Source organism: Lissotriton helveticus, chromosome 4_1, assembly GCF_964261635.1.
Source record: "Lissotriton helveticus chromosome 4_1, aLisHel1.1, whole genome shotgun sequence".
Lineage (NCBI taxonomy): Eukaryota > Metazoa > Chordata > Amphibia > Caudata > Salamandridae > Lissotriton > Lissotriton helveticus.
The window spans coordinates 326,295,353-326,367,441 of record NC_136063.1 but is presented as its reverse complement, the minus strand read 5'-3'; positions in this window follow the sequence as shown (position 1 = coordinate 326,367,441).

Sequence of the window (72,089 nt, the reverse complement as noted above, 5' to 3'; positions counted from 1 at the left end):
CAAAAGAATGTGCTAACGACCAGGTCGTATGACATCCTTATTGACGTATCTATGTCCATCCTTACGTCAATCTCGGCACCTTAAAGGTATAAATATTACCGATATTGCCCTATGCAAACACACGCGGTGGTGACGAGATCGGAGCAGCCAGACTTGCCGAAGCCCAGAACAGAGCAGACCCCGCTGGCGCAGCCCCGCCTTCCTGACGCGCTGAGAACGAGACGCTGCTTTCTCCTGCCGAGAAATCCAGCTCCGGCGCTTCCGGGTAGCCCTCGCAGGCAGCCTGGAATATCGAGACCAGAGACGAGAGATACCATCCCTCATTCATCCTAGATTCCAGGTACAGAACTGAATAACCCCTCACAGAGAATTCTTTAATCAGTCACTTGGCAAAACAAACTTAACTTAAACTGCTACTTTCTATTCCCGCCCACGTATTAGGCTTAGGTCAGGTACATCTGGGGTAGGCGTAGTTAGAAACACCAGTTGAGTACGATTAGTCAAATGTATATGTGTATGTATCTATTTTATCCATTTTAAACCATCATATGGCTTAGAAACCATATCAATGTTTTTACAGTATTATTTTATACTTATGCTTTTAATGTATGCACTTTACTTAACCATAAGTATTGCAATAATATCGATCCATTTCTCTTGTATGAGAAAAGAGACTGATCAATAAATAACATCTTTTATTGAACACGTCCGTCTCTTCCTTTTCTCTACAATCTGGTGAGACTAAGAATGCACGTACTGACTGAGTAAAATAAGTCGTCTTTTGTTTTCACACGACTCTAGAGATACACTCTTGATTAGGGGAGAGCAAAGTTGTCATGTTCTATGGTTGTCAGAAACTAAATCCCTTCTTGTCTATCCAGGGAGGTTCAACTCCTCCTTGCCTATTCGAGAAAGATTCTAGTGAACTCTGAGCTAGCTGGCAAACCCAAAACTTTAAGTCTAATATCGACAGTAGTAGACCTAGTTAACGTCTGGTCTAGGCCTATACTATTGAAGGTATTATTCCAATGCGCAGAGCCTATTGGGATAATAGGAACTACACTACATGGCGCCCAACGCGTTTGGATAAGGCGATAAAACTAACGTAAGACATTTAGAGTAACTCAGTCGTGCTTTTTCACTCAGACCCCTTCTTCCCATAATACTCCAAAGACGTCTGGAGTGGGTGAAAGGTAATATCCGCCAGACCTCGCAGGAGGAAACTCCTATGTATGGTTCTTGGTTTAGTCAACGTTGAAGGATACACTGTTCCAAAATATTGTGCATCTAATCTTTGTTTCCATAAGAACCTGATCTGCAAACAAACTAAATAACCTTCTGGACAGTACAATGTCAGACACTGAAGGAGAAAGAGAGGCAGTTAGGATAGCAACTGAACTCGCAGCAGCTGATAATGCACTGCAAGACGCTGACCCGGAGATAATACTCATCGCGGTCAACATAAGAAAATCTATAACTTTAAAACTTATAGAAAATGGACTGACACCTAGAGGTGGCACGGTCATATTCGTAATTGAGGCACACGAATATCGGCAGACAGAGGTATTCTATTCATGGATACATTTTCCAGCAGCAAATGCTGTAACAAAGGTCTTCCACTATTACAAAACAGAGGAACCTCCTAATGAGTACACTCCTTTCGAGGAGGTGGAAGTACCACTTAAATTTCAAGAGCATCTGCTCTTATTTAATGGCGCCCTAAAACATAATAATCACATCACCAGGCTCGGTCCATTAGGTAGACCAGGAGCAACGTGGCCGGTTCTAGCCGGATACACACCACATCCAGACATCGATGGGATGTCTGCAGCAGAGCTTTTAACCCCTTCGACGCTAATGACAAGGTCAGCTCGTCATGGGCGTTACCTGCGCTGCGCGCATGAGGAGCTGACCTTGTCATGTAACGAGGGTTTTTACATATCGCAGCGCACAGCGGGAAAACCCGCTAGCGCGCATGCGGTTAACACAGCTAAAACAATTAATAAAAGTACATAGACAATTAGTCCAATATGTGATGCGGACTTCAACAATTCAACCAGCAATTAAAATTCCACAGCTGACCCCTCATCAGGGGAACACAAATAAAATTACACCACAGAACATACAATCCTGCCTAGGTAAAGTACCGGCTAAACGGGAACAAATACCATTCTGGTTAGCACAAAAAATCACCCAAATAGAGGCGGTGTTTCCAGACACCACCCCGTTAGAAAAACACAGGATTCTGACTATCTGTCTTCCAATGGGAATCGCACCACACGTGGAGGACTGTGACACTTGGGGTACAGTCTTTGCTTCCATCTACACAAAAACGCACGGTGTTCCATCCATTTCGGTAATACCAGATGTGCTAAAACAAATTCAAGACGAATACGGTCCAGAACCTGCTTTAACTCTTGGTATGAAATTACTAAAAGACTTCAAGCAGGTCTCGGCTATATTATTAGCCAACATAAAGGGAGAAGCAGCAAACGTGGCGATCCGCCAGAGGTTAAAGGAGACAGATATAGCAGACCAACCAGCTGAAATTGCCAGAATTATAGAAAAATCCTATGAGGAACTAGGTAGAGATAGTTTAGGTGGAATACCAGTAAAGCCACAACTGATTGAAAGTCCTGAAAAAATATTTTTTAATAATAATTCAACATCACAAAAAAAGAGCTGGGATGGTAACAAACAATCCAATCCTAAAGAAAAGAAATTCCAGTCCAGAGGAAGGTCTCCCAGGCGGAGAGAAAAATCTCCGAACCAGAGACACAGGTCACCCCAAAGTGACCCCTCTGGGAAAAGATATAACCTTAGAAATAGGGATAATATAAAGAAGCCTGATAGATATCAAGACATTGATACACGTCCCTCTCAATCTTTTCAGACTTCCTCGCAGAAATCGGAAAGAAGAGGACGATCAGAACAAAGAGAAGAGCACGCCAAGTCCGAAGACAAGGAATCTGCTCATCTAAAAAAGAAACTACAATTTCCAAAAAAGAAGGTAGCCAGTATCAAGGTAGTAAACAATGCCGAGAATACTGAGGACACAACTGAAAAACGGAGAATGGGCTCAGACAATGCTAGACAGCGCAGCAGAAGTGAGCATAGCTCGCAAAGTCCTTATGAATCATCTGGAGACAGTGGACACGAATGAATATCTTCAAGTGGAAACTGCAGACACCAGAGTTAGCAAACCTCACAAAATATATGAAATAACTTTACGTATAGAAGGGGATAAGACTAGAAAAATAAGGGGACTATTTTGGGATAATCTCTCCAAGGGCTATGACATCCTTCTAGCTGAAAAAGACTGGCCACCAGAGTTTGTCAGGGAGTGCCCTCATGGCGAAGAAATAATAATGCCTGCCTTCTCAAATCATATCCCAATTCATAAAAAATACACACTTGCCAGAAAGTGGGCAGTAGCTCAAGCTCCTGCTTTATATAAAAATCACGTAGGATGGGATGAGGACTCTCCTCCTCACAAAATCCAGTTAAAATCACAACCTACTGCACAAAGACAGTACCCAATTAAGCAAGAAGCTAAAAAACAGGTAAAAGAAATCCTAGATCAATTAGAATACCAGGGGGTGATTGAAACTTGCACCTCACAAATGAACAACCCTTTGTTTCCGGTCTCCAAACCAGACAATTCATATCGTCTAGTTTTGGATTACCGACACCTTAACTCATGTTGCAAAACTTTTGCAGTGCAAAACTCGCATAGTGCTGCACTAATGAATAACATAGTGCGCAAAAAATACAAAACAATATTAGACATCTCTAATGGATTCTTTTGTCAAAACATAGCACCAGAGAGCAGATATTTGTCTGCGTTCTCAATAAATGGCACTCAAAAACAATTCTGTCGGTTAGCCCAGGGGTACAAGAATAGCCCAGGAGTATTCTCAGCGAGAGTAACAGAATTACTACAAACATATGATGACGAAGCATTATCTTATGTCGACGACATATACCTAACAGATTATGACTTGGATACTCACTTGAAGAGAGTGAACACCATAATACTTGGGTTCGCAGCAGAGGGTTACAAATTCAACTTTAAAAAATCTAGAATTGCCCATCTAACAGTCCTGTTCTTAGGATACGAATTATCAAGTGAAGGCAAAAGCCTGGCTGACAATTTCCTAGAGAAATGTGCCGTACTCCAAGCACCTAGAACACTAAAAAACCTACAGTCAATTCTAGGCTTCCTAAATTTCGGAAGAACATACATTGCAAATTACGCAGAAAGGGTCAAACCCCTTTATGATCTAATAAAACCAGGTTTTAAAGAACCAATTGGACTCAAATACACACAGAAAATTTGAGATCCTTACAAACAGACATGTTAATTAAAACAAAATTAGAAACACGTGATAACACACGCAATCTTGTGATTCGAGTCATCCCAGGAAGATGCGGATTCACATACCTGACATCTAATGAGGGAGAAAAGGTACCAATTGCATTCAAATCACACGTGTACACTAAAGCTGAAATGAAATTCAGCCCAACGGAAAAAATTCTAACTGCAACACAGACAGCTATAGCAAAAGAACGAGCCCTGGCACAAGGTAAACGAATAATAATCGTGACACCGATACCTGCCCTAGAGGCTGTAACAAAAGCAAGCATTCCAAATGCTAAAGCGCTCCATCCGAGATGGATACAATGGGCTAATTCTCTTGCTGCAACAGACGTGGCATACGAATTTGATCCTAACTTAAAAACACAAGAATTTCTCCAATATGAATTTGAATGTCCTCCGCCGACCGAAATTCTGCCTCTAGAACATTACGGCTGTATAATATATACAGACGGATCAGCACAACCCGCAGTAGGGGGTAAACAAGCTTACAGTGCTGCGTGCGCGATTGTTAAAGGTCGCTGGCACGAAGGAAAATTCAAACCAGCTATCACTAAGACACAATCTCTAGGAGATTGTACAGCTCAGCGAGATGGCGCTTGAAAATACCGATCGAGAATTCCCCACACTCATAGTGTGCGATTCGTATTACTGCGTTCAGTCTTACAATGAATACTTGCAGATCTGGCTTCAGAATGGATTTAAGGATGCAAAAGGAGGCACAATCAAGCATAAGACGCTCTGGGAACAAGTAGTTCTATTACAAAAAGAACTACCAAAGACTCACGTGATACATACGCTGAGTCATCAACGTGATGGCGTTCACGTTGCAGGGAATTCATTGGCTGATGAGGCCGCGAAGGCAGCTGTGCAAACGGCTTCCGTAGCTGCGATCACACGGTCAAAAACAAAAATAGACAGCGAAATATTACAGGCTGTCAGCGCTACAGAAAAGGATTCGATAGAAACACTCCCGAAAGGCTTTCCAGTAAAATACTCATACATAACTGATGCAAACAATGTTCCTTTTGCTCGAATCCCTGGAGTGGGGGATAGGGCAATTCCAAACATGGAACATAGGTTAGGACTGATAATAGCGGCACACGAAGGGCTTGCTTCTATACATGCTGGCGTCTCAGCCACAGTATCATTATTAAAACAGAGATACTGGTGGCCACAAATGAGAAGACAAACAAGGAACTATGTTTTAGAATGTGAAATATGTCAAAGAATGAAAGTATCAACGGTGAGACGTCCAGCGCAGACGCCCCTTCTAATCGCGGATAAACCATTAGCCTGTGTTTACCTAGACCACTGTGGTCCCTTACAAAGGGATGGTAACTATAAATATATCTTGGTTGCAGTGGACTCATGCACGAGATTCATATGGATGTGGCCCCAGCGAACGGCTGACGCCAGAACTGTTATAAAAGATTTGCGAGTCTTTATCGGCACATACGCAATTGGCATGCTGCATTCGGACCATGGTCCTGCTTTTAGCTCTAGAGCTTATAAGGAGGCCATGGTCAGCATGGGCGTTACATTGCGGTACTCTTGTCCATTTCACCCTGAGGGGAACGGAATTGTTGAAAGAAAAAACCGTGACATAAAGCAATCTATAACGGCAAAGGTATTAGGTTCGGGAGCTGGGTGGGTCAAACATCTAATAAGTGTCCAACGTAGTCTAAATAACCTGCCAAGAAATTCTCTGAAGGGATTCAGTCCGTACGAATTATTATTTGGAACTAGGATGTTAGTCTTAGACCTCGACAGTCAGACTTCAGTGGTGAAAGAAAAATGCTTTGATATCAAAGATCGTTTGGCTATTTTGCAGGACTTAAACGAAACAAGAAAAGACCTGAGCAACATAAAGTTGAAACAGCAGCCAACAACCACTGAAGAACCACCACCTGTCCCAGCAAGACCTGTCTGGATTCCAAAAGTCGGGGATCTAGTCAGAGAAAAGATCGCGGTAAAGAAGGAATTTGGGCCTTCTTACAGAAAAGCAGTTCCTGTCTTGTCTATCAACGGGACAAGATCAGTTGTACTACCGCCACTTGCTGGTAAAAAGGAGAACCGAGTTGTATCCATCGACCTGGTAAAACCACAATCATGTGGCCGATAACAAATAGTAGGCCAAGTGGACTCCCGATAAGTAGTAGAACACCAAGATTTGCTACAAACACAGAGGTTCAATCTAAGAGGCTAATCACATTCGAAACGCCTACAGAACTACAACAAGGACTATGCAACAATGCAATGGAACTTAGACCTCTGAAAACCCAAATAAAAACATTTAGCAGAGACACACCAATCTATAATGAAGTAACAAACGACTATGCAAGAAACAGTAATCCTGAAGCAATTGGAACAATTGACAGAACTGCATCCGGCTACTTCATAAACTTCGATGATTCCTCTGAAGACCTAAGTGAATCAAAAACACAGCCATCAACAAAAACCTTTAAAGATAAAGTTAAAGTACTTTTGAAACAACTGAAAGAAACATATCTGATTTCTCCATGGATTGAATTTTGGGTGGGCTTTGGTGCATTTATCCTCATACTTTGGCTCATCATGGTACTAACTTTGGGACGCTTCATTGAGGGAAAATATGCTAAAATGGACACAGCAAGTCAGAAAATCAACTTGATCCTCAAACCACACACATCTTCACACGTCGAGAAAAGAGAACTTTCTTCAGTCAACTTCACAGCCAATCCTATACCGGGTGGGGTAGCATGGGACAACACTGACTACGAAATTTATGGTCCGGTTGAAATCCTGAAATATCCACACCAAATTAAGATCTCGTTGAGTGACTTTGTAAAAGCAAGCTCATTTGCTGATGATTGGGACTTTGAAAGTATAAATAATATGATGTCTGACTTAGTGATGTCTGCTAAATTTACAAAACATGATTATTTGCAGGGTTCGACAAATTATGATAGTATGTACTGTTTTAACCACTATGGTAACCATTTTCTACATAGATCTGCACAACCTAGAAATGTTTTAAATTATAATCAATGGGAACATTGTGCAACCCCTCCAAAAGGAAGCTCAAGAACCGTTTATGACAAATATTCATACTTTTCAAGTTTTAACACAAGTAATGCTGAAACATTTTATTTCAAATTGTCAAATAAGACAGGGACAAAGACCATGATAACAAACACGAAATTGATATATTCAGACTCATTCTTTGAACAAATGAATACTTTTGGTTTTGATTATTGGGACAAAAATGTTGAAGTAAAGAGTGTTTGGGGTACAAAAGAATGGCAAGTACAGGGTATAGAATCTTTGTTTAGAGCCTGCATGATCCCAGAACAAATTATATTTTTAAATGACACTGTTCAACAAACTACCTGTCTCGGCCTAGCCAAAATCAAAGACTTAAATAAACCGTCTATTCCAAAACCAACAATAACCAGCAATAGCTCTACAGATGAAGAGATAGACGTAAATTATGTATTAAACCAAAACAGAACACATCCTGATTGGAAAAAGTGGTTGATCTGGCCCACAGATACTAATAACTGTCAAGACAGATTCCTGAACAAAACACAGGGGTTCAAAATGACCAGGCCAGACCCTAGATATTCCCAAAGACAACACCCAGGAATAATAACCACCTACAGTGTGGGCAAATTATGCCTTCAGTGGCTACAAACTTCCACACTGGCAGAAATTAAGCAACACCTAACTTTACTTACTGATGGTGCTGACTTGCGTGATTTCATTATGGGACCGCGCAAACAGCGTCAGAAACGTTTCATAGCAGCCTCTGTATATGCAGCATACAACGAGGCCTGGAAGGTGACTCAAATTGAGACAGCAGAAAGAATACGGGAAATTGACCGTATTAATTTGGAAAAATCACTTTCTGTAGTGGACAATGGGTTAATGACTCTGTCCTCCAGAATTTTTTCTCTGGACAGCATTGTGTCTTCAGCAATTGACATATTATCGCAAGACTTACTGTTGTTACAACACGGTCAGTCTCAATTGCGTTCTATTGTACAGCTAGGCTGGACGTTACAAAATCTGCGTTCAGGCTATGTGCCTTGGCGTTTAATCATCACAACGTCACTATTCAATATCTTTAACCTTACTGATAAACAAATCAGTATGGCACAAAAGGGTGCTGATTATACAATCCTGAGCATTGAGAAACTCGAGAGATTACCAGTGACAATGTCAGAACGACCTGTCAGTGAATGGATAATACATGGGATAATTAATATTCCAATATCTACCTTCAGGTTTCAATACTGCCAAAAATATATACAGGCTGGCATGTACGAAAAATTGGGAAAAGGGTACATTAAAACAACATGGAACTTGCCCTATTCACATGCATGTGTCAGTAATAAAGGACAGAAAGTGTTTCTTAGTGGCAATAATTGTGCGATGTCACTGAGCGGTACACTTCTGTGTAATGGAATTAGTTTGCATGGAGCCTGTGAAGGGAACTCAAATAACCTTTCATGTCACCAGCTAGGCGCACCTGCAACAGAGATAGAACCATTCTTTCAAAGACTCTATAATGGGAGTTACGTTCTAATTGTGGACCGCAGATGTTGTAGTCTTATGCCCGGGACTCCTTATCTCGTAACTACGACTGCGAAGGTCAAGTGCTGTGGACGCTTATTGTTCCCCAGCTCCCTTCCAGACAGGGAGGCAAGGGCATGGCCCAACTTGAAAATTACTTCTATTCGAATAGATACTTTAAGCAGAATGAAAACAGTGCTTCTTCAGACGCCGACCAGGCTCACGTCATCAAAAGAAACGTATGATCTCCTAGTCGCAAGGACGACTGCAGAGATTCACTCATTGTTATCAACTAATTCCCCCATACATTTCGCAGAAATCCTGAATGAAATCTTAAATATTTCTGATACCAGTGGAGTCTCAAAGTATTTAAGACAGTATTTTCGATGGCATTAACACCATTCAAAGCCATACTGGGTATTTTTCCAGATTTCGTCTATTCGATTTTTGGCGGACTTCCCCTCATTTTGGGACTAATTGCAGGAATCCTATTCCTGGTCCTTATATTTCGTTATGGCAAACCATGTCACAGACAAAACACCTGCGACAAGGGAAGAAACAATCCTAGCCATTGGATACCGGGACCGGATATCAAAAATCCTGGGACTATCCCGGCTTAGAGACCTGAACATGACTTGGTTTCTTTCATTTCGACCAATGTGGCAACGATGTGTTTTACCTGTATTAAGGTGCTTGCTATGCGGAGAAGAATGCGTGTTGGACACCTGTCTGACGCTACAATCAGATGCGCCAATGGATGCAGAAACATTGTTGAGTCCAATAAAGGCTCATGCTTTGTGCTGCCCTCAACGGCTACCAATCCTGATGACGGCATTCGTGGAAGCTTCACCACTACGATTAAGGGGTGGTGAAGTTCAGGATGAAAGCAGCATTGATCAGGTACGACCTTCGGTCAGCAATACTAATCAATACGTCAATGGAGACAATCATGCGCACGAATGCATGGTTACATCTTTTTCCGAGTTAGTGGAACTCTCCCAGGAAGCTGTTGACAGCTTTTTCGACAGTCTAAATGATATGATGTTCTCACCAGAGCAGAAATAGAGACTTTTGAGCAAGCTCGCACACGGCGTTCCCTGAATTTGGCCTTCAACTAGAATAGCAAAATACCATGAACAATTTTCCCTCCAGTTCACGGACAGCAATTTTTCCAGCAGCCCCAAAATATTTCTACATATTTTTCGGGACACTTATCTTCTGCTTAAAGTAAGAACTATTCTTAGAGAACTAAAATTTCTATTTTTAGATACTTTATAGACATTAGCTGCCCGCTGGTATGTTCATAATTATTTTATTCTGTGATGGAACTTTTTTCTGTATTAAGAGCCATTTCATGTGTAAATTCTCATATACAAATTAGTGATAATGTATAGATATGCGTGATTACTTTAGCATTATTCTACAGCTTGAGTGCATATATTACATGTGACTGTTTTTCCCGTATATTTGATAATTTCAAAATGCATTTTATGTATTTTGGGGTGGTAAGGTATACACGATACTCTACAGTATGTTTTACTATGCATAGATTCGTAAATATGTCCATAGTTAGCGTGGAGTGGGTGTGATGTATTCCTATATGTTCTGTATCGATCCCCCTATTCCTGACCCTATTCTGGTTAACAAGTTAACTAGCAGCTATCCCGTGATGCAGAAAGCCCCCATGATGCAGGAACCGTTATCTGATTAAGCCACACTACGGCACAGGAACGTGTTATCTGATTAGGTCATAACGCTTGCCATCTAATTAGACAAGCGATATTCCTCCAGCCCCTGATAAGGCATACGGAGTTCTCAAAACAAATCAAACCTATGACAACCTGGGAAAAACCCTGCGGCCATTGTTTTGATTTCACCGAGAACTTCAGCAAAAGAATGTGCTAACGACCAGGTCGTATGACATCCTTATTGACGTATCTATGTCCATCCTTACGTCAATCTCGGCACCTTAAAGGTATAAATATTACCGATATTGCCCTATGCAAACACACGCGGTGGTGATGAGATCGGAGCAGCCAGACTTGCCGAAGCCCAGAGCAGAGCAGACCCCGCTGGCGCAGCCCCGCCTTCCTGACGCGCTGAGAACGAGACGCTGCTTTCTCCTGCCGAGAAATCCAGCTCCGGCGCTTCCGGGTAGCCCTCGCAGGCAGCCTGGAATATCGAGACCAGAGACGAGAGATACCATCCCTCATTCATCCTAGATTCCAGGTACAGAACTGAATAACCCCTCACAGAGAATTCTTTAATCAGTCACTTGGCAAAACAAACTTAACTTAAACTGCTACTTTCTATTCCCGCCCACGTATTAGGCTTAGGTCAGGTACATCTGGGGTAGGCGTAGTTAGAAACACCAGTTGAGTACGATTAGTCAAATGTATATGTGTATGTATCTATTTTATCCATTTTAAACCATCATATGGCTTAGAAACCATATCAATGTTTTTACAGTATTATTTTATACTTCTGCTTTTAATGTATGCACTTTACTTAACCATAAGTATTGCAATAATATCGATCCATTTCTCTTGTATGAGAAAAGAGACTGATCAATAAATAACATCTTTTATTGAACACGCCCGTCTCTTCCTTTTCTCTACAATCTGGTGAGACTAAGAATGCACGTACTGACTGAGTAAAATAAGTCGTCTTTTGTTTTCACACGACTCTAGAGATACACTCTTGATTAGGGGAGAGCAAAGTTGTCATGTTCTATGGTTGTCAGAAACTAAATCCCTTCTTGTCTATCCAGGGAGGTTCAACTCCTCCTTGCCTATTCGAGAAAGTTTCTAGTGAACTCTGAGCTAGCTGGCAAACCCAAAACTTTAAGTCTAATATCGACAGTAGTAGACCTAGTTAACGTCTGGTCTAGGCCTATACTATTGAAGGTATTATTCCAATGCGCAGAGCCTATTGGGATAATAGGAACTACACTACAGGGTAATTAAATGTGCTCTACTCATAAATTATTTTGTTTTGTTTCCTTTATACCATTTTTCATTGTATAAAGCTTACCTGGATGACATCGCAGTGTTCAGTGCCACTTGGGAGGAACACCCCTGTCACCTCTGGGAAGTGTTGACGGCTTTGCAGAGAGCAGGCCTCATGGTCAAGGCCAGCAAGTGCCAGATTGGGCAGGGCTCGGTGGTGTACTTGGGACACCAGGTAGGGATTGGCCAGGTGGTGCCCCTACAACTGAAGATTGATGTCATTCTGGCTTGGGCCCCCCTCCCAAGACCCACACAGAAGTTAGAGCCTTTTTAGGCCTCACCGGGTATTACAGGAGGCTTGTCAAGGGGTATGGCACTATTGTTGCTCCCTTGACTGAGCTGACTTCCAGAAAGCAGCCCAGGAAGGTGAACTGGATGGACTGACGCCTGTCAGAAAGCTTTTGATGCCCCGAAGACCGCCGTGTGCATTGCAGCTGTGCACAGGGCACCCAACTTCTCGCAGGAATTTGTGTTGCAAACAGATGTTTCAGAGCACGGTGTGGGAGCTGTGCTTTCACAACTAAATGAGGAGGGCCTAGACCAATACATAGCCTTCATTAGTGGGAAGTTACTTCTCCTAGAACAGAGGTGGAGTGCGACTGAGCCTGGGGCTTTTGCTGTGGTCTGGGCTTTGAAGATGCTGAGGCCCTACTTGTTTGGGACTCAATTCTTGGTTCAGACCGACCACAGGCCCCTCAGATGGATGACGCAGATGAGGGGTGAGAACCTAAGGCTGTTGAGGTGGTCCATTTCCCTACAGGGGATGGGCTTTATGGTGGAACACCGCACTGGTACAGAGCACGTCATCCCTGATGGTCTGGCCATACTTTTCAGCCTTAGTGAAGAGGACTCCGAGGAGAGTGGGTAGTTCTCCCCACATTTCAGCTAGAAGGGATACATGTTAGACCTGGCATCCTTAAAATGGGTTTCCCCTGTATTTTTTGCCTTTATCTCATGTATTTTTACTGTGTGTTGGACTTCGTTTTTGCTGGTCTCGATGCTTTGGGAACTTTGCCACTGCTGTGTGAGATTTCTTTCACCTGAATGGGCCTGGTCTGCATTACACAATGCTGTCTCCACCTCCTGCTGGGATGCTGGACCAGAGAGGACAGAACTATTTTTCTGAGCACAGACACTCTCTGCCACAAGAGAACAAAGTAATTTTGACTATAAAAAGTGGGGCCCAGACTCCAGACTTTTATATTAACTCTGGACACAAGAGGATCCTCTGCAAGGAGAAGAGCTGGGAAAGCTGAAGGAGAAGTTTTGCCCCTTTGCTGTGTGCTGTCTGGGGGTTGGCCTGCAGTAGCTGTTTCTGCCAAGGAGAGGAACTGTGTGTGCATCCTGCTTGAAGAGTGTCTCCAAGGGCTTGGAAGTAAAGCTTGCCCACTGTTCTAGAAATCTCAGGAACAGCAAAGACTTCACCCTCCCTCTGGGCACCATCTCTGGAACCACAGGTTCCAGTTGCCACAGAGGAGAAGAGCAGCCGACTCCATCACTGAGTCCATCGCTGGCTTCATGTCTTGCAGGCACTGCAGAAGGCGCCGCGCACTTTGCACGGCAACGCTGGTCTCCCATTGCCGTTTCGATGACCGTCTCTGAGCCTTTGCTTGCACCGCATCCTGTGGGCAACGTACTCCACACCGCCTTACTTCCAAAAAATGTAGTGTCTACGAGTCTGTTGATGCTATAGCTGATCCGTACCGACACGGTCCGCTGAAGCTGTTAGGCTGTCATTTTCAGCATCGCAGTAGCCCCTGATGAAGCTACTGACTCGAAAGAACTGTGTTTTGGTATATTTTTGCAATTTAAAAGTTATCTTGCAAAGCACCAATTCTTTAGTATTGTATGTTAGATTTTTGTCATTTTTGGTGTTGTTTGGTTTAGATAAAGATTTGCTATTTTTTCGAAACTGGTGTGGTGTTGATTTGTAGTGTTTACACTGTGTAACTGTATGCATGCACAAATGCTTTACATATTGCATCTGAGATACGCCTGTCTGCTCATGGCAAGGTACCAAGGGGGTAAGCAGGGGTTATTTTAGAAGTGTATCCCCCTTACTCTGAGTAGGAAGAAGGGTCCCTACTTGGACAAAAGTGCAAACTACTGCCAACTAAAGACCCCAATTTCTAACATGCCCAAGAGTGTTCACAAAGCTTTTGGCTCCTTTAGCGGCGCTACATAATCAATATGGAATCTTCCTTCAGACGTACTCATGTACTCAATTGGCTAGTTCACACTCATCAAGACGACTGGTTGAGTAACAGACACAAATGGTTCTCTCGGTACTGCAGGAACATGGCTCTTGATAAGCTGGGAGAAATTGCACCTATTACTATGTCAGAACCGCTGCTTTATTGGACCATGGTGACTGATTATACTGCTAGAACAGAGGGCAGTCAATATTAAATCTCATAATCTCAATCTTCTGTTCCATTTGGTTCTAACTGTAGCTATTTGATTGCAGATACAGGGGGCCCTGGCTGCAACAATATTTCCAGCCCAGTGGACCGGATTCTATCTCCACAGGCCGTTGACATATATCCTAGACAATTGAAATGCATTATCTCAGGCCCTGTGACTGAGGATCCTGGCGTTGGACGCTGTAAAACAAATTCCGGCCTTGTACTTGAAATTGAAGAATTTGTTCAAGGGGGTTCCTCTATTTCCCAGCTCTCCAGAGATCGTTACGGGGTGGGGTATTGCTGGGGCTCCAACAAGCCTCTTGTGCACAGTCAGAGGTATTCCAACTGGATAGATAAGAATGCAGTCTGTTTAGCTCTCACTTTTTGACGGAAAAATGGTGTTGGTTGGGAGAGACAATATGATGGCAAAATCATACCTGAATAAGCACAGAAGGACGAGATCTCTCTTTCTAGCCAAGATAGTGGACAGGATTTTATGTGGGCAGAGAACAATTTGTGTTAAATCTCTGCCGTTCACATTCAGAGAAGTTGCTAAACATTCGCCTCCAGCCTGAGATGGGGATTTCTGACCTCTTTGGTTTTTTTGTCCTCATCCTCAAACCTTGACAAGATGTTTGCTTGACAATGGGGCATCCATAACATTTGTTTTGATTAATTATTTGTTCTAGTTTCTCACTTGAAGTGATGGACAATCGATAATTCATACAGACTGCATTCAGATCAGTGACTGGCCACAGAAAATACAAATATTGCTACAGTATCACACCCAGATGTCAGTGTTAGATGGAGAAGTACCACCCTTGCTGCCTTCTATGCCTTACGATGGAAATAGTTTTAATTAATTTAAATGTCAGGGTCATATGCAGGACTGAAAATCAGCAGGGCTATAGGAAATGGCCAATTAAAGAGTTGAGGATTGGCTGACATCAGAACATTTCATCTTATCACTTTTTCGTTTAATTTTGTGTGCATTGATGAATACTGCCAAACGAAGAATCCAAAGAATAAAAAAATGATGTCTTCGCATGTACATGGGCATCATAGAAACAGTTTGAGTGCCTGGAGTATATCGAACAGAACACCTATTCAGTGTCAGCATTACACCGCCTCAGTTTGCAACCATTAAACATATGGTCCTCATTTCAGTTAACTTTGTGCTAGATGTTTGTCCATCAGACAAAAATGAATTGCTAACGCTGTTTCAAGGGCTAGGGTAAATGAAAAAGGTGGAGTTAAACACAAATTACCGCAAGATCATATTTCACTGGTAACATGCTGCTGAAGATCAACGAGCAGGGATTTCAGACTATGAACATTATACAAGAATTAGGAGGTCCAACACTCAGGGTCTATCTCGTAATTGTGCTGCCTAACAAAGACAGTGGTGAAATAACATCATTATGCACATAAACAAGGCCTGGCCTTCTCAGAGCTTGACCTGAAGAAAGACTATCATCAGCTGCTGCAGCATGACAGCGGTGGATATATCACGATATTCACGATGGACGCAGGGTTATTGCAATAATAGGGACTCCATTTTGGGGGGTTTTGAGCTGCCAGTACTTTTCAAGAAGCTTTTCAGAAAGTGATGGTTATGGAGATAATATTTCAGCACTGGATATGCTGCCGGAATTGACAAAGTGTAGGCACTAATATAGCCACCGACGAACCTGATGTAAGTTTACTATGATCTTTCCTAGGAATGGCCAGCTACTGTGTGCAGTACATCAAGTACATTGCAACAGTGAGAATGGCACTGTGAGATCTGACCAACCAAGGTACTGCCTTCAAATGGTCATTCATGTGGAAAAGCATTCAAACTATTTGATTCAGAAATTACTAATGCAATCCATACTTTGGTCTGAATCTATGCTCATAACTAACATGAAAGCGCGCATTGTTTTACAAAGGTTTTTCAAATACCTCATTTAAATGCATTGTTATAGATTTGTTGGCAACATTGCCAGCGCTGCATTTGATTTAATAAAATATATAGGAACATGTCTGCATTAAAACGACAATGCTGCATTTGACAGAACTCTATTTTACTATGCTTGACATAAGTAGGCCCAAACTCGACTTTATCTCTGTTTTGTTTTGTAATGCGGACATCCTAATATCTCTTTTCAGTTTTCTGTTTACCTCAAGATACGAAAATGTGCACTTGTTATGGTCTGTGCTGACTTGCTGTTCTTTAAGAAAAAAGGCGGAAGCGTTTGTAACATTCAAGGTTTTTCCTGCCAGTAGCCATTCCCTTGCATGGCTTCCATTGTTTTGTAACTATTTTGTACTGTCATTCTTGAAGACATCCGATTAGAATATGACATCTTAATATGCAGATAGGGGGCTAGTGCTAGAATTGTGGCATTGGATGATGTATAATTCAGCATTGCAATACAATTTGTCACTTTATGTTGACTTTGTGATTTCCATTGTGTTCTATTGTGAATTTGAATATAAAAATTGTGAAATGTAGAGATGAACCAGTCCTCTTTCTCCCTGACTTTAGACTCAGAACCCTTATTGGCATGTCTTATGCTTTTAACTTACAATCTGTTTTCCTGACTTCATGTCTTTAGGGCTGCATTTAATTGAGCGTCATGCTAATTCCCTATACTGATTTATTATGTACTTTGATTCATTTCTACTTTTTACTTTCTGCATTGCACCTTGAATTATTTCAATAATCCTTCATGGTGTATATTTTACTTTTGACTTCTTTATACCTGAATGGCATGACAGAAGTCACAAAATACCAGTTGGGGAGAACCCTAAGCAAGGCACAGATTTTCAGCTTACGTGTTTTAAAGCCACACCTTTAATTACATCAGCCACACCTCCCCCCCCCCCAGCATTTGTCATCCCACTCAAGACCCTGACACAGAGAGATCTCTCTGTAAATGTATATATACATATATACACATATATATATATATATATATATATATATGAGTTTTTTTTCTCTCTCTCTCTCTCTCTCTCTCTCTCTCTCTCTCTATATATATATATATATATATATATATATATATATATATATATATATATATATATATATATTCACTGAAAAAACCATAGGTTATAGACCATATATAGTTAGGAATTAGCATTTAAAAAACCTTATTTTACTCACACAAAACCATTGAAATTCCATATATAGTTAGTTGCACTAACTATATATCGCGCACCCGCAATCCACTGCTGATCATGTCACATATTACATCATTCATGACATGGTCAGTGACATCACTGATGACATCACTGATGACATCTCAAATGACATCACTGATGACATCACTGATGACAACATCCAGTGACTGTATGTTTCTGTAAAGTTAAAATATGTCTTACATATTGAAGAATGAGTGGATGTATAAGTGTCTGGATGAAGGATTTAGTAGGTGCGTGACTGACTGTATGAGTGAGTGATTAAATGTGTCTCACTGAATGCATGGGTTAGTGACTAAACTGTCTTAATTTGTGCATCATTATGTCTGTTGTGATGTAAACTGCTGCATGTGTTGATCATTAGCTATACGAGAGGCTATATGTGTTATTAATTGGTTGCCCAAGTATTTCTATGGGAGATTGAGTTTGTGTGGGGGTGGCTGGAAGGTGTGTGACTCTATGCATAGATGTGTGAGCAGTTTATTCACTAGGTGTATGAGTTCAAGACTGCATGTGGAAACAGCTACATGGGCAGTTGACTGTGTGGGTTTGTGTTACTATCCTTGTGGGGATTTGGGTGTGATAACACACTCACGCTGTGGGGACTTGATTGCGCTGTGGGGACCTGAACCCAGGTCCCCACAAGGCAATGTCTTCTAAATAATAGAAAATGACTTCAGGAACATCTGTGTAAATTTTTACAACTTTTAAAAAAATTGCCTTGTGGGGACCTGTGTTTTGTAAAGTGTGTTTATATTTTTGCTCTCTCTGCCCCTGTAGACAGGAGGCGGTACTGCAGTCTTAAACACACTTTGCATTTAAACACACTTGGCTCATTAGGAACAGATGCTAGCAGCAGAAAGCACGCATATTTCGAAGGAAAACATGCATAACCCAATGTTAAAACCTATTTTAAGCTGTTGAATTTAGATTAATTGTTTCTGAAAACTATTAGTTGTTTTGTAAACATTGCTAAAAGGATTGGCTCCCAGTTATCTGCTTTTACTGTTTTTTTGCAAATAAATACCGACAAAAAAGATGTTTCCTCTTTGTATTTATTTTTGCAAATTCATTCATTCTCAAAACACGTTCAAAACAAAAGCATAGTTAAAGTAAAAGACCAATAGAAAAAAATTACATATCGAGCAACTGTAACTTAACAGACTGAGAAAGGTTTAAAAATAACAGGCCCTTATTGTGCAGCTTATTTATCATTCCGTGTAAATGACTGACCAGTGCCTCTAAATATATTATGTTATTTCGTCTGTGCTAACACTTAGTTTAAAATTACATGGTTCTTTTGATTCTTTTTAAAAGAATCTGAGGCACTGGGCAGTGTTCCTATCCTGTGGAAAGCAAAATAAAAGTGCGCTCGGACATTTCCACTGCCAGCCAAAGAAGTGCAAATGCAGATATCTGCATAACAAGGCTCCAAGTAGCCAGCCTTGGTGATGACAGCTCTAGGCCGTGACTGTTCGAGTCAGGGGGGATGGGCTGTCCTGCTTCCTAAGGCACACACCTTGGTGAAGGGAGCAGGAAGTCAGGTGCAAACAGCAGCAGGTGTGACTCGCAGGAAAGGCTGAAGGCTGAAGATCTGACAGAGCGTGTTTGAGACTCTGCTCACAGCTTGAACTTGAAAAAAGTATCGTTTTTAAGTGCAGCAAATGCAGAGCAGCATTATTCCTATGCTGGCAAGAGCAGCTGATTTTGGACGTTATGCCTTACATAAAATCTGGGAAATCACTTTATCTCACTCTGCTTTAGAAAGGAAAAAAAAGCGCATCGATCAATGTAAAGCCCTTTGGTCAGGTTTGCACTATAGCCAAGGCAACCTTACAAGTTAATGAGAGCTAAGCACCCTGTACCACTGCATATATTAAAACGAACAGCAGCGTGACTTCACTTGCGCAAGCACAGAAAGTTTAATGCTTGTTTTTTTTTTATTTTTTTAAGGAAAACCCCTTTAAATTCTTATTTTGGCTGCTAATCATTATGTTTTCCTTGAACATTTCAGTCATCACCATCTTCTCTTTGAGTCATGTGGAGGTGGGATGCACTCCGGAAAATTAATCAACCCCCTGCTTGCAAAAAGCATCAGCTATTTTTAAACAAGCATTGGAGGGACGTTTGTCTTTGGCAATAGTTTTTAGCCATGTGCAAAATGCTCAGAGTATCCCAGTGTTTTCTGAACTCCTGACAGTCTGTGGTCTCCTATTTCCTTGAAACCTAAGTGCCTCTTTACATTTTCCTTATGACTTTGTCTTAATTTTAACAGTGAGTGTCCCCAAGTACGCTCTTTATAGGGAAACTTCATCCACTCATTTTTTATGATTTCTCAGGGCTGACTTAATTCACTCTGGCATGTGCAAATATTACCTACATTGTTGTTTTCAAATGCTCTTTTAGCTTCTGCTAAATATATACACAAATAAATAAATAAAAAGAACTTTGTTGCACGCGCTGCAGCAAATTTGGCGATGAAGCTTGCGCAACGAAATTCATTTTATTTATTTTTTGTTTACTTACCTGAAATCGGCAGTATTGCACATTTTACTACTCCCCACCCTGCCATTCGCCCACCCCACGTCAGCGCCCGTCAGTGCGCCCTATACAGGCTGCTACTGCATAGCACAGTGTTGCATAAAATAAACACGATCCTGAACTGTGCTAAAAGGTTAAGAATTAAACCACCAGGTCTACAGAGAGCCATGCACCATTGATGTAATCAGGGATGAAGAAAGACTGGTTAATTTGAGTGTAATCTTCCCCTAAACCCCCCAGCGAAGCCATAGACATCACCCTCTCCCAGGACGTCCGCAACAAGCTCAGCGCCTTCTTCCATCTAAAAATTAAGTCCCTCTATGACAACTTCAACAAACTGACACTGGACAACTAAACCACTCACTCCCCCACCAACGACAGTCAACCCACCATCTCCGCCTGGACCCCAGCCACCACAGAAGAGACTGAATAAACCATGAAAAGCATCCACTCAGGAGCATCCACAGACCCCTGCCCTTCCCACATCTTTCATAGAGCTGGCTCTGCCATTGCAATGGAACTACGATGCAGCATCAACACCTCCTTCGAAACTGGAATTTTTCCTGATGACTGGAAACGCGCAGAGGTCAAGCCCCTTCTCAAGAAGCCCTCGGCAGATCCTTCAGACCTCAAGAACTACCGACCCACCTCCCTCCTCCCCTTCGCAGCCAAAGTCACCAAGAAGATCCTCAACGCCTAACTAACAAAGTTCATTGAAGAGTACTCCATTCTCGACCACTCCCAGTCCGAATTCTGAAGCAACCACAGCACCGAGACCGCCGTACTGGCCTCCACAGACAACATTCGCAACCTCCTTGACCAAAGACACACCATGGCCCTGATCCTACTGGACTTCTCCGCAGCCTTCTACACCTTCTCCCACCGCACCCTCGCTGCCAGACTCCATGATGCCAACATACAGGGAACCGCCCTCAAATGGCTCCGCTCCTTCCTCTCCGGCAGAACCCACAGAATCAGACTGCCACCCGTCCTCGCTGAACATGTAGAGATCAACTGCGTAGTACCTCAAGGATCTTCTCTCAGCCCGACGCTCTTCAACATCTACATGGCCCCACTAGCTGCCATCATCAGACAGCACAGACTGAACATAGTCTCCTGCGTCAATGACACCCAGCTCATCCTCACCCTCACCAAGGATCCCACCACCACCCGACTCAGCTTCCAGGAAGGAATGAAGGACGTTGTATCCTGGATGAGCAGCAGCTGCCTGAAGCTCAACTTAGAGAAGATGGAGGCCCTCGTCCTCTTACCCTCTCCCACCACATGGGACAACACCTGGTGGCCCAAAGCCCTCGGCAGCCTGCTCACCCCCACTGACCTCAGCATCATACTCGACTATTCCCTTCTCATGACCCCTGCTTCAACAACCACCGTAGCCTGCGCAAGACCTTCAAATGGATCCCCCCACTGAATCAAAAAAGACCCACTCACTCATAACCAGCAGACTGGACTACGGAAACACCCTCTACGCTGGAATCAACAAGTCCCTGCTTTGCAAACTTCAGACCATACAGAACACTGCAGCCAGACTCGCCCTCGGCATCCCTCGACAAGAACACATCACCCAACACCTGCTCCCCATGAAGAAGAGAGTAACCTTCAAGATACCCACCAACACCTACAAATGCTTCCACAACACCGGACCCCAATACCTCAAAGAAAGAATATTCTTCCACATACCCAAGAGAAACCTCTGATCCGCCAACCTTGCCCAAACCCTGCGCATCCGCAGAGCCAGAACTGGGGGAAGATCCTTCTCCTACATCAAAGCCAAGTCCTGGAGGGATATCCAGGTGGAAATCAGATGCGCCCCTCTCTGCACATCTTCCGAAAGACCCTCAAGATCTGGCTCTTCGACTGACCGGAGCTGTTCACCATCACCCCTCCCTCCCCAGCACCTTGAGACCCTGCCAGGTGAGTAGTGCGCCTAACAATTCCCTGATTGATTGATTGATAAGTTACTTCATTTGTGAGGTCATAGGAAGTGCATGATGAAGCTGCCAGATATAGGAAGTTGACTTAACTATAACTTGTGTATTTCAGTGTTTTTTAGGTTTTTAAAAAATACTTTTTCTCACCTTCCGCCGCCTAATAATAAGGTAACATCAACCCTTTTTTTCAGTGAATTTCTGTTTTATCTAAAACAAATGTTAAGGTGTTAGAACCTAATGTAACCAAACATCACTTTAACCTTTTTTATTTTCATAGATTTTTTTAATCACATTCTAAATTTGACCACCATCCAACCCTTTGCATGCAGCCACTCCTTCTGCACTTGAACTTTGGCCATGTGCTGTTAGGGATGACCAGAGGGTCCTGCACACAACCCCATGTTTGACCAACTCCAGCTTTCAGTACTTGGTAATTACTTTCTAGTACTGTGGTACTCCCAAGGAAGCTTGCACAGTTAAGAGGTATCATAAGGCAGACACTTGTACAGACTCCCACAGGAGTACAGACAAACCTCACAGGAGGGCCTTGTTTGGTCTCATTAGAGTAGTTCCGTACATTGGACCCAAAGAAAATCATTATTGTAATCAGTTGGGGCATCTAAATGCATTCCAAATCAAATAATGATAACACATTTTCTTAGGACAATGTTAGTGAACATGCCAGATGTACAGTGGTGGTCATTACTAGTAATCCTGCATGTAATGGTCGCTAATTTAAATCTTGTCTGATGTCACTGTTATGATTATTTGTGTAAGAAGCCTGATGGCCAAGGGGTGCCTACACTGCGCCTTTATTCTGATTTTTTTTCAAGGACTTTGGTACTGAGCCCCTGAGTCCAGTAATTGCACCTGCAAAATGTTACTGTGATGTGAGTGTGAGGGCCTGCAGTACAGTCCAGGGTAATTGTGGGACTCCATTGGGTGTCAGGAGAAAAGGCTCAATCAGCCAATGAGATTTAAGCAGTTTTAACATTTTGGGCTCAATTGGACTTCCATAGAAGTCCTGCAGTATCCAATGGTCCAGATATCCTAACATATTTGGAAAATTACCCACTTCATATCTAGGTCTGGGCAAAATGTAAATTACGCTGGCTTAATTTGTATAATTTCAGAACAATTAAGCCATTATGCCAATTTATGTGCCCATTGTGGTAACAATTTCCAGTGAATGGTGTAATTCACTGTAAAAAACAAGCATTTACAATGCAATAGGTCTCGCAGCATTAAAGTTTGAGCTATTGCCATTGTATATTACAATGTGTTGCATTAATTTGTTATCAAACTCTGAATTGTTTTATAAAGATTGATTGCAAACTGTCAAATGTTGCTGAATAGTAAGCAACGTTGTGAATAATATTGTTTGCTAGTCATCCTTGGGTACCAGAGTACTTCACTTGAGGCAGAGGTATTATCTTTAGACTACAGGTGCCGGTGCCGCTTGAGCTAGAAACAGGGCCAGCCACTCACTACTCTGCACTCACTACTCACTACTCTGCACTCACTACTCACTACTCTGCACTCACTACTCACTACTCTACTCACTACTCACTACTCACTACTCTGCACTCACTACTCTGCACTCACTACTCTGCACTCACTACTCTGCACTCACTACTCTGCACTCACTACTCACTACTCTGCACTCACTACTCTGCACTCACTACTCTACTCACTACTTTACTCACTACTCTACTCACTACTCTGTACTCACTACTCTGCACTCATTACTCACTACTCATTACTCACTACTCTACTCACTACTTTACTCAGTACTCACTACTTTACTCACTACTCACTACTCTACTCACTACTCTGCACTCATTACTCACTACTCACTACTCTGCACTCACTACTCACTACTCTGCACTCACTACTCACTACTCTGCACTCACTACTCACTACTCTGCACTCACTACTCTGCACACTCACTCTGCACTCACTACTCTGCACTCACTACTCGGCACTCACTACTCACTCGGCACTCACTACTCTGCACACTCACTCTGCACTCACTACTCTGCACACTCACTCTGCACTCACTACTCTGCACTCACTACTCACTACTCTGCACACTCACTCTGTACTCACTACTCTGCACACTCACTCTGCACTCACTACTCTGCACACTCACTCTGCACTCACTACTCTGCACACTCACTCTGCACTCACTACTCTGCACTCACTACTCACTCGGCACTCACTACTCTGCACACTCACTCTGCACTCACTACTCTGCACACTCACTCTGCACTCACTACTCTGCACACTCACTCTGCACTCACTACTCTGCACACTCACTCTGCACTCACTACTCTGCACACTCACTCGGCACTCACTACTCTGCACACTCACTCGGCACTCACTACTCTGCACACTCACTCTGCACTCACTACTCTGCACACTCACTCTGCACTCACTACTCACTTACTACTTTTTAGTTCCATCTTTAGTGCCCTTTCGTATTGGGTGGTTCCGTGCAACAAGGGTAAGAACACCGCCTTCATTCTTTGAGTCAGGCTAGCCTTAAAACTTCAAGAGCCTGAGCTCCTAACATATCTTCACTAAAGGGTCGGGTCTGGTATATCACAAGCTGAGGGGTCCATTTTCTAGAGGTACGCGTGGTGGCTTGGGTACGATTTGCGATGGGCAACGTTTTATTAACTTACGAGAGTAGCGTCACCAAGTTTTAAAATGTTAATACCCACAGGGCGAGACGTTTCTACTCCTTCACGCCGACAACTCTTTGGTACCCCGGGGGTGTCAACTAGAGCTCAATTCTGTTTTTCGTGAGAAGTCCTGCCCCCTCGTGCTTCTGTCAGTCAGGCCCTCGAGCGCGCTCTTGTTTCTCCTCCCTCCTCCCGCAAGCTCAGCCCCTGCCTCCCACCGCTTTCCTCGGCAAGCCGCTCGGTGGCGCCCCCCTGCAGTCGGTGGAAGCGCACTGCAGCTGCCCCACTCCCCGCGCCTCTCGATGTGAGCCTCCCGGCGGAGCTCGCTCGCTCTCCCGGTTACATTTCTGTGGGATCTGTTCCTTCTGCAGATCTGAGCGCGCATCCGGCTCGGCGCCGCTGGAAAGGTAAAGCCGCAGCCGGAGCTTGGGAGGGAGCTGGGCTGGTGTTCGGGGAGCAAGGATAGACGAGGGATTGCCCCAGGGGTGGAGGCGGGAAAAGAGGACACACGCAATGTAAATAAATCTACTTACCGTCATCTGCAATTTCACGAAGCACTTGATGTGTGTATGCGCATGCGTGTGTGCTTCACAGGAGACAGCGCCTGGCCGCAGCGCTCGTTCGCGTGCGCGTGTCACTTTCAAATCGCCTCCAAGGTGATGCGCGCGGTCAGGACTGTCTCCTGGGAAGCACACATGCCGACAAAGGGGCTCGGCGGAGATGCGCTTCGCGCGGCTAGCCGAGACCTAAAAACTTGCCACAAAAACACAGGAACAACAAAATGCAAATGACTGTGTTCACTGTGCTTTTATTTAACATGTCATTGTGCCAAAAACTAATGCAGGGATGCATTTTGTGCTAAAATGTAATGCAAAATGACGGATTTCTATTTCATGTGATTGAAATTAATTTAATGTAATTTTGCCATATTTCACATAATTACACTGAACTATATATGTACTTATGTAATTAAAAAAACATAACTTACCTGCATGGTAAAGTCCTGCATTGTGAGGTACCTATAAATAACCTTTGTGGTACTTTCCTGCACAGTAAACACTACCTGCAAAGGTGCTACGTGGTGAAGGATGCATTGTAAAGTTGACATACCCAAAATGGCAGTTGGGACAGTCCCACTGCTACAGAGGGTGCTTCCGGCGCCCGCCCTTTTTTTAAAACTTAGTAAGCTCTTTGCTTAGCAAAACTTTTGAAGTTAAAATATTGAATTCCCAAAGTTATGAGGTCTTGAACATGGACCACTCATACTCAAGAATTGCATTGCACCTTTATCCGAAGATACATCAAGCAATGGCATCCAATAAGTGAGACATTGACAAAAAAAAGTAAGACATTGGCATGGGTTGATGTAAACTCTGCACTGATATTTATATTACTGAGATAGAGTGCTCCTGTGATGCTCTGTTCTACTGCCAGGCATCACCGCGCGCTCAGTTCTGAGAGAAGGAGGGATGTTAGTAATAGCTCATTCTGAGATCAGCATGGTGACATGTTAAATCTCAATAGAATAGCTGATGATACCTCTATCTGTTACCTAAATCTGTGTGTAAATTGTTACGATCCAATCCAAGAAGACAGCATTGAGGGACATTGTGTTTTGCATCTACACGTTTCACTTGCTACTTGTATAGTACCTGCCCCTTGTCCTAACCCCATTGCCGCGTGGCTAATTCCCCCGTGGCGAGGGGGGGACTTGGGCCGCACACGGCGCCGCGGTGCTGATGACAAGCTCGGCTCGTCATGCAGCACGGTGGCCGTGTGCTATTGACGAGCTGAGCTCGTCATGGCCACGCCCGCTCAATGGAACGCCCAGCACAGCGGGGTAATTATCCCTGCGTGGGCATTCCGCAGAGGCCATGACGAACTCAGCTTGTCACCAGCACACGGCCACCGTGCTGCATGACCAGCTGAGCTCGTCATCAGCATGCAAGGTGTTAAGGAGACTTCCACTATTCCTGCCCATGCCATTGCTGTCTTGTGCTTTAGTGAAATCTGTGAAAATGGTTTTGATTACACTGTGCCACAATAATCAAACGCTTTCCTTGTGTCCCTATATCATTTTTAGCACTGCGTTTCAATCTAACTCAGTGGATTTAACTCTCACCTCTGCAGGTTGCACGTTTATTCTCTCAACACAGTCTTTCGGTCACCAAAAGTTAATTAAATGAACTAGAAGGATACAAAACACATTCCCAAAAGCTCTGTTCAAAGTGCTTATCATAAAAGCACGTGATCCATGTTTTTTTAATAACAATAACAAAAATGGCTGTTTCTACCAATTCAATTTATTTATTATGTTTTGGCTCTCAGCAGAGGGCCACATAAAATATACAGAAATAAAATACAAAACAGTGCAACTGCAAAAGTGTCCGCTAACAAGTACATAAATTACATATAGACTAATTCACACACCAGAGCAGTAGAAAATTTGGCAAATCAAGAAGGCGTCTCCATTGATTATTAATAAATAGCTAAAAAACCTTTAAAAAAATTAAAAATGTAGAAGCAGAACATTTCGTTAGGGGGACAATAAAGTGCATGAAGAAAATCATTCAGAGTTAGAATGCCCAGACGGAGACAAATAACTTTTATCCATCTAGAGCGCAATTTACATAACGCAGGGCAAATCAGTAGAACATGCGTACAGTCCTGAATATTTAGATGACATAGATTACACAAAGAGGTGGAGCCGTACCATTTGGATAACAAGAGATTTAAAGGAATTAAATCGTATCGCAACAGGAACCAAAATCTACGTATACCATGTGGGAGGGACCATCGCACATAGGATTGTGGCTGCTTCATCAGATAAGTATCGAGAAGGATATGTACATTCCTTTTCCCATGGATTAATTTTTTATCCGATTGAAAGCAGAGGTCCCAGGAGGCTGCTTTTAGCACAAGTTTTAACTGAATAGGGGAGTACATAAAAAGAGACTTTTCGTCTAATTTTAAAAGAGTTACGGCTTTTCTGAAGTTACAAACAAGTTGGGAAAACTCATTGAAATTACCTAGTAATTCACTTTTAATGAGTGCTCTCAGTGTCCCAGCTTCCGCTCTTGCAAGACAGGCCACCCATCTTACTAGGGCACAGAGACCCTGTACCCAACTGCTCCTTAGACCAAATTCAAGCCTACAGGCGGCCAGAGAGCAGGCAGAATTTAATGAGGAGAGAGATCTTAAGAGTTTCCCCTCAATCCTATGGCAGAAGTCCCACTTTTTCAACTCTATTAACTCTATACCATACAAAATTGTCGCGGGGATTTTAGATCTATACACCTCCAGTAAAATCTGAAAGTGCCGTTTCCCCGTTGCATGGTATAGTGAGTTTAAACCTTTGCCATGGGCAAGAGCTTTGCGAGAACAATGCTCTATATGGAGCTTCTCACTCAGATTAGCCGTAACAATTTTCCCCAGAAAAATATATGACTTTACAACCTCCAATTTTTGCCCCCCGATACACCAACCAAAATCTGCAGCTCGACACCTCTTTTTTCCTACTATACACATGACTTTACTCTTGGTTATATTAATCTTCATACAATGAGCCACCGCATAACTATGGAGGGCATGCAGCCGATTTGAAAGTCCTTTGGGCGTTAAGTCAAGAATAAGGACATCATCGGCATACATCAGACAAGATACAGGGCTCCCCCCCAGCAAGGGGGCGATACCCTCAGTGGCTGACAGAGTGGCGGGCAAATCAGCCGTATATAGAGAGAATAGGAGGGGAGCCAGTAAACAGCCTTGTTTAAGGCCATTGCTCGATGGAATTGGGTCAGAAAGCCCCCCTTCACCCCCCAACAGGACCCTACACCAGGTCTCTGTATGAAGAGCCCGCACCAGCTCCAACAGGTGAGACGGGAGACCGAGCGCAGCCAATTTTCTCCAAAGCGTTCCGCGATCCACTTTATCGAACGCAGTGGAGAAATCAATAAAAGCTGCGTACACCGTCCCCCGTCTCACCTGTACATATTTGTCCGTAACTACCTGTAGAGCAGTAAGATTATCCAGGGTTCCGTGATTCCTACGGAACCCAGTCTGTGCAAACGGCAGGATATTGTTCTCCTCAACCCAAGCGGAAAGAAATCCTAGAAGGCATTTCGCAAAGACCTTCCCGATTGAGTCGAGGAGCGCAATCAAACGATAGTTACTTGGGCAATCCCTGATTCCCTTCTTGAAAATTGGGACCAGAATACTCCCCCTCCACGAGGCAGGAACCTTTTTAGACAAAAAACATGCTTTAAACAGGGGGTACAGTATTTTACTCCACCCGAGCGGGTCCTGTTTAAGGATCGTCATGGGGAGTTCATCAGGTCCCATTGCCCCAGATGCACGCATGTTTTTTATGGCCGTCTCGATTTCCTTTACTAAAGGAAAGTTCGAAAGGCCATCCGCATCCTGCGCAATAGTGTTAACACTACCTAGGAAATCATCAGAATCGATAGTATCAGAAATACCATTCCCTGCATAAAGGTCCCGAATGTAAATGGACCATACCTCTTCCGCTATGGGAATAGGGGAGGGGCTTAGTCTGGACCCACACCCCTTACCTATTATTGCCCAGAAATCTCTAATCCTACCATGGACGACCGATTCCCGCAGATCGATCCAGATAATGTCCTCCTTAGCCTTTTTTATTTTTAGTTTAAGTCTACTTCTCTTCCTTTTTAGCCTTGAAATTTCTCTTCCACGTTCTATACCTCTATCCAAGTATTGTTCCCGGACAAGGTTGTTAATTTCCTTATTTAAGGTGCACAGTGCCCTGGGAACTACAACCCCTCTTATTGGTCGGGAAGATTTTTTTGCACAAGAAGTAATCTTCCGCAAAAATTCTTCGAAGTATACTATTTCATTACCACGCCACTCATTAAGAACTAAAACGGTATCAGATAGAAGTTCCTGCACTCCTTTAACGGCTGCGGAATTCCAATAACACCTTCCAGAAGAAGCATGGAAGGCAGCATCGCTGCCGCTAAGAGACCAAGGTGCAGTAGGCAGGGTTTTTAAGGAAATAGTTACAAATAATAAACTGTGATCACTCAGAGGGGTGGGTACAATTTTAAAGTCAAGAATAGATGGAAACAAGCCATAGTCAGCGATGACATAATCCAAGATGGAAGACCCAAAGGGAGACTTATGGGTAAATTTTGCAGGGACGTCCGACGGGAATCTACCATTTACTATGAGCCCGTCGACGGCCACTAATTCATTTAGCAGGATCTTCCCTCTTTTATTTGTCACTGACTTTTCGGGGAAGAGAGCTTGGGGAATAAAGTGCGCCTCTTCTTTAGACTTATTCCTAAAAAGATCCAGGCTTACATTAGAGATCTTACAATTCAAATCGCCCATGATCAGAACCTCCGGAGGAGATGGAACATTTTTAATCTGATCCACATAACGAAATACCCGCTTCATTAACACATTAAAACGTTCTTCTGGAGGAATATAAACATTTAAAATCACGATAGGGGACTTAGTGCCATTATTAAACAAATTTTCTATAGTTATAGCATGGAAGAGTTTACTGGGGTCAATATAATGGGAGAATCTCCATTGCGATTTATTAGACAATAAACAGGCGATTCCCCCCCTGGCGTGTCCTTTCTTGGAGGGGGCAGCAGGCACTTCCAAGACATAAAAATCTTTGGACACATTCAACATGTTGACACACCAAGTTTCCTGTAAACAAATCACATTGGCTCCTTCAGAAAAGAGGAAATCAAATTTCTCTGGGCTGCTATGAATCCCTGAGGCATTCCAAGAAATAATCTTCAGCGAAGTGCTAAAGATGCTGGAATAGTCTGGGGTTGTCTTTAATTTTTGAGGTCAGGGCTCCATGCAGCCAATTCCACCGATCATTATCCTTTATACAAGAGGAAATCTGTGTCAACGGGGGTGGTTTTGCTTGCAAGACCACACGTTTTCCCTTAGAGACCTGAATCTTCAGATCTCCAAGGGAAGCGGTAACCCCCCTAATCCTATCTCCTCCTAATGCCTCCCCGGGCGCATACTTAATGTTGCCCAAGTTAAAAATCGGGAGAATATCAATACCCGTGCGTTGGAAAATCTCGGCTTGCTGCAATATCAGGTTTACAATGATTGGTGAGTAAAATTTAACCCTTATACTAGAAACCTTAACTTCACCAAACAGGGTAACCAACTCAATATCCCTAGATTGGATATGGTGGAGATTTTCATTCTCACTGAATCGCTTAAGTAACCAAGCTCTATTTAGGGGAAGGTCCACATCAAATAAAGGTAGAAAGTCCAAGACAAGGGTGTCCACTGGAGCTTTGGATATAAATTGGAAGTCCTCCACTATAGGGACAACCTCAGTCTCTAAAGCCATGGCAAAGGAAGGCGCCATAGGATTAAGAGGCCCGGATCGAAAATTACTTGGGTCTCCACTCACAGGTGGTTGAGACTGGGTTGGCAAAGGACCCCCCAGTCGAAGCAAAACCTCCTGAGATGTCAGGGGACCCAGTTCGCATCTACCCTTAGGAGGTAAAGAGAGAAAGGAGTTCGATTCAGCATCCGCCTTAGTTGATAATGAGCGGGGCTCTGAACCAACCTCTTCATTCTCCCCTTCGGCAGAGCAATCTTGGAATATTATTCGACGCTGCCTTTTCTTCCTGTACTTGCGAATTGGCTTCTTTTTATTCCCTTTATTTTTTCCATTTTGGACGATTTTTTTCCTTACCACAGGTTCAGAATCATAGACGCCTTTTCTGTTCTCAGACGTAAAGATGGGAAATAGGTCTTGAACCCCGGTGAGACCAGCCACAGATTTATTTTCTTCCTCAATCTCTATAACAGAATTCTTAATGCAATTCGACACTGCAGTTAAGGGACTAGCTGCAGTATGTAGTTGGGAAGTCACCACATCCTTCGTATTAGCAACTTGTGCACAGATATTTATCTCACCCCCTTGCGAGCTATGTGCCGTCATGGGTAGGTCAGCACCTCTCAAATCACTTGATTTTTGTAACAAGGCCTTCAAGATTTGGGTAACTGAATCCAAGATGCAGTCTGAGCTGCCAACAAATGTCGCCAATAAAGCTAATATCGAGGACAGTAATTGTTCCAGAGCAATCATGGATTCAGAGATGGGTTTTTCGCATGCCTCCAGAGGGTGGCCTATACCCAATAAGTTAAGACCTAGGGACCCAGAAGCGTCTAACAAATTGGGCATATCCTGATCATATAAGGAAGGGGTGCTACTATGGAGCATAAGCCTGGAGGGGGTCGCACCGCCCGGGGATCTACTGGGGGCCTCAGACTCCACTTTGGCTATATTTGCACATTGACCACAGAATTCACGGTCGGTAGATGATGGCAACAAACCACCACCCGACCTGTCAATCTGTGGAGTGCAAGACAGCAGTGGGTAAATCGTAAGATCTCCTTCAGGTCCCACTAGATTAACCATGCTTTCTCCCTTCCCTTCAAGAATAGCAATAGGGGAGGGCACCGCCAATACTGAGTGTGGTGCAGAAAGCAACGCGGAAGTGGGCGGGGGAGACATAAGGGCAGTGGTATGAACCACCTGGCCCTTAACACCGGAGGCTTTATTTGATACATTAGCGTTATTAAGGGTCGGCAGATCCCAGAGGTCAGATAGTTGGCATTGACCCTTCAGTGGGGGGTTGTTCACAGATTTATTTCTTATGCGAGCAGACTCTTTTTGTGAGGCCAATATGCCTCCAACTTCCCTCCCTGAACGCAACGTTTTAGACATTTTCAATATAACTCACAAAATAAAAATACAAGAATACCGACTTCCAGAAGAATTAATATAAAATATTAAAAATATTTTCCGAAGAAAAAACAAATAGTCCAGAAAATCCAATTGAAGACCGCCAAAAAAAGGAGATTCTAGCGAATATATAAGCAATGTCAAATATCGAAATCTTCCAGGAATCGACCAACACAATCAATACAACTCAAGGAGTGCAAAATACAAATAACTTAGTCCATGTAAGTGACCAGGCCCAGCCCGGCCTACCTCGGCCACTGAGGGCCACAGAGGGCCCGCCCTTTGCCCGGGCTTAGCTCCGCGCTTTGCTCCGCGCGCGTCCCGCTAGCGCGTCAGTGGCGGCGACTAAATACCGGGAGTGGCGGGAAGAGGACCAGCTGCGGCGAGTTGAGCAGCGCTGCGCCTGCTGGTCCTCGCAGTCCCGACAATTGATGAGCAGTGGCAGGACCCCCTGCAGAAGAAAATCCGGCGTAGGTAGGAGTGCGTTGACCACGAGCGGCGCCCGCGGAGCGGGGGCCGCGAGGCGTGGGTGTAAAGGCAGCCAAATGTCAGCAGCAAACCGGCAGAGAACAAGCGCCAGCAGCGTTTCCACCCGCAGTCAGGTAGGCAAAGGAATAACACCACGCAGAGTTTCCCAGCCCGCAGTTATCAGGTTCAAGCGGGAGGGGCGGGAAGAGGACCAGCTGCGGCGAGTTGAGCAGCGCTGCGCCTGCTGGTCCTCGCAGTCCCGACAATTGATGAGCAGTGGCAGGACCCCCTGCAGAAGAAAATCCGGCGTAGGTAGGAGTGCGTTGACCACGAGCGGCGCCCGCGGAGCGGGGGCCGCGAGGCGTGGGTGTAAAGGCAGCCAAATGTCAGCAGCAAACCGGCAGAGAACAAGCGCCAGCAGCGTTTCCACCCGCAGTCAGGTAGGCAAAGGAATAACACCACGCAGAGTTTCCCAGCCCGCAGTTATCAGGTTCAAGCGGGAGGGGCGGGAAGAGGACCAGCTGCGGCGAGTTGATCAGCGCTGCGCCTGCTGGTCCTCGCAGTCCCGACAATTGATGAGCAGTGGCAGGACCCCCTGCAGAAGAAAATCCGGCGTAGGTAGGAGTGCGTTTACCACGAGCGGCGCCCGCGGAGCGGGAGCCGCGAGGCGTGGGTGTAAAGGCAGCCAAATGTCAGCAGCAAACCGGCAGAGAACAAGCGCCAGCAGCGTTTCCACCCGCAGTCAGGTAGGCAAAGGAATAACACCACGCAGAGTTTCCCAGCCCGCAGTTATCAGGTTCAAGCGGGAGGGGCGGGAAGAGGACCAGCTGCGGCGAGTTGAGCAGCGCTGCGCCTGCTGGTCCTCGCAGTCCCGACAATTGATGAGCAGTGGCAGGACCCCCTGCAGAAGAAAATCCGGCGTAGGTAGGAGTGCGTTGACCACGAGCGGCGCCCGCGGAGCGGGGGCCGCGAGGCGTGGGTGTAAAGGCAGCCAAATGTCAGCAGCAAACCGGCAGAGAACAAGCGCCAGCAGCGTTTCCACCCGCAGTCAGGTAGGCAAAGGAATAACACCACGCAGAGTTTCCCAGCCCGCAGTTATCAGGTTCAAGCGGGAGGGGCGGGAAGAGGACCAGCTGCGGCGAGTTGAGCAGCGCTGCGCCTGCTGGTCCTCGCAGTCCCGACAATTGATGAGCAGTGGCAGGACCCCCTGCAGAAGAAAATCCGGCGTAGGTAGGAGTGCGTTGACCACGAGCGGCGCCCGCGGAGCGGGAGCCGCGAGGCGTGGGTGTAAAGGCAGCCAAATGTCAGCAGCAAACCGGCAGAGAACAAGCGCCAGCAGCGTTTCCACCCGCAGTCTACCAACAATGAAAGTGTGATGCATTGGTTTCTTGGTTTTACATGTTTTAATGGATTTAATCCTGTGTCATGTACCTCAACAGTCAGAGCGACACTCACCTCAAGGCCAGAATACGGTAATCAAAGCACAAGGGAGCTTGTCCAGGAAGTTATTTGCTTACAAAATGCATCCATCCTAGTGGAAGGCACTTCTTGTGAAAAGAGGGGCCTTGGCCGTGGAGGTTGAAACACCACATTAAAAGTGAGTGCGTTAGCATGCATTGACACTTTTAAACGTGGCTGCTCAGCAGAGGAAGCTCGGTTAAAAGGCCTCCACTGTCCTCGCATTCTCCAGGTCATGTTTACTTTTCATAAGAAGGAAAAGAACCAGAATCAGGATAAATGAACTGATTGTTTAAGCCAAAATAAAACCGGGAATGTTTCTTTTAGTTTACAAATAAATGTAGATGCAGCACATGAAAGTGTCAAGCAGCTGCTGAACTTCTACCTTGCCGGTCTGTGCCATTACCAGATCCTGACCCTCTTTGCCCTAATTGACTGGTAAATATGTTGAATTGCACCTTCTCCCGGGCTTAAGAATGGAAACTCCCGTCCTGTTACTGCGCGGGCAGACCTTTACACTTTCAAAGAGGAAAGCGCGATTCACCTGCATCCTTTGAGACAGACCCTTCCCCCTCCTGCTGATGCGAGGTGAGGACTTGCTTTGTCATTCAGGGGATGCGAACGAGGTGCGAAGAAACGCTCTCGCAGGACAAAGGACCTAGCCTGACACTCCCAGCCCCAGCCAAGTGGCTTTGACCCCCTGGCACCAGTGTCTGTAGATTTTTGAGAACTGCACTCACTTCACAGAGTCTTACATGCCCACAGCACACAGGCGTAAAGCAAGGTAAATCTTTCACTGAAAAATAAACATTTTCAAAGCTGCAGCCTTTTAACATTCGTTTTTTGTCTTCATTGCCATTTTATTAATTATACACATAAAAATCCATCAGTGTTGTTCATAGTTCCAGATTATTGTTTCACAAACTGCACGACAGAGTACAATTTCTATTTTCTTATTTTCAGTAGTTACAATCCCGTAGTAGTGTGTTGTAAAATAAAGCAACCCCACCAAAAGAGCCGAAGTGGGCTTCTGAAGTCTTTAATCGGTTGAAGAACTGTTTCATGTCCTTTAACTATTGTGAAAGAGCCGGGTCACAGAAGCAAATGCCCATTAAAACACATTTATATTACAATTCGAAATCATTACTTTTTTTCCAGAACTAGTAGGAAAACCTATAGCTTTGACCTAAATATACATTTAGATACAAATGTTGACTGCATGCTTATGTCTGTGTGTTTTCATAGGCGGGTCCTTCACAGTCTAATGGTCTTTTTTTTTACAAAAAACCCTGCCCTTTATAAGATTACTGCTTGAGCATCATTTCTTTTAGTTAAAAACAGGGATATTAGAATTGTTATATGGTTATAGTGGATTTGCTGCATTTGCCACTTAATCCTTCACCTGCCACACAATCTGCTGAATTAAACAAAAAAATTGTTTCTAGCTCAGTCGGTTCAAAAGTTACAAAAAATGCAGCGACACATGTTGCCCATAGTGGAATGCCCTTTGCAAAGGTTGACTGGTCACCTTTCTGTTGCTTGTTGCTATGTTCGAGTATTAAACTAATGCCCAGGCAGGGCGAACAAGTTTAAAAATGAAATGCTAATGAAGTAATACAGGGTGTGCCACATCATGCAACATAATTTGCCTATTCATGCCGCATAATTACCTCAAACCTGCCGCAAAATTTGGCCCTCCCCAGCCAAATAATTCCAGTGGGTCCGGTTAAAAGTCTTCCAGGGGACTGATCTCTCCACATCTCATGGTGTTCTTCTCCAAAGTAAATGACATATCATTGTACATTATTAGGCAGTATCCCTGACTTTGAAATAAATGGTGCATAGCTACTTCTTGTAGTACCAGCTCCCATCATTACCGTTTGATGTAATTTTTAGGCCTTTTCGAAATTTAAATTAAGCTGCGTAATTTATAGAATTTCATGGTACACTTGTTATGCAGAATTCCAGAAATTGTGCCATTTCAAATAAATACGTGCGATTTGTGGTAAACATTGAACGCAAGGGCATGGGAATAATGTGAATCTCCAGAACGTGACCTTCTGTTGATTGTGCCACTAATGTATTTTTGTGCTATGATTTTACCGCAAAACTCTTTTCGTTCTCACATACAGCAGTAAATAATGGGTTTGCAGTTGCATCCTTACACCTGATTTCACCTAATTTTCCTGACATTTTGCATGATTCCGCACAAATGATGCAAATTTCACACACTATAATTTTACACATTTTACATCATCCTTTCTTGTAGCTGTTGCCAGATTGATTCCCAAGCCTTCGCTGTTTCCCCCTCTTTTTTAGTATATATAGTCATAAACCCGACCGTCCCTCTGATAAGGCTTGGGCTGTGTACTGCCTATATGCTTTAGTCATAACTATATTATATTTTGAGTGCCTATCTCTCACAGCTACTGCTACACTCATAGGCACTGCACCCCAAGACAAGATAAGAGCATCTCTCTGGTTACTTATCCATGAATTCAAAACACTTTTGTATAGAATGATTATAAATACAACACTCTGACAGCCACACATGCCCTAATGGTGTAGCATGTTACCTGTCCAAAAAGGTGCTGTGGCACCAGGGCTCGAGTCGGTGTAACACGCGGGTGGACGGCGTCCCCCCACTTATTTTCCCGGGAACTTGATAACTATAAACTGCAACTGAGTGCAAGCCACCTTTCGTGACATCACTTCCTGTCGTGATGTCTGCGTCCCCCCACTTCTTTTTTTAGGACTTGTGTCCTGTGTGGCACCCCATGTGAATCACTGTACAATACAATAGCAGCGCCCAAATCCCTAATGTCAGTAGCAAACTGTTGTTGGCATTTCATCCTGGCTCTGCCTGGCACCATGTACCTGCTCCAGTAGTGATAGCGGTGTCCTTATGCTCCATACTTGGACTTTGGCTACAATGCAGTGGGCTATTCACCTCCTTCAACTCAGGTGCCACAGTTCCTGCTGCAGTAATGACATATGTACCCCTCTACTCTGTCCTGGGAGCAGTTTGCTCTCTGATACTCATTTTTCTGGGCCCTGGTAGTAGGTTGCTCTGGGCTCTTCACACCCATACACCCTAATGTGACTTCATGCAAGCTGCATTCTCATGCTGGGAGCAGTCTGTAAAAGGTTTGTCAAACATCTGAGCCCTGGTGCCACTTAACCTCCTCAATCCTATCTCACAGATGAACGGAGTTTAAGAAAAGTGGTGTTTGGGTATTGCTTTTACATCAGTCACCATTAGCGGCCTCTGACCCTGTCACCAGGCAGGTTGCTCCCCTCACTGCCACGCGGCCCCCTGTGTGACCTGTGCTCTGCTCGTGCCGGCCGGCCTACAGCGCGTCTGAGTCTGTTTCTGCTGCTGTTTTTGGTTTGTTTCTTTAAGTGCCCATCCTTGTTTTCTGTTCACCTGTGCCCGCTGCCCCTGTGCCCCTCTCCCTTTTCCCCAGCCTGCTGCTGTTTTTGGTTTGTTTTTAGGTGCCCATCCTTGTTTTCTGTACCCCTGTGCCCGCTGCCCCTGTGCCCCCTCTCCTTTTTTCCCCGCCGTTTTTTGCCGCCTCTGCGTCCCTGTGGCCCCGCCCCCCTGTCCCCTATTGGTCACCCCGCTCCCACCTCCCAGCTGCTCCTCCCTCCCTCTCACGCTCATATGGAGGCCGCGCAGCACCCAGCACCAGAACCCCTGGACCCCGCGCCCCCGCAATGCCTGACTGCACTACGACTCCAACACCCTCCACGCACTCAACACCGGACGAGACCACCCCTGCTACCGGGCCACCCCGAAGCGCACCCAAGGGCCCTTTGCCTGCCGGAACTGCAGATTCACCAGCATCCAGACCACCAGACCACCAACCAGAGAATTCAACCACCTCCGCTGCATCCTCCTAAACACCCGCTCTGCTCGCAAGCACGCCATTGAACTCTGGGACCTCCTGGACTCTACCGCCCCCAACGTTGCCTTCCTGACGGAGACCTGGCTGAACGCCACCTCGGCACCAGACATCGCCATAGCCATCCCACAGTGCTACAAGATCACCCGCAGAGACCGCACCAACGGAGTTGGAGGGGGAATCGCAATCATCCACAAGGACACCCTCAGAGTCTCGACCAACACCGACGACACCCTCACCACTGCCGAGCACATGCACTTCCAGATCCACACCGACCCCAATACGGCCCTCCGAGGAACACTCGTCTACAGACCACCCGGACCAAGACCACAGTTCAGCGACACCATCGCCGACCTCGTCAGCACCCACGCCCTCGCGTCCACGGACTACATCATCCTCGGGGACCTGAACTTCCACATCAAGATTGACAACGACGCCAACTCCACCGCCCTGATAGAAAACCTCGCCAACCTTGAACTCAAACAGCTCATGACAACACCCACCCACGCCACTGGACACACGCTGGAACCCATCTTCTCCACAAGCCCCCACGTCTCCTTCAATCACACCACCGAACCCCACTGGATCGACCACAGATGCATCCACTTCACCTAAGGAAACCCACCACACATCACCGCACCCAACAGCTGCCACGCCGCTGATGGGGCAAGGTCACCAAGGACCAACTGACTACCACCCTTGTCCTGAGACCAGCCGCCGACCCCACCGACCCAGACACCGCCGCGACCAACCTCAAACAGTGGATCAACAACAGCTCCAACACCCTCGCCCCTCTCAAGACCTCCACAACCAACCACACAAACAAGAAAGCCGCCTGGTTCACCGAAGACCTCCGGACATCCAAACGCACCTGCCGGAAACTGGAGAAGAAATGGCTCCAAGACCGAACACCAGACAGCCACACAGCCCACAAAAACGCCACCCGCAGACACCACCAACTCATCAGGACCACCAAGAGGACCGCCTTCAAGGACCGCCTAGACAACAATGCACACAACACCAAAGAGCTCTTCAGCATCGTGAAAGAACTCTCCAACCCCAGCTCCAACACCAACGACATACCACCATCATAAGACCTGTGTGACTCCTTCTTTCACCGCAAGATCACCGACATCCACAACAGCTTCAACTCCGAGACCCCCGCACCCACCACCGAGTCCACCACCCCCGCAACCACTACCAACAGCAGCCACCTGACCGCCTGGTCCAACGTCGGCGACGAAGACACCATCAAAACCATGAACTCCATCCACTCCGGATCCCCATCCGACCCCTGCCCTCACCACGTCTTCAACAAAGCCAGCACAACCATCGCGCCCCACCTCCGGAAAACAATCAAGAATTCCTTTGAGACAGCAACCTTCCCGGAAAGCTGGAAGCACGCCGAAATCAACGCACTTCTGAAGAAGCCCAAGGCGGACCCCAAGGACCTCAAGAACTTCCGGCCCATCTCTCTGCTCCCGTTCCCGGAGAAAGTTACAGAGAAGATTGTCAACAAACAGCTAACCCGCTACCTAGAAGACAACAACATCCTGGACCCTTTCCAATCCGGTTTTCGCAGCAACCACAGCACCAAGACCGCCTTCATCGCCGCCACTGACGACATCAGGACAAAGGAGAAACAGCCGCCCTCATCCTCCTGGACCCATCAGCAGCCTTTGACACAGTCTGCCACCGCACCCTATCAGCACGCCTCCATGACGCCGGAATTCAAGAGAAGGCAGTGGCCTGGACCACATTCTTCCTCTCCGGCAGAACCCAGAGCGTCCGCCTCCCACCCTTCCGCTCAAAAACCACCGAGATCATCTGCGGTGTCCCACAGGGATCCTCCCTCAGCCCGACGCTGTTCAATATCTACATGGCACCGCTCGCCCACGTCGCACAATAGCATAACCTCAACATCATCTCCTATGCCGACGACACCCAGCTGATCATATCCCTCACTGAAGACCCCCACACCGCCAGAGCCAACCTCCACAGAGGAATGAAGGCCGTAGCCGACTGGATGAAGAACAGCAAACTGAAGCTGAATTCAGACAAGACGGAGGTCCTCATTCTCGGACCCACCCCATCAGCCGGGGATGACTCTTGGTGGCCCACATCACTAGGCTCAGCCCCGGAACCCACAGACCACGCACGCAAACTGGGGGTCATCCTCGACTCCACCCTCTCCATGACCAGGCAAGTCAACGCCGTCTCTGCATCCTGCTTCAACACCCTCCGAATGCTCCACAGGATTTTCAAATGGATCCCTTCCGACACGAGAAAAACCGTCACCCAGGCCCTCGTCACCAGCAGACTCGACTACGGGAACGCCCTCTACTCAGGAACAACAACCAAGCTCCTGAGACGACTACAACGAATCCAGAACGCCTCGGCACGTCTGATCCTCGACGTCCCCCGACACAGCCACATCACCCCCCACCTGAGAGGCCTGCACTGGCTCTCCGTCAACAAGAGGATCACCTTCAAACTCCTCATCCACGCACACAAAGCACTACACAACACTGGACCTACATACCTCAACAACCGACTCAGCTTCCACATCCCCACCCGAAGCCTCCGCTCTGCCAGCCTCGCCTTCGCCACAGTTCCTTGTATCCGAAAAACCAAAGCCGGCGGCCGATCCTTCTCCTACCTTGCCGCCAAGACCTGGAACTCTCTCCCTACCAGCCTACAACGGACTCAGGACCTGCTGGCCTTCAGAAGACTTCTCAAGACCGGGCTCTTCAATCAGTAGCGCCCCCCCAGTGCCTTGAGACCCCCATGGGTATTTAGCGCGCTTTAGAAATGCATTGATTGATTGATTGATTAGATTATCATTGAAAGTTTGCATGGCAGATCATGGGGTGGTTTCACTGACATTCTTCTCCTTGTAACTGAATATACCCTCATAGATGTCCCGATCAAATTTGGTGTACGTAAAAATTGTGTAATTGGTTTTCCTGAAACTACATATAATTACACAATATGCAAATCCAGCATTTAGCATTATATTTTAGTGCAAAATGCTTCTTCGTGCAAAAAATAAAAGTTCCCCGAACAACAACTGCTGGCGCTCTAGTTGTTTGACAAGCTCCCATGTTCACATAATATGATTTTGGTATGAAAGGGGTATAATTACATGGTGTGGTATTATGAAGTAATTTCAGACATGAATTTCACATAATAAGTATAACTTGAAATTCCCAAAAATATGGGAAATTACACCAGCGAACTGAAAATTTCACCCAGGCCTAGAGTAAAATAAAAAAGATGCAATTACAGACATCAGGAACATTCTCTTATGCCAAGATTCATTCTAAGAGGATGAGTTGGAGGCTGAGGTTAGGTTGCAGTCCTGCATCATGGAATCTTACTTCCTAGGTAGTACTACAAGGAACGAAGATTCATCCCTCGATTTGTAGACCAAGAAGTAAATTCAGGGCCTGAAACGCATGAGATAGTAAATATTTTAGAAATTAAGAGCCTTATTACAATGAGGTTCAGACCGCAACCGACTGCTTGTCGGTTGCGGTCCAAACCGCATCGATTGCTGCGGTCCAACTGAAGCATTATACCTCCATTTAAAATAAAAGTATGGAAAGTGTTACACTTGAAAGGTATTATATTTACTGCTCCTACTCAACATAAACAAACTCATTGAAAATATTAGACTTCAGACTCCAGTCTGAGCAACAGTACAGAAAGGTTTGGTTTTCGCAAAGGTTAGACTTCCTATTCCTACTCTTATTTAAGCAGCACAAGGAAAAATATTGGACCTCAGGGAGGCTACATTTACTATTTCTCTGCAATCTAAGCAGCAGTATGGAAAGTATTGGACTTCAGAAGGGTTGGAATTAGTATCACCACTCTGATCTAGGCAACAGTAGAGTTACTCTTTCCACTCCAGTCCAAGCAACTGTAGGGAAAGTGTTGGACTTGGACAGGCCAGATTTGCTACTCCCACTACTATTTAAGTAACAGTAGGGAAAGTTTTAGACTGCAGAGCGGTTCAGTTTACTATTTCTACTTCAGTCCAAGCACCAGTAGGAAAGGTGTTGAACTTCAGAGCAGTCAAATGTACTGTTCCTATTCCACCCTAAGCAAAAGTAGGAACACTGTTGAATTTTGGAGGGGTTCGATTACTATTCCCACTGCAATGTAAGCAAAGCTGGGAAAGTGTTGGACTTCAGAGGAATTAGATGTACTAGTCCCACCCCTATATATATATATATATATATATATATACACACACAACAGAAGGAAAAGCATTGGTCTTTAAAGGGTTAGATTTAATACTCTCACTCCATCCTAAGTAACAGTATAAAAAGCGTTGGACTTTGAAAGAGTTAAATTTACTATCCCCGCTCTACTTAAGCAACAATAAGGAAAGCATTGGAATTGGATTGGCTAAATCTACTATTCCCACTCCAATCTGTGCAACATTAGGGAAAGTCTTGGACTTCAGGAAGGTTACATATACCAATCCTACAGTCATTAGACAATATTTGAATATCTAAAAACATAAAAGGATTAACCCTATTTAAAGTAAAAAAATATATTTTGTAACAATTTAAATAAGATGCTAAATGTATCATAAATATACAAAAAATGTATGAACAAATGAAATATTGAAATAAACAGATAGAATTCGCTTCTCTAGCTTCTACTGAAAAAAAACACAAACAAAAAGATAAATTGAATTATAAATAATAAAATAATAAAATGTAAATTAAAATAAATAAAAAGAAACATAAAAATAATAAATGATAAATATAATATGCACTTGTTTATAAATATTACCAATTATTTCTTACATGTGGGCTGATAACGATGTTGGTCATAAAGCCTCTGAAGTAAGGTCGATGGATTTACGGCCGACATCGTTGGTTTCAAGTCCGGTCGGCTGATTGCGATAATCGGTCAGAATCAAAACCTGCCAGTCATTCTGGCTGGCTTTCAACGGGCTCAAGGAGCCTGTCGGCCACTCAAAACCGTCCTGTAATTCATATGGATGGAGGTTTAAGCCACCTGGATTACAATGCAAGGTTTACAGCTCAGTTTCCAAGCCAACCTTTCCGAAATAGAAACCCTGTTGGAAAGCGTGTTTGTGGTCCCCTAGCAGGCCTGATTTCCCTTGCTGCCTCCGGTTGTGGGCCGAGGGGGCAGATATGGTGCCCCACTGTTAATCCCTGCACAATATGACAGGCACCTTGAGGTGCCTGCCCCGGGATGTAGGAATTAACACAATCTCCGGTTTATCTATGGGGGCTTGTGTTATGACCGGTGTATACCCATAACACTAGCTCCCATAGTGGAATGGAAGAATGAGACCACACCATGTGCAATCGCATCATAATTAGACGGTCGTGATCGGTCCGCTTTCTGCCATGTGTCACGCGGAGAAAACTCCGACCGACATCGTAATAGGCCCCTAAGTCTAAGTAAAACAAAATTTTTCATATTAAATAATCAAGGAAATAATGATATAATGATTTATACATTTTAATATTTAAATAATCTAAAAAATAAAGAAAACTATTTTAATTTAAGTAATTTCCACATTTAAACCCCCCAAAATGAAAGAACAATTACATATTTTTAACATTTACATAATAAGCAATAAAATATTTAATTTACTTTATATCCCTTAACATTAAAAAACAATTCTGTAAAACGTATTTATGTTCCCACCACATTCCCCTACAAACTTAAAGTCCTGCTAGTAAATTATAAACAACTAATTGCATTAGAAAAAATTAATGAATCGATGAAAATTACAAAACATATTTAAAAATTGACAATATAATACTAATATTATTAGTATATACATATTTATTTAATTAAAACCAATGTTTATTACACCTACATCAAAGTACAGAATATTAATTACAACACTTTTCTTCCTAACGATATTGTATTAAATAAAACCTACATTCTCACTTTTGATATTCTGTTCCACTATATTTTTGCAGAGGTGAGATTTTTGACATGTTTGTTGCATGATATTTTGGAATCAATGTGTGTTTTATTCACCATATGTAACATATGCCCATTTTGAAAATGTCCCTTTTCACATGAAAAGGGTAGTTACACAACTGTAAGGGATCTTCTTTACTCCAGCACAAAGGGACCTCCAACCTAATTGAAAAATTAGTGTTTAAGGCTCTATGTACAAAATGCCCACTGCTGAAAACATGTTTTTCAACTTGGTGAAGGACTCCTATCTTTAACAGGGGCACACTATAAATATTCTTTGTGTGCAAAAACAGCTAGTGCATGACTATCAACTTATGATTCTATATTCCTGAACAAAGGATTCACCAGCCACATTTAGGAAGCCTAGTTGTATACCCCCCACACACCGATGTAAAACATTTGGCCTCACCTCTCAAAAATGTTTTTGTTAACATTGCAAAAGACTCCTATAGTTAAAACAGGAGCATTCTGTATTCCCATGAAAAAGACAGCAGTCCATCAGCCAAAGTGACTTTCTCTATACTTATGCAATGAGCATACCAGTTAAGTTCAGGAATAACATTTGTAAGACTTTTGTATAGGATTTGGCCTTCAAATAATAAGCCCTTAAACCCAGAAAACTTTTGTTGGAATTGACCTGGGCACTTCTGAGAAGGTGCCTTTTTCCATGAAGAAGGCTGTTGCACCACACAGTCAAACTACCTTGTCCTACTCTTGAAAAAAAAACACAAGCCCGGTTTAAGAATTTCTATTCTACACAATATGAAAGGTTGGTTCTCAAATGGGTGTTTCAACTTTGCGACAGTTTCCCATGTTTGACCTGGGCACATTTTGAGAATGTGTCTTTTCAAATAAAAAGGCGGATGTACCACTGCCAACATGATTTTTTTCTACATTTGCGCAAAGGACAGCTAGCCCCATTCTGGAAAACCACATATCTTGGACTCAAGCAACTGGTGTCCACCCCCACCCACCTCGCCGGACACACACTCGACGCAGTCTTCTCATCCAGCACAGACATCGCCTTCAGCCACGCCACAGAGCTTCAATGGACGGACCACAGCTGTGTCCACTTCACCTTCAAAAGAACGACGACCCACCACCACCAGCAACAGGTTGCCCGCAGAAGCTGGAACAAGATCACAGCCGACCAGCTCGCCACCTCCTTGAGCCAGCACCCTCCTGCCAGCTCAGCGAACCCCAGCCAGGCCGCAGACAACCTCACGAAGTGGATCAGCAACTGCGCGGACGAGCTCGCCCCACTGAGGACTCCGCCCAGCAGACCCGGCAGCAAGAAAGCCCCATGGTTCACCAACGAACTCAAGAGCTCCAAGAAGAACTGCCGAGCCCTCGAGAAAGTCTGGAGAAGGGAACCAACACCGGACAACAGGACCACCCTCAAGCTTGCCACCCGGAAGCACCACCAGCTGATCCGCGCCGCCAAGAAAACTGCATTCAAGGACCGGCTGGACAACAACGCACACAACTGCAAGGAACTCTTCAACATCGTGAAAGAGCTTTCCAACCCCAGCGCAGGAAACAACGACATCACCCCATCGCAAGACCTCTGCAACTCCCTCGCCTCATACTTCCACAACAAGATCGCGGACATACACAACAGCTTCAACAACCAACCAACGCACACCACGACCGCAGCAACGCCGCCCACCACCACCCTCCGCGCCTGGACTCCGATCAGCACCGAAGACACCGTCCGCACGATGAACTCCATCCACTCAGGATCTCCAACCAACCCCTGCCCCCACCACGTCTTCAACAAGGCCGACGCTGTCATCGCACCCCACCTGCGAGACATCATCAACACATCCTTCGACACCGCCACCTTCCCTGAGAGCTGGAAGCACGCCGAACTCAGCGCTCTACTCAAGAAACCCACAGCGGACCCCACCGAACTCAAGAATTACCGCCCCATCTCGCTCCTCCCGTTTCCAGCCAAAGTCATTGAGAAGACCGTCAACAAGCAGCTGGCCGCCTTCCTTGAGACAAATGGATCCCTCGACCCCTCACAGTCGGGCTTCCGAGCCAACCACAGCACCGAGACCGCCCTCATCGCCGCCACCGATGACATCCGAGCCCTGATGGACAACGGAGAAACAGCGGCCCTCATCCTCCTAGACCTCTCCGCGGCATTCGACACTGTCTGCCACCGCACCCTAGCACAGCGCCTCAGCAACGTCGGAATCCAGGAGAAGGCTCTGGAATGGATCATCTCCTTCCTCGACGGACGAACACAGAGGGTCCGCCTACCACCGTACAAGTCAGAGGCCACCGAAGTCATCTGCGGCGTCCCTCAAGGATCCTCGCTGAGCCCCACCCTCTTCAACGTCTACATGAGCCCCCTCGTGGCCATCGCACGCCAACACAACCTCAACATAATCTCCTACGCCGACGACACCCAGCTGATCCTCTCCCTGACCAACGACCCCGCCGCCGCCAGAGCCAATCTGCACGAAGGGATGAAAGAGGTAGCCGAGTGGATGACGACCAGCCGCCTGAAACTGAACTCAGACAAGACGGAGGTCCTCATCCTAGGCTCCTCTCCCTCCGCGTGGGACGACTCCTGGTGGCCTCCCGCCCTGGGCACCGCACCCAAACCGACAGACCACGCACGCAACCTGGGCTTCATCCTGGACTCCTCCCTCTCCATGACCAGACAAGTCAACGCCGTCTCCTCGTCGTGCTTCAACATCCTGCGCATGCTACGTAAGATCTTCTGGTGGATCCCCACCGAGACCAGGAAGACCGTCACCCAGGCCCTCGTCACCAGTCGACTGGACTACGGCAACGCCCTCTACGCCGGTACCACCGCCAAGCTCCAGAAGAGACTCCAGCGGATCCAGTACGCCTCAGCCAGACTCATCCTCGACATCCCACGAACCAGCCACATCTCCGGACATCTCAGAGACCTGCATTGGCTCCCCGTCAACAAAAGAATCACCTTCCGCCTCCTCACCCACGCACACAAAGCCCTACACGACCAAGGCCCGAGCTACCTCAACAACCGAATCAACTTTTACGCTCCCAAACGCCACCTCCGTTCAGCCAACCACGCCCTCGCCGCCGTCCCCCGCATCCGAAGAGCGACAACAGGAGGAAGGTCCTTCTCCTACCTGGCCGCCAAGACCTGGAACTCCCTCCCGACCGACCTGCGCCTGATCCAAGACCATCTCTCCTTCAGGAAGAAGCTGAAGACCTGGCTGTTCGAGCAGTAACGGCACCCCCCTCCCCCCAGCGCCTTGAGACCCTACGGGTAGGTAGTGCGCTCTATAAATGTCTTTGATTGATTGATTGATACAGAATTTGTGCTTCCAAGCACAATAAATGGTTTTAGTTTGTTAAATAAGGTTTATGTACATATATAGGTATTTATGTACATATATATAGGTAGAGTGTGAGCCTGGGTAGCCAGAAAGAGCCCCAAGAGCAGGCAGGATAAATACTTGAGAGAAATAGGAGGTTTATGAAGGAAGTACCATTACATTCTTGAATGATTGAGACGAAAATTATAAAGATGTGCCAGTTCCTAAATCTATTTCTCTATTGTAATAATCCTAAAAGGTCAGATCGAATCAGCATGGGGAATTTGTTGCAATCAGAATTACAGTTTTATCTTCCTGATGGAGACTAAATTTCATAAGATGGTGGCTAGAAAAGAGGATGAGCACTCAGATATTTGGATTTTTAAGGAAGTGTGAATCTTCCTGAAGGGACACAATTTAAATCAGTTAATGCTTTGTTTTAGTTGGGATTAATAGATATGGAATAATTCCAGTCTATCTCTGGTGTTGGCTTAAGCACCACTATTACCACATCACATCATCTCATGTGCATATATAAAGTACACATTCACACCTACGGGTATCTTGGTATTGACTACCATATGTTTATTGTTATCCAAGTAAATGGTAATTATTGTATGTACCTTTCAAGTATGGAAGACTGAGTGGAAGCACAAGGATTTAAACATGTGAGAGAGAGGTGAAAGACATATCCCACAAGAGGATTCATTAGTTTAATAAGCCACCAGACTAAAATAATCCATATGGATCCTTCAATATATCTATCATAACACATCAAAGTGGAGACTTGAGCATGACTATAATCACACACTATATCTGTGCACTCTCCCTGTGCATACCTATAATCACACACTTTCTGTGTGGGGACCTAGGGATGACTATAATCACACACTATCTCTGTGGTGACCTGGACATACCTTTAATCACACACTATCTCTGTGGGAACCTGGGCATGTCTATAATCACACACTATCTTTGTGGGGACCTGGGTATGTCTATATTCACACACTATCTCTGTGGGGACCTGGGTATGTCTATAATCATACACTATCTCTGTGGGGACCTGGGTGTGTCTATAATCACACACTGTCTCTGGCAGGACCTGGGTATATCTTTATTCACACACTATCTCCGTGGGGAACCAGGCATGTCTTTAATCACAAACTATCTCTGCAGGAACCTGGGAATGTCTATAATTACACACATTCTCTTGGGCAACCATGTTAATACTATAGTTACACACCATCTCTGTGGGGACCTGGACATCTCTATAATCACACACTATTTCTGTGGGGATGGGGAGCATGTCTAAAATCACACACTATCTCTGTGGGGACCTAAACAGACCCTCCAGGATTTCGCGGTTTGCCGCGAAATCGGCACTTTTGAAAAAATGCCGCGATTTTTACAAAAGTACCTGCGAAATCGGCACTTTTGTAAAAAAAAACGTGATTTTACAGTAATAAACCATAACATTGCTATGCTACTAAATATGCATATAGTATTGCATTTTTATCAAGCTACAACCCCTATTAGATATTAAAGTACCACTGCACACCCGGTCCCCTGGGGCCGCTTAGATCCCCCTCGCCGTGCGGCTGCTCGCGCCCTGCCCCGGCTGCACCTTTGCAGTCTGCGCACTCACCCCAAGCCCTGCCTGCACCGGCCGCTCTGACACCACTCCGGCTCACATGCTGCATGACTTTTATGAATCTGCCCCTTTTTTCTATCCCAAGGCTGTGACGCACAGTTACCTCCAGCCCCCAAGTGGTTACTGTACCAGCTCTGTCTGTGTATGCTAATTTAACACATAGAGGAACCCCAGCCAATTACCCCTCCCTCACCCACCAGTACTCATCGGCAGGGGCGTTTCCTGTCTGCTTCCAGATGACTTTACAGTCTGCTCCTGCCTGGCCAGCGGTTTAACAGCACCCTTAGGACTAAACATAAAATGCGTTTTCAACGCTCATTTTAGTACAGCTTCCGTGTCAAATCCGTAAGATACACAGAGAGACGTTTATTTTTGCCTCAGCTAGTTTTGCGCTGGGTTCTCTGTCAATTGTTGCGTGATTCCTGAGTCATATTCAACTTCCGAGGGCCCTTTTCCTGCTTTTGGAATAAAAAGTGCATACTTTTATTATGGACAGCTCCAAACTCCCATGTTAGACCAGTCACTACGACCTCATCTCAAGCATCAGGCTGCTTCTCCCATTGTGGCCGCGCCTGACATGTTAAGTGCATTTGAAAAAACATAATGGAGCATGAGTAAATCTGTTTCCTATGCCTGTAGGGCCGACTGGGGAAACCATAAGAAGCCCTAGCAAAATTACTCCACTATGCCCGCTCCCTTAATCTCCTCAAGCAATCTATTTCCGACCATTCATTTTTTCTCTTTCTCCTTCTTCCCTCCCTCTCTTCTCCCTCTCTGATGGTTTCCTCTCAACCTCCCCCTCCTTCCTTCTCTTTCTCTCGCTCCCTTCATCTCCTCAAGCAATCTATTTCAGTCGATTCATGCTCTCTCTTTCGTTCCTCTCTCTCTTCTCCCACCTTGATGTTTTTTTCTCAACCTTCCCCATCCAGCCTTCTCTTTCTCTCTCTCTTGAAGCCTCACAGTGTTTACCAGGGAGCTGAGGTAAGTGGCAGAGGCACCAGGAGTGTCACGGACTTTCAAAACATACCTCATCGGGGAAATGCTGGGTGGAATAAAATGCCTGTCCCACCTGCATGCCTGTAAATACAGTGAGTGTTAATACTATTTGGTGAACAAGAAGCATAGGCAGCGTTAGCTTGATGGAAAGTTTTCAACTCTCTTATGCCTCCCGACATTCCACATTTGCATATTCAAATATTTTTTCCTATGTTGCTACCCCCAAATGTTTTCCCCCTATCAAAAGAGACTGAGCTGTAGTGCTGAACAGCATGCACCCGTTTAATGGCGTAGTACACCTGGGGGAAGGAGACAGTGGCAGTGTCTCTAACCTGCTGCCGGTTTCATCGAGAACGCTATGTTAAGGTAGCGATTTTAAATTGAATTGGAGCAATATTTTACAGAGTTAGTAAGACAGTATTTTACCTGTGTGTTTTTTAAAATTGGAGCGCATTACCTGCACCCACGCATCCACTGAAAGCAGCTTTGCTTCTAGCCCTCCTCGCTTGGGAAAACGCTAGGCTTCCGCCTCCCTCGCTCACAAGGGGGTGGTAGGCTCTCTGACCAACTTCCTGTGCACTTCCTGGTCCACTGGGAGCGGTTAGCGCTCTAGTGGTTATTCACAGCGCTATATAGCCCTCGCGCCTTCCCGAGCGCGCAGCGATCGCGCGCAGCCCCGCCGAAGACCCGCCAAAGAGCTGCCCGTCTGCGCCCGTCCGCGACAGGACGGGACACAGGGGCCAGGGACACTGCGCCCTCTATCCTGCCACGACTAGGTATGTGTCCACATCGCATTACCTACACCACCCACGCCCTATTAGACTTAAAACCACAGACTGCATGTGGTACTAAAATATCATGGCACACCGTAGAAGGAGCCTTCTCATGTTTTGAGTGTCATCATCGACTGCTCAGTAACAACGTCCCGCCTAAAGCAGTAGCCCCTGTTGCAGGGCTGAAGGCCTTCCTCCTAAATGTACGATCCCTGCCTAAACATCAGCATGAGGTATGGGACCTGGTAAATTCTATCCAACCAGACATATGTTTCATCACTGAAACGTGGATGAAACCCCATACCATCACAGCTGTAACAATGGGGATCCCAATCGGATACAAACTGAAACTTCTAGATAGAGAAGGGAAGACAGGCGGTGGCCTAGCAATCATACACAAGGATGATTTAAAGGTCACCATATTTTCACAATACCAAAGTCTACAACTAGAAATAATGTTTTTTAAAATTGCTCTTACTAGCCATACTTTCTGGAAAGGAGCCCTTGTTTACCGCCCACCAGGACCAAACCCTGATTTTTCCCTCCTTCTCCAAGAATTGCTAGCTCCCCAACTCAAATCCAATGAAGACTTTATTCTTCTAGGGGATTTTAATATTCATGTAGACACACCAACTTTGCCTGAATCCTATTCCCTAATCACTGACTTGTCAAACGTAGGTCTAGAGATAAAAAACACTGGGCCCACGCACAATGGTGGCCACACGCTAGACCTTGTTATTTCCAACTGCTCCAAGGTTATTTGTCTTCCAGCTAGAGAGATTCTATGGACAGACCACTTCCTGCTAGAAATTATACTCTCAGTTCCCAAAAGACCGGCAAACAAAGGACCCTCCCTTCCTACTTGGCGCCGTCAATGGCACAAAATTTCCCTGAGCAATTTACAGGAAATCTGGGTTCAACCCACCATATTAGCAGAAGATACAGTAGATGTAGCACTGGCAAAGCTTACAGCCTCTATCAAGCTAGCCATTGACACTTTGGCCCCTCTAAAACTATACAAAGAGTATCCCGCCTCCAAACAAGAAAGTTGGTATACTCAGGAGCTAAGGGAGGAAAAACAAAAATGCAGGCAAGCCGAAAAAAAATGGAGGAAACACAAGACCGAGGAAACAAGAGCGGTCTTCCATCAAGCTCAATCTCAATATTATAAAAACATCAGACAGGCTAGAAAAAACCGTCTTCTGCAACAACTAGTAGAAGCTACTAACTGTCCTAAGGAGCTTTTTAAAATCCTCCAAAATTTTGTCAAACCCGCCGCATGTGAAAGCTCGGAAGAATTCTCACAGACCTTATGCGACGAGATATCATCCTTCTTTGAGAGTAAAATCAATACCATATATGAAAAAATAGTGGCTGCCAATCATAGTACGAATGGCACTAACAGGATCACATCTCCAAACCTGCCTAAAGATAAAAACAGTGCAAGCCCCATATCACACTTTCCCCTCATTGAAAGTGCTGACCTCCCTCATCTCATTACTCACATCAAATCAGGGTCTCCAAACGACCTCCTTCCTGCTAAGATGGTTCCCCCCCTGATCCCTCTCCTGGGCCCCTTCATACAGAATGTCATCAATACATCTCTTACAAAAGGACAAGTCCCAGCAGACTGGAAGAGGGCGGTGGTAAACCCAATACGCAAGAAAGCTGCTTCCCCATGGACCGACCTCTCTAACCTGCGTCCTATTTCACTCTTACCATACATCAGTAAGATAGCCGAGAAGCATGTGAACACCTACCTGTCACAACATCTAGAAGCGACGGAGGGCCTGGACTACTCCCAATCTGGTTTCAGGCCAAACCACAGCACCGAATCTGCCCTCCAAACAGTGACCAATAACATCAGAATGGCACTGGATGGGGGCAATTCTATGATTCTGGTGCTGTTGGATCTCTCCGCCGCTTTCGATACGGTGTCTCACAAAGTACTTCTTGAGCGACTAAAAGACGTAGGTCTGGAGGGTATGGCACTAGCATGGATGGAAAGCTTTCTGTCAGGACGCTCTCAAGAGGTTAGGCTGGGCTCCCACAAATCCATCCACAGGGAGCTCAATAAGGGGGTGCCACAGGGCTCTTGTTTAAGCCCTACACTTTTCAACGTGTATGTGGCCCCCCTAGCCAACCTAGCAAGAACATTTGGGTTTACACCAGTGTCATACGCTGATGACACCCAACTCCTCTTTCCCTTTAAAGAACTGACACCTGCGATAAAAAAATCTTTCGCAGAGGGAATGAGAGCAATATCTGTTTGGATGTCAGCAAACTGTCTCCAATGCAATATAGGAAAAACGGAGGTCATGCTGTTTGGACAAGCAGTAACACATTGGACACCGGATTGGTGGCCCCTGGAATTAGGTCCTGTTCCCAGTCCCAAAAACACAGTGAAAAACCTAGGAGTGTTATTAGACCAAACACTTACCTACAAGGACCACGTAAACCAGGTGGCGAGCACCTGCTTCCGAGCCATCGGAATGCTAAGGAGAGTGTTTCCCTACCTGCCAGACTGCCATAGAAAAACACTAGTGCAGGCATTAGTTATCAGCAGAGTGGATTACTGCAATGGCCTTCTTTTGGGAGCAAATGAAGGGCAGCTTAAAAAACTGCAGGTAATCCAGAACACGGCAGCAAGGATTGTCCTCAACGTCCCCCCCAGGACTCCCTCCCTCCCACTGCTGACTAAACTCCATTGGCTACCAGTGAGGAAGCGAGTGCACTTCAAGACCTTATGCACAATCCACAAAAGTGTGATAGGCAAAGGCCCTAAATATCTGACCAACATCTTCCTGCCATACGCCCCTGGGCGAACCCTACGCTCTGGTAGCCAGCAGCTTCTGCAGGTGCCTAGAATAAAAAGGGCCAGACAAGGAGGGCGAGCCCTGGCTTATCTTGGACCAAAGCTTTGGAACTCCCTACCCCTTGAGATGAGATCATTGACCAACCATCTGACCTTTCGTAAGGTCCTAAAAACACACTTATTTCCCCAGTAACTGTTCCCCCTCTCTCATAACGCACCATACAACTTTTCACTACCATCCAAGGCTATTCTCACTGGCAAAGCGCGGAGATACCCCTCCGGGGGTCTAGTCTTGCGCTATAGAAGAATATAAAATAAATAAATAAATAAATAAATAAAATAAATAAATAGAGTCGCCTATATACACATCTGTATTCAAAATACATAGCTTCAGGTTGTTAAATAACTCAAAAAACTAAGATATCTGTGTTTGTTGTAGGAAAAATGTCCAAATAAAATGCCACAAAATTGCAGCTAAATTCCTATATTTGTGCCGCTAAATTTCCATTTTTGTGCCGCTAAATTTGCTAATCCATGCCGCTATATCCTGGGGAGTCTGCCTAAACATCTCTAGAATCACACACTATCTCTCTGGGGACCTGAGTATACCTATAATCACACACTATCTCTGTGAGGACCTGGACATCCCTATAATCACACATTATCTCTGTGGGAACCTGAGCATGTCTAAAATCACACACTATCCCTGTGGGGACCTAGGCATCTCTATAATCACACACTATCTCTGTGGGGACCTGAGCATGCCTATAATCACACACTATCTCTGTGGGGACCTGGACATCCCTATAATCACACACTATATCTGTGGGAACCTGAGCATGTCTAAAATCACACACTATCTCTGTGGGGACCTAGAGATCTCTATAATCACACACTATCGCTGTGGGGACCAAGACATCTCTATAATCACACACTATCTCTGTGGGGACCTGAGCATGCCTATAATCACACACTATCTCTGTGGGGACCTGGACAACCCTGTAATCACACACTATCTCTGTGGGGACCTGGGTGTGTCTATAATCGCACACTATCTCTGTACCCATGGTACCCCCTGCATTTCAAAGTGCAACATGGCAGGCACCTCGCGGTGTGTCATGTTGTGCTTTGAAATGCACAACGTGCATTTTTACGATTGCGGCGGGCGGCGCTTTCTGCACCGCCCGCCGCAATGGTAAAAATACAGGATGCGCCTGCCTAATGCTCAAGGCGGGACCGCCGCTCCTATGGCGGGCTGTCCCGTTTTGCACGAGGATGGCCTAATGACCCCCTATATCTCTAGGGACCTGGGCATGACTATAATAATCAGACACTATCTTTTGGAGGATTTGAGCATGACTATAATGACATGCTATCTGTGTAGCAACCTGGGCATCACTCTAATGACACGCTATCTCATGCAATTTCAACATAACTATCAAACACTATCTCTACAGAGAATTGAGCATTATTACAATCACACACCATCTCGGTGGGGGCTTTAACATACATATAATCACTCTTGGTCTATGGGGATTTGAGAGTGACTGTAATTAAACACTGTCAGTGGGAACCTAGGCATCAATATGTACATGCACTATCTCTGCGGGGGCTTGAAAATGACTGTCACAACATACTCCCTCTGTCAGCTCTAGAACATTACTATAATCCCATGCCATATCTTTGAAGACTATTATTGTACAGCCATATCAATAATATGGTGAAGTTGATGTAAAAAACTAGGTAGCTTCAACTTGACCTTCCCATATGACCACACTGCATGCTCCTTGGCCTTTAGATGAATGTAATAATTTGTTGTTTCCTTATCTCTTAATGTTTGTGAGAACTCAGCAATAGACTAGGTATCTGTAAACCCCTTTCCGTGGACTTTATATACCATATGTTTCTACTGAGAAATGTATTATTAACAAAATCCATTTGCTGAAGGCTCTTAGGATACAAAGAGATATTCATATGTCTAAACAATCAAGTAATATAGGCAAATCACTGAAAAATAAAATTTAGTCATTTGTTTTTGAATGTATTCAATCAGACATGATTATTATTGAGTAAGTCCCCACAAGGATGGTAACACACGTTCAAGTCCCCACAAAGATGGTTCTGTGCGCGCGTTTAAAAAACAATATATTTGCAGATTTGAAGCTGGATCCTATATAATGATTTTTTTCTTAACATTTTTCTGTTATTGGTATATTTTTAAAACATTGGGAAAGGTTAGTCCCCACAATGCAGGTCCACATACACATAGTCCCCACAAGGATGGTAACACGTGTATGTGTGTGACTTAAACACAAACATCTTTGTGCACTATCTCTGTGGGGACTTAAACATCACTATAACGTACTCTGTATTTGTATGGGCTTAAAAAAAACTGTAATAAAACACTGCCTTTGTGGGGACTTGAACATCACTATAAAACATACTATCTCTGTGGGGACTTGAGCATTCAAGTAACTAAACACAAGCTCTGGTTCAACTTAAAGCACCAGGGGGTGCCATGAGGCACATGGTCAAGACTGATTTGCATATATCTGGGTCTCAACTGGCGTGGCGAAATTAGCTAAAGAACGATGATGGATTCAACCCAGATCTGTAACTGGGGCTAAGTGACTGAAAGGTTTCACCACTCCGTCCATCATCTCCTTTTGTTTGCTTCGACTTGAACATCATCAGCTTCACATTCTCTTTATGGGTTTTTGTGAATTTTCAAAAGTAGTACAATTAGACTTTTGGTCGAAATTTACCTTTGTGAATACTGAAAAGTAGTAAAGTTAGACTTTTTGTCTATGTTTACCTTTGTGAATCGGGCCCTATTTTAATGAGGACTTAAACACAATTACCTTCATGCACTATCTCTGTGGGGACTTAAACATCGCTATAATAACACACTATCTTTGTGGGGACTTGGATAACACTGTAATAAAACACTATCTTTGTGGGGACTTGAACATCACTATAATAACACACCATCCCTGTGGGGACTTGAACATCTCTATGATAACACACTATCTCTGTGGGGACTTGAGCATTTCTATAATTACACACAACCCCTGTGTGGACTTGAACATCATTAGCTTCACACCCTTTATAATGGGTTCCAAGCGTTGAATGTACACACTATTTCACTATTTCAGTATCTCTGTGGGGACTTATATTTTGGTAAAAATGTAAGCAGCTACTCAAGCTATGGATTCCACTTGACCATTTTCCTTTGTTCCATATGTTAATATCTTTATGTGTTAGTTCCCTTATCTCCTAAGATTTTAAGCACTAATAGGTTAAATGCAGCTTTAAGTGTCTTTAATTAAGCATGATATGATATTTTCTGGCACATTAACATAATCTGCCTTTAATGTATACCCCTATTATATATGCAGCAATTCATATATGAATATATTATAATGTTTTTTGTGTATATTGTTGCTAAAAAAAACATTTAGCCATGTGCCTTCGACTGTATTCAATCACAAATAGTGTTACGGACTGGGTCCCCACAAGGATGGTAGCACGTGTTCAAGTCCCCACAAGGATGGTGCTGTGCGCACGATTAAATAACAATATATTTGCAAATTTGAAGCAGGATCCTGTATCATGAATTTTTTCTTAACATTTTTCTGTTAGTTGTGTGTTTTAAAAACATTGGGAAAGGTTAGTCCCCACAAGGCTGGTATTCACACATAGTCCCCACAAGGATGGTAACACATGTATGTGTGCATGAGTGTATTGATGAGTGAATGGATATCTCAATGCTACATGTCATAGTAAGTACATATGTTAAACACAGTACATGTGAGAGTTGGCATATATAAATAACTGTGCATGAGAGCCACTGAATGAGTGAGTGGTTGTATCGATCATTGTGAACTTGTATCAGGGATTGTATAAGAGTGTAAATATGTGTTAGTATATGTTTCAATAAGTAAGGTGTGTTTAACTGTATAGTTGAAGAAATGGAGGTGAGATTGTTTCTTTGCATGACTGACTGGGTGTGTGAGTAACTCCATGGATGAGTGGCAGTGTGTGAGTGTCTGTATACACTGAGTGTATCTAAGGTTATATTAGAGTCTGAAGAGGTTTATCGTATTAGCACAAGAATGATGTCAAATGAGATGTCATCAGTGATGTCATCAGTGATGTCATTTGAGATGTCATCAGTGATGTCATCAGTGATGTCACTGACCATGTCATGAATGATGTAATATGTGACATGATCAGCAGTGGATTGCGGGTGCGCGATATATAGTTAGTGCAACTAACTATATATGGAATTTCAATGGTTTTGTGTGAGTAAAATAAGGTTTTTTAAATGCTAATTCCTAACTATATATGGTCTATAACCTATGGTTTTTTCAGTGAATTTCAATGGTTTTTTAATAGCAAATATCATAAGCTGTCGAATGTCAAGTACGTGGTAAGTAAAAACATTTTCGTGTTTATGCACACTGATCTGCTTTGAATGCTGCCCCCCACCCCTCATTTCTATTAGGAGTACTCTCTCTTTGCAGATAGTGTAGGGTAGTTAACGCAGGCCTTTGCCCCCGTTGCCCCCGTTGTAATCCGTCGTGCCTGCTTCTCTCTCCATTTGATTGATTGTTCTCTTTGGTTCATTCTCTATTTACAAACAAGCACAGAGTCGCAATACTCTGTTTAGTCTTTGCAGATAGCGAAAAATCGTGTAAAAAAACAAAAGGAATCGAGCAAAATCAGTAGGCCACTAATGGGATCTCTTTTTGACCTCCCTAAAATAGAAACATTAGGAACAACCTGTTGATAATACCAATGTGTATGTACATAAGCGGCGTTCATTTGTGTTCACAGTACCCCTTGTTGATTGTTTGAATCGAGCATTGAATTGTTCGAAGTTGATTCTCTTAAGAATCTTCTCTGCCTGCAAACGAGGAAGAATAGGAATATTCTCTCTCCCTTTGCAGATAGTGAAGGGTAGGTAACGCAAACCTTTAACACGTCGTGCCTATTTCGTTCCTCATTGATTGATTGTTTCCCCAAACATTGACTGTTTGGGAATTGGTTCTTTTTGGAGGTATTCCCTGTTTGCAAATATACGTAGGAAAATCTTTGCAAATAGTGAAAGGGTACGTAATGCGGACCTTTCTCCCCCGTTGTAATCTGTCATGCCTATCTACTCCCCACTGATTGATGCACCTGTTTCACCCGGACCATTTACTAGAGATACGTCATCTGGCCAGACCAGAGAGCACCCCTAGTGAAAAGGACATATGCAATAATAACGAAGTGATCACTGTATCCTGTTAACAGAAACTTTAGCATGAAACAACCTGGAAAGAAAAGAATAGGAAAACGAAAATCAGTAGGCCACTGATGAACATGAACTTTTATTAAACAACGAACAAAGAAACGATAACATAACGTAATGATAAAACCTATTAATGTCCTAGAAACAAGAAAACGTTAAAATATGCCAGTGGTGAGAGACCAGAAAAACAGTAAGAGAAACCAAATCACCCCTCGCTGTCCCACCACCTGCCACGCCCAAAAAATCGATAGACTAGGGAAAATGCAAGTCAGTAGAACATCCGCCCCCACTCTGGAAACTTCCAAGGTGGGGCAGGGTTGCGGCTACGCCCAGCCGGGAGCAGCCCATATAAGGCGGGTCCTGCTGCCACGCCTCGGCCAGGAGATCCTAACGTAGGGTGTAGCCGGAGGAGAGGCCGAGGCCAGCGGGACCCGGCCAGGGGATTGCCTTTACAACGCTGAACAGTTGCAGGGGGGGGGAATGTCTCCTCGACCCTCCCCTCTCTCTCCCAGTCCGGCCGCGGTGGCCCTTGAGAGTTGCAGGTAGTCCCGCCACATGCTCTTCCGGTCCGGCCACCAACGGTCGGGGGGCCGAGGCCGACGGGATCCGGCTGCAGCCGATAAACCAAGAAACCCGTTCATGGGGCCAGAGCCAGGGGCATCCGCCCGACATCTACCGGAAGCCCAGCCCGAAGACGGACGGGACACTTCTTCTTTCTTGAATAATGGCTGCGACAACACTGGGGGGGGGATGTCTTGCACATGCCTCCGACCCCCCCCCCCATCGTCCTCATCGCCTGGTCCGGCCATAACAAATCTCAAGCGAGACGCCGTGGGGTGCACTGGGAGGGAGAGACGGTGCGAACAGGCCTCTCCCGCCTCCCCAGGTGGAGGCTTCCCAGCTGCACCCTCAGCGCTCCAGGCGCCCGGAAAAGGGTTCTTCCACTGTGGCCATGCTGCAACGTCTCGCCCGGCAGGGTGGAGCCCGTCCGCTCATTTGACCCCGCGATCGCCAGTAGCTACCGAACTCTCAAAATGGCGGTCGACCTGGCAAGAGCGGGCCCAGCATAAAGAAATGGCCCGGTCACTGGTTGACTCCACCACCGTAGTCCTCCACGACCTTGAAGATTCTAGAGGAGCCGCGGGAGTCTCCGACCCCCGATGGGGAATGACTGCCATGATCGCCCGTGGAGTGACGAAACTGTATCCGCGGGACGTCGGCGCTCCCATGCTGGCACCAGCCTCACTTTGAATTACTAGAATCCTGCAGACCTCAGTTCCGGTGAAAGCACAGTGTGACCCGGTAGGAAAAATTGTTGCACCCCCTCCCCTTTTTGACTGATAGTTCAAACCACCGATCCTTTCCTTTGCCCTTTTAACAGAACTTTGGACTGCCTCCCCCTCTTTTACATTTTCTAGAGAAAACAAAACATTAACCACTACATTAGCATAGCAGTTGACACCAGAACTGTTTTCAAATTGAAAACCAACAACATCTTCAACAGAATCCTTTTTGTTTCTGCTGTGACCCTGCTACAGCACAGGCATTGTCCCCAGCAGTAATTCTGCAATGCCGGTAAGAATAGCTGTGGTGCCTACTGGACTCACTCACCCCCGCGGCGTCCCACGCCGTTATTTGCTGGGCGGCAACTTACTAGACATCACTTTCGTGCCATCTAGATTTCAGCGCGTTCTGCTGCCTTGGAACTATTCGCACAACAGACTGCTACTGACGACCCACCCCCAGGCAACATCTTCTGAATTTTCATAATTTGAAAGAACTAGTAACATGTCCTCATCAGAAATTCAAAAGAAATTGCCACGGTCTCTTCGTTGTTTAAATGTTTTTACTGTTTTTGTTTTGTTGTATATATTTATATGTTATTAAAGTTTTATATTCCTACTACTTTGTTGGAGTGCTATATATTTTTAATGTGACACATAATTGTAAAAACTTTGATGTACAAAGAGTCATTCCTGGAATCTTCCGCTTCAGGCTCGGTCCCCTCCCCAATCACAATACAGGATGGTTTTCAGATAGTAGGAACACGTGTGGTGTGACGGATCTCATCGGGTGTGGGCCTTGATCTACTATAACTCCTTTGAAGAGGGGTGATTCTTTACAGCTGGGGCCATAAACTACATCTGCAGGGCTAGGTGATAGCCTGGACAATCGGACACAGAGGAAGAGGAGTGTCAGAGGGTGCGGTAGTGAATAGGGCGAAAGGGAGGTGTCGGGCGGGCACAGAGTGTGATTTTCAGGGAAGAGCAGCGCAGATGGGGGGAGGTTTATTGCCGATGCATAAGACAGAGAGCGGGGGTGACCAGTGCCTGGGGAAGATGCTTGCGAGGGTGGGGAGCCATGCTACGAATCGAGAGCGTGCAGAGAGTGGGTCTGGTCAAGGCATCTAAAATGGCTGCCGTGCACGACAAAAGTGTGGCATTTCAAAAAAGGCAAGATGGCGCAGACAATGTTTTTCAACACTTCCTCATTTCCTTCGAATCGAACGTTAACAGACGTTGGTGCATATTACCAAAGTTAAGCGATATTTATCGCTAACGATGCTTACCAACGAATTTTTTACCGCTAAGCATCGTCAGAAATTATCGAAGATAAACCTTGCTATTATCAAGGTTTATCGCAAATGCGATAATAAACGGCCGCAATGCATGAATATCGCTAAAAAGTCAGCGATATTCATACATTACCGAGCTAATGCTCTTAGCCATGTTATCCACCTCCCATTGGATAACATGGCTAAGAACTGCTCAGGGCAGGTGTTACTTTTTGGAGATATTCGCGCTTAGCGCGAATATCTCCAAAAGTTGGTAATAGGAGATAGATATCTTGCATGTTGTAATGCAAATTATTGTGGTATATGGAACTCATACCATAATCTCTCAGGAAAGCAGAAACTGATCCTTTTGGGACCGCCTAAAAAGGCCTAGGAGGTGAGGGGTACTCTACTTTGCCCCCTTTTCACGTTCCGAACTATTTTATTTTACTCTCTTCTGTAACTACACAAAATAGCAGCGATAAGATGCATCGGAGACACACAGTGAGAGAAAGGAGGCCGGAGATGAAGAAGAGATGTCAAATACACATTGGAGAAAATATAGTGGCAGAAGGGAAGTAAATATGAGTAAACTTACCATGTAACATAAAAATGTTGCACTCTATACTATAAGTCTCATTTTATACTACAATCACTTCGCTACAACCTCATAAATTAAAAATAAAAATGAATAATGTCTCAAACAATTTTTGATTTCTAAATATAAATTTATTCTTCAGAATTTTCTAAATTTGAAAGAACTAGTAACATGTCCTCATCAGCAATTTCCTCATGAAAAGTCTGCAATGATGATTCTTGTAACTCTATGGTCTCCAAACATTCGATAAATTCGCCATCAACAGATTGATCAAAAAAATCATTCAAGTCATCTCCTCCTTGTGACAATATTTCATTATTGGTGCTGTCAATTTCAATCAATGTAGTGGAATCATTCAAGTCATCTCCTCGTGACAATATTTCATTATTGGTGCTCTCAATTTCAATCAATGTAGTGGAATCATTCAAGTCATCTCCTCCTTGTGACAATATTTCATTATTGGTGCTGTCCATTTCAATCAATCTAATGGAATCATACAAGTCATCTCCTCCTTGTGACAATATTTCATTATTGGTGCTCTCAATTTCAATCAATGTAGTGGAATCATTCAAGTCATCTCCTTGTGACAATATTTCATTATTGGTGCTGTCCATTTCAATCATTCTAATGGAATCATACAAGTCATCTCCTCCTTGTGACAATATTTCATTATTGGTGCTCTCAATTTCAATCAATGTAGTGGACAATTCAAAAGAAATTGCCACGGTCTCTTCATTGTGAGCCATTTTATTTTGAAATTGCTTGCTGTAAATTGCAGAAAAAAAAATCAATTTCATTTATCGTTTTTAGTAATACATAATATAAAACTAACTTTATCAAGTATTTAGTATAACAGAAGGACTGCAAATAAATAACAGAAAACATTTTTCAAATTATCTTCAAGTGTACAACATAGTTCCCCTTACAAAGAAATTGCCACGGTCTCTTCATTGTGAGCAATTTATTTTGAAATTGCTTGCTGTAAATTGCAGAAAAAAATAATCACTTTCATTTATCGTTTTTAGTAATACATAATATAAAACTAACTTTATCAAGTATTTAGTATAACAGAAGGACTGCAAATAAATAACAGAAAACATTTTTCAAATTATCTTCAAGTGTACAACATAGTTCCCCTTACAAATTAACAACTCACCTTTTTAAAAGTAGGAGAAGTGTTAGTACTGTGTAAATCAAACACCAGAAATTCACCACCAAAAATTCCTCACAAATGTACCTCAGACAGTAGTATCACAAAATGGCTGTGGTTTCCTCTCATTTGACATATATACATAACCAATTAACTTTCATCACACACAAATACAAAACCAAAGTAACATTTTAATTGGTTCTAAATTTCAACACTTTCAAATGTGTTTTCCCCATGCAATTTTCCATAGGACATTTACATACGTCTACAGCCTGAATGGCTGAACGGAATTACACCAAACTTGGCAAAATGGTACATCAAACCTAGGGGGTCAGCGAGGATCTACTATGCCCCCTTATGGTCATTTGCCCCTTCGCTTTGGCATCCTCTTGTCTCTCGATCCTACCGAGAGACAAGATGGCGGCCGCTACGGACTGTTTGGAATGTTTACAGACGCCGGAGAACCAATCAGCTTCGCTTCACAAAGCTCCGTTGCGCGAAAAGTACGCGAACTGGAGCGCTGCCCGGTCCGCTGTTACAGATATATATCTTTTTTTGAACGTTAATTTCTCAAAATCCGCTGAAGCACATATATTGAGACCTACAAAAGGCACATCGGGCTACCAGTCCCTACAATTTTGCCAAGTTTCGTGCAAATCCATTCAGCCGTTCGGGCTAAAAGTGAGGCCAACCGCCCTATGGAAAACTCAATGTTAAAAACACGTTTTGGGACCCCCCTTTTTTCTCGGCCCCCCCTTGACGAACCCCCCCCAAATTTTCAAGGGCTGCTCAGAAACAAAATGTGCCATTTTCCTGAAAATTTCAGCCAATTCCGTCCACAAACGCCAAAGTTATTAGACATAGAATTTTCAAAAATCCCATAGAGAAAAAATCCTAACTATATATACCTACTGGCGACCGCCAGTAGGTAATATATGTATATTACCTACTGGCGATAGCCAGTAGGTATATATAGTTAGGACCTAGCTACCATAGGAAATCCGCAACATTCTATTGGGTATAACTTTGGCGCCGGTTGAGGAATTTGCGTGTAATTTTCCAAAATTTTGGCCAGCTCCGCTGCGCTCCTTCCCTAAAAGTTTCGGGGGGATTTGTGAAGTGGGGGCTGAGAAAAAAGGGGGGTCCCAAAACGTGTTTTCCCCATGTTAATTTCCATAGGACGTTCTGACAAGTCTACAGCCCGAACCACTGAACGGAATTACACCAAACTTGGCAAAATTGTAGGGACTGGTCCGCAGAAGTGCCTTTGCAATATTTGGGGAAAATTGCTCCAGTGGTTTTTATGAAAATTAACTTCAAAAACACATATATATCTGGGCGGAGCCTAACCACACATCTGATCTGATTGGCTGTCAGCACCTCATCCAAGAAGTGTTGGCAGCCATATTGGGACCAATATACATGATAGCACCTCATTAAAAAGCATTGTAGTTAATAGAGGGTTTTAGGACTTTAGTTACATTATAAATCATTTGTTGATGGTACCATACTCATTTTAGGAATTGTGGTGTGCTCTAAGGTGATTTTACCATGTGAAAATGGCTCCGCAGGGGGAGCGGCGCGAGACGTCTCCCCCTGCGGATTTCGCGCATAATGGTAGGGTCCAGGAGCGCGAGATAGAGGGAGCGTCAGGGCAGGCAATCAGCGCGTAATTTCTGAGGGGATTAGGCGCAGGTAGTTAGAGAGGGGGGTTTTTCTTCCTATTTAACGAAATTCGATTTTCAGGCAGGGTAATTACTTTAATGGTATAGAAGCGAAGGTTAGTTAGGCAGAGAAAGTTTATTTTTACTCAGTATGGAAATGAGTGAACAGCTGATAGCGGCGCTGCGAGTGATCCAGCGTGAAGGGAGAGAAGACATGCTGACGCAGGCAGCGCGCAATGAGATGCTTCCCCCGAAGCGCCCACCACAGAGACAAGCGGCAAAGGGGGTAAAATATGCCATTGAAGCCTGCCAACCGGCTTCTGTCAAGAAACGGAATGGGAGAGCCCGTTCTTTGAGCGCTGGTGGGGAGACGTTTTTGCGACCTGGTGAGACAGGAACAGTCGTGACGGTGCGAAGAGCTTCTTCCCTCACACGCCAGAAGCCAGCGAACGACTTTGACAACAGACTGAACGCCTCTGAGGTAAATACGCTGGTGGCGGGAGCTCCTTTAGGAGCGGCTAAGAGTGGTACACAGGTGGCTCTGAAGAGAAAAGGGAAGGAAAAGGCTATCAAGAAAGTGGCTATTACCCAGGAAAGGATGGGCGGGCAGGGGTTTCCATTACCTCCTCATCCCTTAAATTGTCTGCCTGTCTGCGACGCAGCGGGCATGGACCATGGACAGAACACTGTCAGTCAGAATTTCATAATGAGAGGGAGGACGGGTTCATTGGTGGCTTATTCCAGTGACAGTGATGACGAAGTGGTTTATGATAAGCAACCTACCCGCGCCTCTCCTATCCAGTTGATTCCTATGCAACTACCTCAGAATAGTTCGAGGCTGACTAGAACCATTGAGTCTGGCGCGCGAGAGCTGCCTTTGGCTTTTGTTGTTGGTCCTCAGGCATGTCAGCAAGTTGAAACATTTCAAGGGACACAAGATGTGAGTGATTCTGAGGTAGAGGATGAGTTTTTTGAGGGTACTGACACGGATGGAGAGTTTGAACAGGAGCAAGGACATAGAACAATGTTAGCAGATCAAGAAGCCAGGAGGTGGGGCACACAATATCTGTTTCCACGTGCCCGCCCTTCACCGTATGACGCACCACACACGAAGAGCGCACGGGTCGGGAGCGGAGAGGGTCAGTCGCTTTGGGTCGAGCGCCCAAGGTTCACTGACAATCAAGATATGCGCCATGCTTCTATGGATGTTGTTACTACCTCATGAGTAGAACGCGACATGGCTGAGGCGCAGATGGTTAATTTTCAGAACGCGCCATCTGTTCAGGCGGCTGCCCCTACTGTGTCACGGCATACTGGGGAGCTTGGTAAAGTATACTACAGCGAATCCAGAGCGGATTTTTTGCGACCAGACAGGCCTCAGGAGCGGAGTTCTGATCTGCTTTGGTCAAATTTTGACGGGGGAGTGGGGGGTGAAGCTGGCCCGGGTACTAGTGGTGGTGTTCAGGTGAGGGGTGATGTTAGTCAGGTGGCAAAGGGTCAGGTCAGGAATTCAAAGAAAGGCAAAAAGAGCGGGGGTACTGTGGCGAAAGAGGTCGGGGTTGGGGGGGGCAACGAATTCTTCTTTGTTGTTTCAGAAGTCAAGTGCGGACTCTTCTGTGGTGAACGTGACCCCAAGAGACTATCAAGAGCGGATGTCTCCGACAGAATTGCAGCGACATGCAGGACAGTTACCATGCGGTAAGCATCAATGGTGGGCGGTGTGGGATTAGAGGAGAGATGACAGGGCGAATTTTCACGAGTTACCTGTGGTGAAAGTTGTTGGGGGAAGGGACGGCAGACAGACTGTTGTGCCGGATACTTCAGTGGTTTCTGGTACACTGTTTCCGATTAATGCAATAGACACACGTGTTTTACCTCAGGAGTTGCCAGTTCTAACGGGAGGGAATGGTCAGGATGGGGCATCAGAGCAGAGGGTAGCTATTAATGTTAGGCAGCGGCTTCCTTATATGGGGTTGGCGATGCCTTTGGGGTCCCACTTGTCGGACAAGACTAAGCAGCGAATATGGAATCACAAATTTGTGGACATATTCAAGTTGCTGTACCGAGATGTCCAGGCCAAAGAGGGTTCCAAAGAGGAGGAATGGGAGTTAGCGCGACGTCCCAGGGTGCCTCGTACGATTGAGAACTGGACTTCAGCCTTTTTGATATACGCAAGTATATATTGTGAAAGGTATCCGGAAAGGTCTGTTGCCCTCTACAAATACATGGACATAGTTAGGAAGGCGCAGTTACACTTTGGGGGTTACTCTTGGCTTAACTATGATGAGGAGTTTCGAGCTCGTATTAGCATTTGTGTAGAGAAGCCTTGGGGTGACGTAGATTTGGAGATTTGGCTTCAATGGATGTCCACATCTCATCCATCGGCTACGACACGCACAGCAAGTGGCTTGCCAATCCCATAAAGGCCCTTTCTATGGCGTCCCGCTCAATCTGGAGCGGGTACATGGGGAAGAGGTTTTTCATCAGGTACAGGAGCCTGTTGGAATTATAACAGAGGAATGTGCAACAGACCATTGTGCCGTTTCAAGCACGACTGTTCCCATTTCGGGGGGCGTCATCCACTCACGCAATGTAATACCCCAGCGGGGGGTTTCAGCGGGCACAGGGTCAGTGACCAACAGCGGTTTCCAGAGCAGGGTGGCTGGGCAGCGAGAGGTAGAGGTGCCCCTTTCCCTACTTTCCCAAAAGGCGCCTACTCCAATTAGACTGAACAGCTTGGTGCCCTGGTTGAATAGATATCATGATACAGATGCAGCGTCTCGTTTGTTCTGGGGGTTTCGGGAAGGTTTCAAACTGGGATATCAGGGTCCCAGACAACAGAGGTGGGCTGACAACTTGTGTTCGGCTAAGGAGCTGCCGGAAGTGGTACGTAAAAAGCTGGAAACTGAAATCGAAGCAGGTAGAATAGCGGGCCCTTTCCGGCATTGTCCTTTACTGAATTTGATGGTGTCCCCTCTTGGAGTCATTCCCAAGAAAGCGGCTGGCGAGTATAGAATGATACAGCATCTATCCTGGCCAGAAGGGGGATCTATAAATGATTTTATATCAGAGGCGGACACATCAGTGTCTTACACAACAGTGGATGAAGCAATGGATTTAGTGACAAAGATGGAAAAGGGGGCTGAAATGGCAAAATGTGATATTCAATCGGCCTTCCGTTTGCTGCCCATTCACCCTACTGATTTTGAAATGTTGGGGATGTTCTTTCAGGGGCATTATTTTGTTGACAGGGTATTACCAATGGGCTGTGCGGCCTCTTGTGCCCTTTTCGAAATGTTCAGCACATTCATACAATGGATTTTTTCTCAGACATGTCCAGGGGGTGTCAGTTGTCATTATTTGGACGATTTCCTTTTCATAGGAAAGGCAAACACGGGGCAATGTAAAAAAGCATTGACACAATTCCAGAGGCTTGCGGAGGCTCTGGGGGTCCCTTTAGCGCCAGACAAGACCGAAGGACCTGATACAGTCATAACTTTCCTGGGCATTGAATTAGATACCACACATATGACAGCGCGCCTTCCACGGTGTAAGATTTGCGAAATCAAGGCTTTTCTCCTCACAGTTATGAACTCAAATAAGATTGAGGTGAGGCAGGTACAGCGACTGCTGGGTTATTTGAACTTCGCTTGTCAGGTGGTGAGGGCGGGAAGGACGTTTTGTAGGCGTCTGGGCATGGCGTTATCTGGTGCATATCTCCCACACCACAGGGTTCGGGTGACAAAAAACATCAAAGAAGATTTGCGAGTGTGGCTGTGTTTTCTGGACAATTTCAATGGCACACCGTTACATTTTGTTGACGACAATTTTGTATGGCAAGTTCAAATATATTCCGATGCTGCGGGGTCCAGTGGTTTTGGCATCTTCTGGGAGGGAAGGTGGTGTGCAGAGGGTTGGCCAGAACATTGGAAGAGTCACGGCAGAAGCATTGCTTTTCTAGAGCTTTTTCCCCTGATCGTAGCATTACTAGTGTGGGGACAAGAATTTCAGAACAGGTCGGTGTTATTTCATGTTGATAACATGGCGGTGGTGAACCTGATAAACAACCAGAAGGCCAAAGACGTCAGAGTTTTACAGTTATTGAGAATGTTCATGCTGTTAAGTTTGCGCCTCAATATGATGTTCAAAGCTAGACATGTCCCGGGGATTAATAATTGCATTGCTGATGCTCTTTCCCGATTTCAGTGGCAGAAGTTTCGCGAATTGGCGCCAGGTGCGGATCTCCACAAAACGGAAGTGCCACGCAACCTTTGGGCCCTAGGGGAGTGAGGATCTTTCAGCTAGTCGAGCAGTCCATTGCCCCTTCGACTAGGAGAACTTATGTGCAAGCATGGCAGGAATATAAGTCGTCTTTTGTTTTCACACGACTCTAGAGATACACTCTTGATTAGGGGAGAGCAAAGTTGTCATGTTCTATGGTTGTCAGAAACTAAATCCCTTCTTGTCTATCCAGGGAGGTTCAACTCCTCCTTGCCTATTCGAGAAAGTTTCTAGTGAACTCTGAGCTAGCTGGCAAACCCAAAACTTTAAGTCTAATATCGACAGTAGTAGACCTAGTTAACGTCTGGTCTAGGCCTATACTATTGAAGGTATTATTCCAATGCGCAGAGCCTATTGGGATAATAGGAACTACACTACAGGGTAATTAAATGTGCTCTACTCATAAATTATTTTGTTTTGTTTCCTTTATACCATTTTTCATTGTATAAAGCTTACCTGGATGACATCGCAGTGTTCAGTGCCACTTGGGAGGAACACCCCTGTCACCTCTGGGAAGTGTTGACGGCTTTGCAGAGAGCAGGCCTCATGGTCAAGGCCAGCAAGTGCCAGATTGGGCAGGGCTCGGTGGTGTACTTGGGACACCAGGTAGGGATTGGCCAGGTGGTGCCCCTACAACTGAAGATTGATGTCATTCTGGCTTGGGCCCCCCTCCCAAGACCCACACAGAAGTTAGAGCCTTTTTAGGCCTCACCGGGTATTATAGGAGGCTTGTCAAGGGGTATGGCACTATTGTTGCTCCCTTGACTGAGCTGACTTCCAAAAAGCAGCCCAGGAAGGTGAACTGGATGGACTGACGCCTGTCAGAAAGCTTTTGATGCCCCGAAGACCGCCGTGTGCATTGCAGCTGTGCACAGGGCACCCAACTTCTCGCAGGAATTTGTGTTGCAAACAGATGTTTCAGAGCACGGTGTGGGAGCTGTGCTTTCACAACTAAATGAGGAGGGCCTAGACCAATACATAGCCTTCATTAGTGGGAAGTTACTTCTCCTAGAACAGAGGTGGAGTGCGACTGAGCCTGGGGCTTTTGCTGTGGTCTGGGCTTTGAAGATGCTGAGGCCCTACTTGTTTGGGACTCAATTCTTGGTTCAGACGGACCACAGGCCCCTCAGATGGATGACGCAGATGAGGGGTGAGAACCTAAGGCTGTTGAGGTGGTCCATTTCCCTACAGGGGATGGGCTTTATGGTGGAACACCGCACTGGTACAGAGCACGTCATCCCTGATGGTCTGGCCATACTTTTCAGCCTTAGTGAAGAGGACTCCGAGGAGAGTGGGTAGTTCTCCCCACATTTCAGCTAGAAGGGATACATGTTAGACCTGGCATCCTTAAAATGGGTTTCCCCTGTATTTTTTGCCTTTATCTCATGTATTTTTACTGTGTGTTGGACTTCGTTTTTGCTGGTCTCGATGCTTTGGGAACTTTGCCACTGCTGTGTGAGATTTCTTTCACCTGAATGGGCCTGGTCTGCATTACACAATGCTGTCTCCACCTCCTGCTGGGATGCTGGACCAGAGAGGACAGAACTATTTTTCTGAGCACAGACACTCTCTGCCACAAGAGAACAAAGTAATTTTGACTATAAAAAGTGGGGCCCAGACTCCAGACTTTTATATTAACTCTGGACACAAGAGGATCCTCTGCAAGGAGAAGAGCTGGGAAAGCTGAAGGAGAAGTTTTGCCCCTTTGCTGTGTGCTGTCTGGGGGTTGGCCTGCAGTAGCTGTTTCTGCCAAGGAGAGGAACTGTGTGTGCATCCTGCTTGAAGAGTGTCTCCAAGGGCTTGGAAGTAAAGCTTGCCCACTGTTCTAGAAATCTCAGGAACAGCAAAGACTTCACCCTCCCTCTGGGCACCATCTCTGGAACCACAGGTTCCAGTTGCCACAGAGGAGAAGAGCAGCCGACTCCATCACTGAGTCCATCGCTGGCTTCATGTCTTGCAGGCACTGCAGAAGGCGCCGCGCACTTTGCACGGCAACGCTGGTCTCCCATTGCCGTTTCGATGACCGTCTCTGAGCCTTTGCTTGCACCGCATCCTGTGGGCAACGTACTCCACACCGCCTTACTTCCAAAAAATGTAGTGTCTACGAGTCTGTTGATGCTATAGCTGATCCGTACCGACACGGTCGGCTGAAGCTGTTAGGCTGTCATTTTCAGCATCGCAGTAGCCCCTGATGAAGCTACTGACTCGAAAGAACTGTGTTTTGGTATATTTTTGCAATTTAAAAGTTATCTTGCAAAGCACCAATTCTTTAGTATTGTATGTTAGATTTTTGTCATTTTTGGTGTTGTTTGGTTTAGATAAAGATTTGCTATTTTTTCGAAACTGGTGTGGTGTTGATTTGTAGTGTTTACACTGTGTAACTGTATGCATGCACAAATGCTTTACATATTGCATCTGAGATACGCCTGTCTGCTCATGGCAAGGTACCAAGGGGGTAAGCAGGGGTTATTTTAGAAGTGTATCCCCCTTACTCTGAGTAGGAAGAAGGGTCCCTACTTGGACAAAAGTGCAAACTATTGCCAACTAAAGACCCCAATTTCTAACATGCCCAAGAGTGTTCACAAAGCTTTTGGCTCCTTTAGCGGCGCTACATAATCAATATGGAATCTTCCTTCAGACGTACTCATGTACTCAATTGGCTAGTTCACACTCATCAAGACGACTGG